General features: G+C 39.5%; 1 protein-coding gene across 2 annotated transcripts; it reads left to right on the top strand.

Moving 5' to 3' along the window:
• The first annotated feature begins 5,731 nt into the window (after positions 1-5,731).
• On the top strand, positions 5,732-30,135 carry NEDD1 (NEDD1 gamma-tubulin ring complex targeting factor). Of its 2 annotated transcripts, XM_082070073.1 has the most exons (15): positions 5,732-5,885; positions 7,006-7,149; positions 9,056-9,150; positions 10,626-10,742; positions 11,928-12,068; positions 17,690-17,919; positions 18,949-19,150; positions 20,097-20,283; positions 22,949-23,080; positions 23,278-23,325; positions 23,800-24,023; positions 24,741-24,897; positions 25,182-25,338; positions 27,601-27,667; positions 28,376-30,135. In XM_082070073.1, the coding sequence occupies exons 2-15, from the start codon at positions 7,014-7,016 to the stop codon at positions 28,478-28,480; spliced, it is 1,998 nt and encodes a 665-aa protein (XP_081926199.1). In that variant the 5' UTR covers positions 5,732-5,885; positions 7,006-7,013; the 3' UTR covers positions 28,481-30,135. The 2 variants fall into 2 exon arrangements, with proteins under 2 accessions (XP_081926199.1, XP_081926200.1); XM_082070074.1 differs by lacking the exon at positions 9,056-9,150 and having other exon boundaries at positions 7,006-7,178.
• The last annotated feature ends 35,270 nt before the right edge of the window (positions 30,136-65,405 follow it).

The raw sequence follows: 65,405 nt of genomic DNA, 5'->3' as shown, positions 1-65,405 counted from the left end.
TTGTGCTTTTCAGAGAAATGTTATCTGGTTTACCAGTGAAGTTTTTTTTACGGAGGGAGAGAGAGAGAGAGAGAGAGGGAAAAGACTGAGTATAGTGAGTATCTTAAATGTGATCAGTAAGAGGAACAAAAGGGGTTCAGTTCTCTACTCTATGTCATTCCTAGAAAAGAAAAAAGACTGGATGTATTTGTGTTATGTGTAGCTATTAAATTGTGCTATTTTTATTTTGTGTAGCCTTTCCTGGAATGCTGTAGGTAGTAGGAAAATTAGGAGGATTATGATACAATGATAAAACCAAAGTAAACACTTAGTAATTGATAGGGAAGGTATTTTTGCAAGACAATTTCAAAAGTGAGTTAGAATCGTTATTTAACTGTGCCGCCTAACAGGCAGTTTAGAGGAGAGATTCTTTAGTGTTATTCTTTCAATTAAAAGAATTTCTTGTTCTGCGGTTCTTCAAAAAGCAGGAAAGATAAAAAATTGCATTACTCATTTTTCAAGGAACAAGTAGAAAATTGTAGCTTTTTGGGAAAAACTATTCAGTCTTTCCTTGTGCTTTGTAAAAAGTATAAAATGTTTCTTATTCTTTTTGGGGTCAACTTGAGGATTATCATAGGACTTTTGTGTAGCTTAATTAATATTTGTAAAACAACCTATAGCATCAGGTGAAAATGGAAGTAAAGTTCCATTACAGAAAAGGTGTTTCTTCAGTGCTGTTAGTCTGGACTTTATTCTAATATTCCTATACTTGAAAGAGAAATATTAAATAAAATGCTTTACATATGAATTTAAAATACATCACACTAAGATATTTTTGTTGAAACAAAAATATTATCTTATCATCTCCATTAACACAGCACAGTAAAATAATAATGCTGAAACGCTGACCTCACTGTATCCATAGCAGCAGATTTTACTCTCATGAACACAGAATTAAGTATTCAATGCAGGTTTCAGAAGAAAACATCAGAGAAAACATTTTTCTTTTTGCATATAATTAAACTCTTTAGTTAAAATCTGTTTGTAAGGAAGAAAGCTCATATCTAAACGTCTGCAGTAATTGCACAGAAAAAAAAAAGTATAAAGCTAATTGCAAAGTAAATTGCTTCTTGTTTAATGTATTATAGTAGTTTGGGGTGGTTTTTTCCTTACCACTGAATGCAGACTAAAGCTTTCAATATGTGAGACCAGAATAAATTTGTGTCAGTACCAAGCTCAATTAAGTTTCTATAGAATACTTGTCTGTGTCACTGTCTCCTAAATTAAAAAGGAAGAGGGGCAAGGCACGTTCTTCCTTTTCACAGTCTGGAGCTTAAGGGAGGGCCCTCCTGCCAGGTGAAGGTTTGCACCATCGTCTGCCCCATACAACATTGCTGAAGGGCCACTTACTGCCTTGACAGCTTGGAACCACTGGCACGTTTACCAACTCTTTTCAAATTTTAACTGAAATATCTCTCCATTCCACATCTGTGAAAGGAATGGATAGTGTTTCCCTATCTGATAAGTTGTGGGATGGGGAAGGGAACAGGGAGCAAGCACACACTGTGGGGACAAACTGAAAGGATTCTGAAATGAATGAGATTTTATCTTCAGTGCATCCCCTGGGTGAGGGACAAGAAAGATTCTACAGGGAACTAACTAAAGAATAGTAAAAAGAGTTGGTTCTATTTTTTAAATATATATATATATATCTATTTCTTTTTTTTATTTTTATTTTTGTTTAAATTCCTTTGGTGGTGTTGGTTCTGTGAACTGAATGAAGAAAGCATCCAGAGAACAAAGAGAGCTTCTGGTCCTGTAATTAATAACTGTATCATCAAGAATGTGCTACGGCCCAAATTGAAATTGAGCAGGGGGCTTAACACAGACAGCTTGGAATGGGTTTTAAGCTATATTTCTGCCTCAATAGAGATTTGTGTATTCAAGGCATTCACAGGATTTGTCTCATGCTTACAAATATATAGAAACCTGAAATTATTTCTGGTTAAGTTAATTTTATGATGTGCAAATTAGTAATTTCACACAGATTTATTCAATTGTATGTGACTGTTTTTTGAATTCCACTACTTCAACTCACACTCATTTTTCGTTTGGTCTAAGTATTATATTCATGCAGTTTTTGGATGACATCAACCAAACAAAACAATCCTAGTAATTAGCCTCACTTTGCCTCAGTTTCTTTATCTGAAGATAACAGTAATCCCATAATCAGTGAGGGACTTGAAGCTTTCTGCATCAACATTTGGAAAATATTTTCAGAACCTTAAATTAGAGACAGGGAATTTAAGTTATTATTCAGTTGGGACACAATGTAAGAGATAGTAATTTGTTTCCAAATCATTTTCAGTGAAATCCAAGAAGAAACATTTTTTTAAAAGAATAATGATGGAACTAGAATTAATTGTTGGAATTACAGGCTAATATGCTGAACTAATTAAGCCAGCAAAGAGTTCCATTTATGTTTGCCAAAGATGCTCTGTAAGTTAAAGATACTGAGTACATCATCAAATGAGAGAAGTGAAAATATGAAGCATAGGTTAATCTTTAAAACGGAGTGGGTGAAAGGGTCCAGAGGCAAGTGCTGAAGTCAAATATTTACCACTGCAATTTAATTTTCCACTTTGAAACCCCAGAGATAATTAAAATTATTCTCATTTGTCTCCCATGTCAGCATGATTTAAGATTCTACTTAATGTGCAAAGAAAAAAAAAGTACGCGTTGAAGCAAAAGACGCAAAAAATCTCAGTGTTGCACAGTAGAAAACCAGAATGTGCTACATAAGAAATCATCACAAGGTGATGGACCTGGCTTTCTAGTCCATCTGGGCAGATCTCAAGACAGCTGTGTGGAAGGTGAAGCTCTGTGAAGAGTCAGTGCACCTTTCAGGCTGGGTTAGCTACAGGCCAGACGTCCAGATTTGGAAAGAACATTTCAGCAGCCAACAAAAAATACCAGTGTCCTGGGCAAAGCTCCTTCTGCTTTGGCAGCCACGTGTTCTCACCAACGCCTGGGGGGGCTGGCACGGGAGACTCTGCTGTGGGTTTTCCACGTTAGAGCTGCAAGTGCCTGAAGGGTCTTGTGGCTGCTCTGCGACGTGCGAGCAGAGTGAGGTCTGCACTTCATGCTTTGTGCCTTGCTTCATTCCCCATCATTGCTTCAAAGAACAATTACAAGCATGAAAAAGTCCAGGTTGTTTTTTTCCCAGTGTCCTGACTGGTCTGATTCCCCAGGAATTCTTACAGCTTATCTTTCAGAACTCAGTGTCACTGCTGCTACATTGAGAACGTTGTTTATGGGCAAAGAGGAAGCCAAAGTATGTTTAAAGCCAAAAATGTATAATTGAAATCTTAGCCTAATCCAATAATAATTATTAATCCAGGTCCAATTCTTATGGGAAAAGAAAGAACACTGTTTATCTGTCTCAGGTGTGAGGGAACGTTCTCCAGAGTGTCTTTTACAGCCCCTGCACAACTGCTTGGAATGCCATCTTGTGCTGGCATTTTTCATCCTTTGCACTGACAGCACCACTCTGCTTTCAGAATTGGGCTTCTCGCAGCTGTCCTCTGCTCAAAGCTGATACACCAAGATGTCCCAGTGTTTTCTAATACCAAGAAGAAACAGACTCAGTGGCATTTAAAAAGTGCCAATAAAGGTCCTGGAAGCAGGAAAAACTGATTTAACTGGGGGTATGTCACAGAATGAACCAAAAAGAACACTGGTCATGTTTATGTGCTCAGCTTCAAGGCTTCAGGGCTTGGAAGGCAGGTATTCACCTGCCTGTCGGTAGACACAGTTACGCTCCACAGTGAGGAGATAAAAAGACAGGGGATATTGTTACGGGAAAGAAAAAGCTTTTGATTTTATGTATTGATGATACACAAATTGGAGTTAGAAGCATTGGCCTTAGAAGTGAAAGATGGTTTAAAAGCAAATTAGGACAATAAAGTGGAGAGGGGTTAGAAGGCTTGAAAGAATGCTGTAGATCCCGTAACACTCAGATACCTAAGAATACAGACGACGATATAAAATGTGACTAATGCTTGGTTAATGAGGATGGAGAGGTGCAATAAAGACACCTTCCTCATTGCTGGAGCAGAATAATAATGGCATTTTTTATAACAGTGACATGAGATTTTTTTCTGATTCTGAGTTCACTTATATGGACTAGAAATGACACAAACTTGGAAAATCAAAACTTCATCAGTAAAGTGAACAGGGCATTCCAGATCTATCAGTTCTGAGGGTACACAAGGTAAAGATCCATTTGAAACCAGATTTCTACAGAAACACTTAGTTTTGCTAGTTTCCTTATATAATATCCCTTTAAAGATATTAAAGATATCCCCATCTTTTACTAAATCATTTTCTACTTAGGTTTATAAAGCAGAGACAGTTAAAATAGTATTTCTTTTGAAGAAGTCCTAGCTTTTACCAGATTAAAAATTAAAAAAATCCCTCCTTCTATAAAATTCTTCATGACCAGAAAAACAACTATATTCTAAGTCAAGATACAGATGCAATGATTCTCTGTTACTTGATCAGTTATTGGCAGTAACATGAAGTGTGTAAGGGGGTACAAGCAGGTATGTTGTGAACATAATTAAAAATGGACTTGAGCTGACAGGTTCAGATCAGGAACTTCTCTGCCTGGAATGTATTTATTACTATTGTTATTATCTGACAACAAGATAACCCAGGGAAGAATAAATCATAGAATCATGGAATGTCCTGAGTTGGAAGGGACCTACAAGGATCATCGAGTGCAACTCCTGTCCCTGCACAGGACAACCCCACAGTTCACACCGTGTGTCTTTGGGTGTTGTCCAGTCTCTTCTTGAACACTGTCAGGCTTGGGGCCGTGACATCTCCCTGGGGAGCCTGTTCCAGTGCTCCACCGCCCTCTGGGTGAAGAACCTTTTCCTAATGTCCAACCTGAACCTCCCCTGGCACATCTTCCTGCCATTCCCTCAGGTTCTGTCGTCGGTCGCTAAAGAGAAGAGTTCGGCAGCTGCCCCTCCTCCTCCCCTTGTGAGGAAGCTGTAGACCATGATGAGGTCTCCCTTCAGTCTCCTCCAGGCTGAACAAACCAAGTGACTTTAGCCGCTCCTCATACGGCTTCCCCTCCAATAAGGACCGGGGTCGGCTTCGCCGGATGCTTTTTACTCACTACCGAAAATACGGCCCTTCCTCCAAGTTTCTAATTTAAAGCGCGGCAGATACCAAATGTAGTGCCGCTCAACACAAGCCCGCTGTGGAGAGCAGGGCCCGTTGCTCGCTGGCTGGGTCCAGCCTCCCCCAGCAGTTTCCAGAGACGGCTCCGTGCTGCTGCCGGGTCAGCGCCTCTCTTCCCCTCTGAAACGACCCCGTCTCCCCAGAGGCTCCAGCCGGGCGGCGCCTCCGCCTGGGCACGGTGACCTATCAGCCCTCCCGGCACTACAGACCCCCTCAACCACCTAGGTTCCGGCCGGGCCTCAGGCGGGCCCGCTCGGGATCCCGCCAGGGCGCGGCCTCCGCAGAGGCGCTGCCCGTTTCCCCAGCGGGCGCCCCGGGCTGTGGCCTCAGCGCCAGGCGTTGCCTCTGCCCGCACAAACGGCGACCTCCCCTTCGCCCCTTCCGGGCCACCGTAGGCGCCGGGGGCCACGGAGACGCGCGGGGGCTGTTGGGACGGGCAGTTAAGTTGGATGCGGCGCGGAAAGTCGGGCCCTGAGGGAGGGCGCGCGGGAGGGCGGCGCTCATTGGCTGGGAGTGCGGACGGACCCCGTAGAGAACCGCGCGCAGGAACGCCGGAGCCAATCGGGGCAGCCGGCGCCTGTTGCTGGGCCCGATTCCTGAGGAGGCGCCGGGACGGGAGGGGGCTGGGGTTCGGCCCGGGGCCGCCCTGCCAGGTGGGCAGCGGCGGCGGCGGGAAGATGAGCGTTCCGACGGGCCGCGGGGCGAGCGCGGAGCGCGGGGGTGGCCCGCAGCGGGGCCCCGCCCTGGCGGGAGCGGGCCCGGGGCTGGGCCGTTGCGGTGCCGCGGGGGCGCCGAGCGGTTTGTCCCGCGGCCTCCGGGGCTGGAGGCGCGGAGCGGGGAGAGGAGCCCCGTGCAAGGCGAGAGAGGGAGTGGGGGAGCAGCTCCGCGGGCTGGTGCCTCGGGCAGCGGCCGAGGAGGGCGGTTGTGGAGCTTGAGGTTCCTGAGTAGCGCTGTGCCAGCGTTCCGCAGCTCTTGACCAGCCCGGCCGTGACAATCAGTGGCCCAAACCTGTGCAGGAGTGTCCCGGAACATTTTGGCTAAAGAGTGGTCATGCTTTCAGATAGAGCAAAGGCTTCCCTCTTGAGTCCGTGCTTGTTGCTAGTTTAAAATTACGCAAAGTAAAAAGCCGAGAATAAACTTTGCAAACCTGGAATCGGTTAGGCTGGCTTTAACTCTTAACCCGGTGTCAGTCACAACAAATGTGTGGTGGCTTTTTTTTTTTTAATATATATTTTTGTAAGCTGCGTTGAAAAGTGATTCTCTCATTCGTATTCTACTGTTAAAGATTTAGTTTAAAGGATTCTTGGATGTCTCCTTTAGGGTGGTGAGATGAATGCTGAAACGAGTCCTTTAGATCCAAACTTCCAGCCTTCCCCGGCAACAGTCGGCTTGATTCTCGCTGGTGTATCTCCATCTACTGGTGGGAAACAGGTCCTTGAAATACTCCCGATATCGTTAGGCAGCTGTAAACTCTGTGGACATATAAGCATCATTTTAGTCTTTTGATTTACATGGCTTTTCCTTTGTGGAAAGGCAAGCACACATTTCCTGCAGGAATTCTAGTAATGAGAGTGTGGAGTGTCTGCTGCTTTCAGTAGTATATTCAGCCAAATGGTACCGAGTGTGTAACTCTCCAAATGAATGTCCCATTTATCAATAAAACAGTATCAAATGGATGAAATTAGTTTTGACTTGTGAAGTTGCCTGTTGTAAACTTTTACTTTTTTATATATATATATATATTTCATTTTTTTATTTATTTTTGCAAAACAGGTGCAGCCATGCAAGAAAGCATACGTTTTGCTTCATCAGGAGATGATGTTAAAATATGGGATTCCTCGTCTCTAACTGTGGTGGAGCAGTTCAGCCCACACACACCCCCACATCCAGTCAGCTCGCTATGTTGGGCCAGCAATAGTATCCTTTACAGTTTCAGCCATAGTTTTGTGGGTGTCCTGCAAAATTTTAGGTTTTGTTTTGTTTATTTTTTTAATTAAAGTGTCTGTAAATCAGGCCTGATGCGGTTTTGAATACAAGATTTTATATGCAGTTTTATATACAAGATGTGTATCTATTGTGAAGAAAATGTTGTGGTTCTCTGTGTTGAAGTGATTTACAAAATAAGCTCATGCTGCTAAATGCTTCTGAAGAAGTTACTCTTCCTTTAGGAGGCTAACACTTATTTAATGATTATGATATGCTTGAATTGCCTACCAACTGTAAAGATTACTCATTTGTTTCTTTAATAGTTGATTACAATATTCACTTTCTAGGCAATGCTTAATTTACTGCCAAGGTTTGACAAAGCAATTGCTAGTGCAATAAAATTCTGTACATAGTGTAGAGAGGAAAATGGTAATGAAGGATTTTGTTTGTTTTCCTTGAACACCTCAGTGATTCTGATAGTCTTTGGTAGTGTGCACTTACCTCTTATTCTGTAGGCACTGGTTTTCTTTGTGCTGTTTGCAGCATTTACAGAGGAAGCATAAATGTGTTGGATGTATAAGAAAATATCCATTGAATGGCGATGACTTATGCATGAAAATGGATTTGGCCTATTAAGACTTTTCACCTCTGTCTTGGAAGCCTGTTATGTGAGGTGCCAAGTGTGAGGTGAATATATGAGAAATTTCATGGAAACAGCACACTGTCAGGTGAACAGCTCTTGTGGCTGTCATGGGAAAAAGGTGACGATGTCTAATCTTGATGGAAAGAAGGACAGGATGCTGGCACATAACAACTAAGTCTTGCAAGTTCTGAATGTCCTTAAAGTCTGCAAATAAGTGGCTGTATGAGCAAAAACAATGCAATAGTGAAAGTTTTAGCTATGGAGCTTACAGAGAAATTGATGCATAGGTGTATTTTTGTATATACACATACATATTGTTTAGTAAACTTTAGATACAAATAGTCTGTCTTGTCATGTTTTCTTCTGCCTAGTCTCCTCTTCACCCCCAAAACTGAAACAATGAAGTGTCTTACTCTATATGGTTTTGAATGTTGGTTAATTTGTTAGGGGTAAAGCATTGGTTTTGGTTCTACATCATTCTGTAAGCTAAAACGGTGCCTTAAAATAATGAAAGAAATAGCCAGAACTAATCTGCCTCACAGCTCTTTGGTGTTAAATCCAGCCAAGTAACCTGTGTTCTTAAAAAGCGAATATAAAATCACAATGGGTCTGAAGGCGTACAGAACAGGGATCTAAAGGATTACCCAATTTGTTTGGTGGGGGTGCAGAGGCAGTTGCCCCGATCTGTATCTCCTTATTGAAGGGTGGTTTTTTTTACTACTTTGGGGTACTTAGTGTTATGAAACTTCCTTTTGGTGTTTTGTTTGTCTTAGTGCAGAGAGAGAGAAATTGGCAAATGTTCATTGACTCTAGAAACTGTATGGTAATGTTATTTAACATTTGTCATGAACAAAACTGTTCTTTAAATCCATAGTCTGCTCACAGCAACAGGTATTCCTTTGAACTGTAGTGATAAATGGGGCTCTTACTTGGGGGTGGTGGGGAAACGAAACTGTAGACCAGATAAGCTGCCTTAGCACTAAAGAGCTCTTAAATAATAACTGCCAGATACTTCTGCTCTTCTCTCTGAAAGAAATTGCTCTGCCTTGTGTTGGGAAGCAGGGGCTGTAGTTAATGCAAGAGCTTCGTAATAAAAGCTTAGAAAATAACCTTATGTTTCTATTTCTAGGTCCCTTCAAAGTATAAGACTTTAGACTGTTTAGCCAATCTGTCTTTTGTTCAGTAAGGGAAACTCACTGTTGCTTTTATTAATCACCAGTATAATACAATTATGGTCCGTAACTTGTGACTAAGATAGATACCTGGTCACTGCTTCTGCTGCCGGTGATAAAATAGTTGTTTCAAGCTGTAAAAGCAAACCTGTTCCACTCTTTGAAATTGCTGAAGGAGTAAGTATGAATAATGCCATTCCCTGTTTGTTTTTTTTTTTTTTTCCACTTTGCCTTGTATACGGTTTGGATCACATCTGTTTTGCATATTTTATGAACATTTGGATCAATTTAATTTTAGTATTGGTAGAGATATGACACGTATGTAAAGACACTTCCTTACCTATAGAATTAAAAACATGTAACGAGTCAGGGGAATAGTGCTTCTAAAATAGCTCTACCAGTAAGAAAATACAACTGCAGTTACACTGGCATCTGATGCTGATGGCTTCCTGCTGGGGGAATTTGCCTGCTGAGCTTCATTGTGACAGCCCAAGGCACAGTGGTGCAACCTTGATCTAATGGGTAGGTGGCAGAACAGAGCTCAGGTTTGAACTTCATTTTCCAACTTGAATTGCCAGTATTCTGCATTCCTGTGACTGTACATTGGAAAACATAAGAGTCTATATAAAGGTTGTTCTCAGAGTTCACATGCACTAGAAATTTCTGGAAATAAATAAAATAGGAGAACTTCTGTTATGTTTTTAGTGGTTGTTTTTTTTATTTTTTCCCCGTTAAATGCAAGCTATAAACCATAAACTCCTCAGAAAGCTGGACTTGGTTTTAGAAGAGTCTCTTGACATGGTTACTTGAATGACTTGTTACTATTGTAAACCATTCTAATTATTCTCCTTGGACAGGTATTGTAATGCTAATTTGGACTGGAAATTTTCTGAAGAGGTGTTCAAACTGGGCTTTTAGGTTGCTGAAGCAAATGCTCTCAAAGATGGAGTGTTTGTCCTGGAGATTTCACTAAATCTGATGTATAGCTAATGCAATGATTTCCAGTTTTACCATGTCAATAACTGGATGGACTTGTTTTTCCTTAATTCAAATCTCAGGAACTTAAAAGTGAATTTTCAACATGATAGAACTGAATAATAATTTGTCCTCGGTGTAGGACTGTCATTAAGATTGACATTTTTTTCAAAAGCTGGTACTTGAGTGATTATTTTAAAAAGAATCATTTTATCGAATTATGAGGTTTGCTGCTATAAAATTCTGTGTAATGTTTAGGGAATGTGAAGTACATGACTTAGACAACTTTTTGATTTTCCTTTAAGGAGTTTTTTCCTAAACTTAGCATATTCTTTTTAAAACTCAAAACCTGAATAGAAGCCTGTGATTACAACTTAGAGAGCTAGAATTTAAAGGGAAAATGTATATTGAAGGAAAAGGTGCTAAAAATTTTGAAATGGGAATGGGAAAGCTTGAGCATTTGAGTTTATTAATAAAAGTATTAAATATTAAAGTATATTAAACATATCTGGATTTTAAGTACCTGTTGATGGGAAATGTCTATAGTGTACCAATAGCTCTGTTGGTCAGCGGGACTGTTGATGAAGATGAAAATACACATCAATATGCTTCTAAGTAGATAGGAATAAATCCCTTAATTATCTTTAACATATGTTTGTTTTCCTCTTCTCCATCAGGCAAAACAGACGTGTGTGAGCTTGAATTCTAGTTCTTCATATATTGTGAGTGGAGGCCTTGATAACACAGTTAATATCTGGGATCTGAAATCCAGAAAGGTTTACCGTAGCATTAAGGTAAGTTTGACTCAGGAAGAACTGTAACTTTGATGACTTCCAAGTTTTGCTGCCAACTGTAAAAAAAAAACAACCAAACAAAACCCCCAAACCAAAAAAACTTTCTCTAAGTCATGTATTTGTAGGATCAAGTTCACAAATAGGAGCTAGGACAGGGATGTGTCTTGTTCAAGTTTATGTTCTCTGTGTGCTGTAGATAGCAAATTGAATTTAACAAGCATACTTGATGTCTTCAGAGTAGAATTCTAAAATAACCTATGTTTAAATTTTCAGAATAGGCATCTTATTTTGTGAATTTGTATTGATATTCTCTGATGGGGACTTTTTCCAAGGGCAGCATTGCAGATGTTTGAAATAAGAAAATGCTTTTGTATTTGTAGAATACTGCAGTAGAACTAATGTTATGCAAAACCAGAACATGGTTGTCTTCTAACTGATCCAGTGTGAATTTCCTGTTCATAACTGTTGTTATGATGCACAGAACTTAGGATTATCTAGTTTATTTCCATGATGCCTTCAGCAGATGATTTGACCTCTCTTAGTACCGCTGTTAAAGAGACTGTAGAACTTTAGCTTTGCTCTATTATTTTTTCTTGGATTTTTAAAGGCACAGTTTGAAACAAAACTACTAAGTAGCTAATACAATACTTTAAATGTATTTTTATTCTTTCCGGGCTAGACGTACGTGATTGTCTTCCCCTGTATGTTCAGTAAACATGTCATCATTACAAATGATTATACTGAAAAGCTATTTGATAAATAAATGTATTAATGCTAAAAGTGACAGAAGGGGAATTTGGCAGTAGTACATCAGATGAACAGAAAGCATATTCAAATATCACTAGTTTCTGGAAGATTTAACTTTTAAAATAACATTAGTGACACCTGTGGTACATATCTCTATGGTTATCTTATTAAAATATTGTATATAATTAGAGCATCATATTTATTAATTTATTAAAACACTCTTCTGAAAACAGACAGTGGTTAAAATATAATGGCTGATCTTCAGTATGTTCTGCTGCTGTTTTCTGAGATACTAAATAATAACTCTTAAATAATATTTTTAAATGTTACAGATGGTCAGAAAAAAAAATCAAGCCGAAGTTTTTCTCCAAAAGCACAGATTAGGAAGGAATATGGTTATGTCTTCAACCCTCTCCCTCTAACCTCTCTCCCCCACAGGATCATAAAGATGAAGTCACCTGTGTTACATATAATTGGAATGATTGCTACATTGCTTCTGGATCTTTGAGTGGTGAAATTATCCTGCACAGCATTACCACCAATTTATCAAGTACTCCCTTTGGTCACGGCAGCCGTCAGGTAGGCTTATCAGTATTAAGTTCCTTTCAGGTATGAAGCTTGAATTTACAGCCTTTAGAAACTGCAAGTATGTATCAAGAGCTTTTAAGTTTTGTTAGTCTGTTTCCTTTTATTTATCAAGAGTACACTTACAGAAAGGGACAAACAGACTATTGTGTGTATTCTAGTCTTAAATAATAAGTAACATTGAAATACAAATTTCTCAAGTACTTTTACTTCTACGCAGGTTACAGCACATTTTACTTTGTAGATGCTAATTCCTCAAGAACAAACTTCTACACATCTTAGAACTGAACAAAAACCAGTCAGCTTTGTAAACCAAAGCAGGATTTCAATGCACGACTCAGTGTATGTTGTTGCAAAGAACAAAGACCATGTAGTCTGGGCTCTGATTTACGCAAAGTAATCAGATTTACAACTGAATAGAGCCATCTGTACAATAGGGGTGAATATAAGCCTGCATTTAGAAAAAATAAATTTATTTAATCTGGAGATTAAAATTCCACAGCTGCTCAAAGAGAAAAGCAATGAGATTTTAATTACCGACTTAGGTGTTTAGGTGAGATTTTTGGATAACTAGTTTGAAGGAAAACTGGGCAAAAGACAAACACAAAGAATGTGTACTACTACTTAAGGGCTTTGGTAAGGGTTTCCACTGTCATTTATTTTTGCAGACTTGAAGGATACTGGAGAATTAGTGGATATCATTAGGGGAATTCCCTTGATGTAAAGACATCTGCAGTAGTAAATGAGCTGTGTTGTCCCATCAGAAGTTCCAGTGTACGTTCTTAGTGTGAATGTTGTCTTGGGCACAGCCAAGTGTTTGTGTTTTGGGGATTCTTTTATTTGTTTACTGAGACATTTTGTACAGAGGTAAGAGCTGCCTAGGGGTTGCAGAGACATTACTTTGGTTGTAAACCTGACCTTTAATGTCACAAGGAATCCTGAAGTTGTGACTTACTCATTTTCTGTTACTGCAACAGCTTTATTCAGTCCTAGATTGTAGATAGAGTGTGAAGTTAAATTTTTCTCCTGTCTGGCATGAACAATATAACTTGATGAAGAATCTATTACAACTTTATAGCATCACGTGAATTGTGGTACACTTTTTGTTGAAAAATCTCTATTAAATTCAAACTGTCTCTCCTCTTAGGTGCTGCAGTGCCTTTGATCCATCACCATAGTCTCATAGTGAAGCAAAATTGTACTTCATACTTGGTTTGGTCTTAGAAATCCATCTATATAGTCAGATCATTTTTCTGGTTTGATTGTTATGATCTTATGAAAAATGTGGATGCGAGGCAGGATCTACAGGGATACCCATGGCTGGATTACACAGCTGAGGTGAATATCCAGAGTGGGCACTATGTTGCCAGTTAATTGAAAGATGAATCCTCTTCTGAGGATGATTTGCATCAACCTGTTTGATATATTCAACTCTTTCCACCAAAAAGTGATTAGGAATAAGTGATGCAGTGAATAGCTATTTTGGCAGATAAAATCAAGAGGCCTGCTGCAAAACTGAGTGACCTTTAAGATGGATAAAGATATTTGAAGTGTTAAATCAAAGTAATTGTTAGAACAGAGCTACTATTCACTTTCTGAAGGGCCTTTAACATTTTCTAAACAGGGGGCAGTTATTTGATTGCAGCCTTAATTTAAATGGAGTCAAGCTATAATTGTGTAATGGGATGGCTACTTGGACGTCCCAGTTTATCAGCTTACTTTATATCCTAAAAATTATCTTTGCTCTTAGGTGCAAAAATAGCTTTATTTTTGGTCTGGGGTTTTAATTGGTACTTGTAGAGAATTGCAGGATTAATTGTGCAGTGAAGCAAATATCTGAAGATGTAATTCTGTTAAATTTAAAAAGCCTGTACTTGATTTATAGTTTAGGGGCCCAGTTTTCCAAGAGTAAGCTTGAATAGATGCACTGTGTGTTGTCCTGCTTGATCCTGGCACTGGTTGTCTGGCTTAGTAAGGGTCAACACTCCCTAGTAACTTTTTTACAACTGAGGAATGTGAGGTCAAACTAACCTTATAACATTTACCTTGTCTTTCTTTGATTCATCATGATGGAATGTAATTTCCTTGCCAGTTAATTTCTGATACTGTATAGACTTCACAAGTAGTAGAATAGCCCAAGGTCGCAGTGCTTTCTGTGACTTTAAACAATTTTCCTTTCATATGAGTATCAGCCTATATTCTATTAATTGATTTTGATTTAGAAACACCTTTGTGCTTTATTAGAGTTGAATTCTTGCACAGGGTTGTTTGCAGATCCCATAATTTGTCTTTGCTGTTGGTATTCATTTAGCCTACCCGATTCTTATCTGCTTGCTGTTGTGAGGATGAATTAAGGTTTGTTTCAAAACATAATGTTTGTTCAAGTCTTCACTGCCTAGTGCTATTTTCCTAGCAACAGGATTTAGTTTGGTTGTTTGAACAGCTGGCTGGTTTGTAAAGAAGTGTGATGAGTTCTAGTCACTCCATACAGTGAAACAGCTTTAGAAGCTGAAGACTATCGGCTATGTTTACATCCGCCTTCTCACTTATAAGGCTTGCTAAGGTGTAAAGGAGATTAAGAAACTGCTATCTTTAAGCAAGGTAATCAATGATGCTGGACTGGTTTTGGTTTGATTTTGAGCTTCTCGCTGTTTTTCTGGCAGCGAAAAACCCTGAGTGTAACAAGTCTTTCCTAGCAATGGACCAACCGTTTTCTGAAGTGCTCTGTTTCTTGTTTGCCTGCCTTACTGTGAAGCTTAAAGATGAAATGTACTTTTATTTTCCATGGAAAATCTACTCCAATTGCAGCTAAGGCAAAAAGATAGTATAGCACAGTGAACACTCCAGTGAACACTCAATAGCATGTTGTTATATTCATGGTGTTACAAAATTCATGCAGAATTTAGTCAATATTTTAAAGGTAAAGACAGAATGCTACTTCATGAAACCTATTCTCATTCTAAAATGCAGTTTCTAATTTGCTTCGATTATGGATGGGAAATGAGGAAAATATAGCTAAGTCTTCTTGTAAGTGATGTGCTTTGACCACCTGCATCTTGATGCTTTCCCATATGAAGCTTGGTTATCTGCTGGTTTTAACTGTGCTAAGCTTAAAGCTGTATTTTTTCAACCAGATGTTTCTCAGATAAAGTTTTTTGTTAGGTTGGTTGGGTTTTTCTTGTTGTTTGTGGGGTTTTTTTGTTTGTTGGTTTTTTTGGTTAGAAAACTTCAAATATAGTGACTCACTACTGGGAGGAGAAATGTTTTAGTTTTGTCTTGTCTAGCAGCCTTTCAGAAATGAGGTTCTTTCATGCCTCCAGCTGTCTGGGCAAGAATTTGAAACTCAGTCTGTCAGGGCTGCCAATATGATGCATCAGACTAAGTGCCTCTGTTCCTTGAGTCTGATGGAGCAATTGCATTATTGCCAGTGAAGTTTGTTGCTAACCTGATTCAGTGAAAGGGAGGAGTGAGTAGGAGCTTCCTCACACCTTGCACCTCCTTCATTGGCAACCTGAAATTAAACTGTGGAGTTGCTCTGAGGAAACGCTATGACTTCAATGAGAAGTGGGGAACAGAGGTAATATGGGGAAGATATTAATATGTATATTAAAAAAATGGAGAACTTGCCCTGGGCCTGTGAGATTTGAAGGAAAAATGCAAGAAAAAAATGGGAGACTTGGTAGGATAGCAAGGGAGGTTTGAGGAGAGCTAGAAGAGAGTATTCTTGGTGGGCATGAGGACAGAGGAGGAAGAAAATACAACAAGAGCAGATGCCAGGGCAGTAAGGAAGGTATTTGGAGCTGAAGAAGTGAGAGAACTGTGAGGGACACACATGTTTCTCATGTAGATCATGTGCGTAATTGAAGCTGCTATTCCTGAGTTTCTCAATATTTCTTTTTTTTTTTAATATAAATAAACAGAAAAATGCTGATAAAAATGCCTCTGTCATGCCCAGTAGAGGACCATATTGATTATTAACAGTCATCTTCTGTCATATTTGGATATGCAGTTGAGGATGTGACACTTCTTTGTGGAGCAATTAGGCGTCCAGCAAGACATGCAATACAGGGGCTAGAAATTATCTTGGAAGCATACGAACCAACAAATATCTCCATTACTGTGAAGTTAAAGAGAGAAAAAGGACAAAGTCCAGTACAGTGCTTTGTGATGTGGATTATACTAGAATAATAGAAGAGCTTTTTGAGAGCATTTTCAGACAAATGTAATGGCTTTCATCTGTCTGGACTTGAGTAAAGCACTTGATTCAGTGCCTTGTGAGAAAATGTTAGAGAGGATGGAGCTTTAGAAAGGACTTGAGGATGGGTAAGAAACTAGCTGTAAGAAAGAAGACAGTAGGTAATAACAAAATAACAATATTTGTTTGGTTTATTGATATATAATCTTAATATTTTCAGTAATGGTTATGATGTGAGGAAGTTGGAAGGTATTGCCCGAATGAGAGAGGATTTTGACAGTATTTAAAAATGATTGAAATAATAGACATGAGAACAACTGTGGCAGTATAGAAATGAAGCTACCAGACTCAGGTTACAACTGAGGCTTTTCGTATCAGGCTAGGATTTGAAAATTCTGAAGGGAAAGAAGAACTTGGGTGCCTTGATCATAAAATGGCAATGAGCAACCAAAACAGATTGGATCACAAAAAGGAAATTGCAGTGTGGGATGTGTCAGGACAAGTATTTACAGTACAAAACGGAGGAAGTGTTACAGCCTTTGTTAAAGGTAGTAGCAAAATGTTTTGAGGATCCTGTAGGATTTTAGTTGTCCATATTCAAGAAAGATTCAAACTGAGAGTGTTGCAAAGAGATTGTGATGGTAACAAAAACAGTCTTTGGAGACGGAGTCTCACTTACTGTTTATATCGAAATAAAGGCTGAAAGAAGGTGTGGTGGCTGCTTTATAATCGGAAAGATCCTTTGAAACAATATGGTGGAAACAAAATACTTAGCTGCTTCTGAAAGGTAATTTAAGTTCCTGTATTACATGGTTCTGTGGTAGCAGGGCTGTGTGTATTAAACCGGGCATGTTATGCTCTTCTGTGGTCCTGGTTTACAGGGTGAAGTCTGTTCTTCTGCAGGACCTACATAATTGCATAACTCTGTAGTCTGTGTCTTATCAAATTGGCTTATGTCCAAGTACTTGAAATCAGTGGAGGGGATTTAAGTTTAACACTCTTGGCAGGAGACCAATTGGTGAAATAATGTAGCTTTCTACTCATTTAATTTCAGATGTAGTGGTTGGTGGTTTTTTTTCTGTGTTGGTTTGTGATTTTTATTTTTTTTTGGTAATGTGTATGATGGCATGATATGCTGAAAAATCAATAAACTTTTCCAGAAGTTTTGTTGGCTTGTTTTCCCAATCTCCCCTTGTTCTTCATTTTGCTGATCAGCTCACATGCAAAAATGACATTGTAATGCCAAATGAACATTTTAATATTGTTACTATTACTGTTGTTTTTCAGAGTGGCCAGCTTTTGTGAACTACTTTAACTTAATGTAAGAAGTGTATTCCTAATGTGTTTGCATGTTTATAAAATAATTTAATGTGGTGTTTAATAGTGGTATTATGGTTCATTTTTTATGTCTGTTTTACAGCCTATTCGACACTTGAAATATTCATCCTTTAAGAAATCCTTGCTGGGCAGTGTTTCTGACAGTGGCAATGTAACTCTGTGGGATGTAAATAGCCAGAACCCGTATCATAATTTTGAAAACACTCATAAAGCACCAGCTTCAGAAATCTGCTTTTCTCCAGTCAATAAGCTGCTGCTTGTAACTGTAGGTTTGGATAAAAGAATTATTCTCTATGACACTTCAAGTAAAAAGTGAGTATATTAAAGACCTTGATTTTTATAGGATCTTTATTTGGTTTTTATAAACTGAAAAAGCATGTCGAATGGTAAGATGAAATACTTAATTCAGACCACATCAGAGCAGTTGAAGCGGTTGGTGTATCACTGCTGGATAACCTGCTCCATAGTCCTTTTTGCTTTTTTATTTAAAACAAAACAAACAAAAGCCCCAAGCAAACAACCAGAAAAACCCAGGGCAGGCAGGAACTGACTGAGGTGCTACAGACAAGTAACCCCTCCTAAGTGCTTGTATATGGGCTTTGCTTGTTGATACAGAGCAAGTAGCTCCATGAGGACCTGTAGCCACCTGAGCTTTGGCTTGGCTGCTTTTCTAGTTCAGGGTACAAGATGTAACTGTGGTAACATGCACAGAGCTGCTGAGATAGAGAGCCTTAAATGTGGGAGGGTATTGGCTGAAAAGGCAGGGATGACGGGCCTGTGTAGTAGGAGGGTAGGATGGCAAGTGGTTTCATAGAATTTTGGTTCTAGCGTGGGTGGTACTTTCACTGCAGCTGAATAAAAGCAGGAGTCTGGTTTGGAGGGTGTGCAGTAGAATGCAAGCTAAGACCTGAAGTTCTTCCTAGAGGTGGGGGATGGCTAGACTTGATGGGCTTGGGAAGCTAGAAGATGTAGGTGGTATGATTGTTGCTGGAAATTACGATAACAGTAAATAATTTACGTGTCACAACTGCTGTTATGAAGACATTTTGATCCTCTCCTGGTGAAATATTTTGGAGCATACGCAGTATTTAATTTGTTAAGCATAAGCACTTAATCCACTGTTTTCTAAGATATTTCACTAACCTAATCCACTGTTCTCTAATGTAATTAACTGAATTTACCTGGCACCAGAGAAGTGGAACTACAGACCTGTAGTTGAATTATGAAAGGTTTTATGTATATATATATTTATATATACTTTTTTTTTAGGTACTCTGTTCTGAATAGTCTAACTTTTGAACTCTAAAAGCTTCTTTATCCTGTCCTTTCTCCTGTTTGAAGATTACTGACAACAATAGTAGCTGATTTTCCTCTGACAACAGTAGACTTCATGCCTGATGGTACTACTTTGGCTATAGGATGTTCCCGGGGAAAAATCTGCCAGTATGACTTAAGACAATTGACATCACCAGTGAAAAGAGTTATTGCTCACAAAGGTTGTGTGAAATGCATACGTCTTCAGTTCAGTAGCACTTTTTCCAAGGTAAAAAAACTTTCATTTTAATTGCTCGATATGCAGGTTAGTGAAATCAAAGCAGAAGTTTAAGTTCTAAAAAAAGAGTTAGCATTCGATTTCTAAACATTGTAGATGCCAACAGAAGTGGTTCATACCAACACAGAAATTATAAACTGCTCAGTCTTAAGTGCTATTTTGGGGGGTTTTAATGTGGAATTCCCACCACCTCTAGCCTCACTGTAGAAGTGAATAAAACTTTAGTCTTAAATTTCCTGGTGTGAATATGCTGCCATTGCAGCTCAGTTTGTGGCAGCTTAGATTCATTTGCAGGCTGTAGCTGAAGGGTCTGTCATGGCCCGTCCACTTAAGGGGAAGAGACATAGCTGCCTGTCTTGAGGTGTTTTTCATGGTCTTATATATGGTCTTTTGCAGACATATATAAACAGTGTAGAAGTTGATTAAATAATAGAGGAGTCTTACGAGGTTCTTCCAAGACTTAATTAAGCTCTACTCTGTCCAGCAAATTCACGCATCAATTCAGTGGAGATGGAAGGAACCTTTGAAGTGGATTCTTTAATGCTCTGAGACTTTCCTCTTCTTCCAGCACACTTGCTGCTATAATTGACTATTCCTTTACTATTTGGAGGCCCTAACAATGCAATCTCTTCTTTTTCCTGTGCCTAGGATAAAAATTATTAATAGCTCACGCCAGGTCACTTCTTTGTTACTTTAAATTCTGTTGCTGTTCTTTTGCAGGTCCACACAGTATTCATGTAATAATACAGGTGTTTCACATGTTCTTTGAAGTTAAGGGGTTTTTTTTTGTATTTGTAAAGGCATATCTCCTAGGCAACCTTTGCAACTTGAACTGAAATTTTTTAGTATTTTGAAACAGAAAGAATATTGACATATATTTTTACTTTTAGCTGAAGCAATAATAACTTCTCTTAATTTGTTCTACTTTTTTCTTCAGTCTAACCTTACAGGTTCTTCAAATAAACCTGTATCCAAAAAAGCAGAAGTCAAAGCTGGTAGTAATCCTGGAGGAATTCAAAATATTGGCATAAAAAATGTTGCCTCTCAAGCATCAGCAACAGTTTCATCTCATCTGACATTGCCAAGTGAGAATAAGGGAGGAGAGGTTCTTCAAGAGAAAACAGGTATTGTCATCTTCATAGAATCATAGAATCATTTTGGTTGGAAGAGACCTTTAAGATCATTGAGTACAACCACTAACCCAGCACTGCCAAGTCTACTGTGTTCCTAAGAACCTCATCTGTGTGTCTTTTGAGCACCTCCAGGAATGGTCTTTTGTGTTTTGACATGTAGATTATCCTTATATACGTGGTGTGTTTTCTGACACAATGTCTGTATGGAATGTAGAGCTAATGGTTTGTAATTCTATTAATAGACAGGAGTAACAGACCTATTCTAAAAAACCAACCAAAGAACAACAAGAAAACATTACCAGCCAAACCAACCACAGGGAAAAAAAAAAACCCTAGGCCAAAAACCCAAGTGAGAACTGAATTTTTTTTTGTATGAGGCACGATTCCAATATCACGTGATAGGAAAGATGTTAAATATAGTTGCAAGTATGATTAGTTGTATAACTGTACTTGCTATTTATGCTTCTGAAATTAACAAGTTCTTTATAAGAATTCTCAGCATTATTCTAAAAATTCTGACAGTGTGTGAAATGTATTCGTAAAATTTTATTTAATTGAAGAGTTCTCAAAATATGGTCAAATAGCTAACACTGGTTTGGTTCTTGAAAAAAATCCTCAGTTCATTTTAAAGTAACAGCACTTTTTCCATCCCTTTTTAAATAAGGAGAAATACATTTAGCAACAGTAATTAGGCAATAGCCACTGCAGTCTTTAGGGATGTGTATTAATGACCTCCCTTGGGTATGCAGTGAAGTATGAGGTGAAGTAGAATGCTTCCTATATATGCAAGAAGTATCGCTAATCAACATTACTGAATGGTGTGGAAAATTTTATTTTAGTTAAAAATATATGATTTATTATCTTTATTTGATGATGTAGTGGCTGTTACTCCTTAAATAGGTCTGTTCATAATAAAAAAATGTTTTAAGAAAATAAAAGTTTACCAAGTAAAATAAATATTTTTCATTAAACTGAATGTTCACTTTAGAGGTAAAGACCTCTGAATGCTTCAGAAGGTCTTTAACTTAAAAATGAGAATGGCTGAGAGACCACACACTGCATTTGTTCTGGGGAAGCTCTTCTAGACCCTGAATATGGCCTTTAACTTTGGAGAAATAGGGACATTTAGTAAAGTGGTCTGATGGCGTATGTAAAACAAAAAATCCCCCACCTGTTCATATGGCTTATAAACGGCCTGTGGGTTTTTCTCACAGATATTTTAAAGTACAAAAGTGTAAACGAATCCAGAAAGTGATGAGAAGTTTGGATGCACTTTGATCTGGCTTCCCATAAACTTCTATTTAATATTTGTCTTCTGGTTTAGGTACTTTCTACATTTAGATTACTGGGAATTGGTAAAAATGTACAAGACACTTTGCCCTATTTTTTATTATGCTTTTTCCGTGCAGATCCTCTGTAGATTCTGGCACAGGTTGGTACTGCGATTCTAGTTTGACTCAGTGTGCCAAGTATTTACTTAACTAGCAAGTGCAATCCTATGTGTGTGTCACAACTGATATCTTAAGGAGTGGAAAACGTGATATATTAATACATTTAGAAATGAAATCTGAAACCTGACTCAAATTCCATTTTATGTAAATACTTAGACATCAGTAATTGTGGTCATCTACCCAGTCACATTTGCATCACTTGAACAAGTAATCCCACATTGAGAAGTAGTTACAGGTTTTATGAATGATGGTTTGTTTCTTTTTTTTTAAATAAAGCTATTGTATGTATAGGAGATTTATGTATTGCATGACACTAATGTACTTTGCATAGATCTTAACTCACACAAGCAAAATTTAGGCACTTTTAGGAGATCAGTGAGGACACAGTAGCGCCTTCCTTACAGACCTGATCTGGTTTTCAAACATAGTAAATTGTGGAAGTTATTTAGATGGTTATCTTAGCAGTTCAGTTCATTTCTGCATGGATTCCTCATCTAAAACTGTGCTTTGAATAATTACTGGGGTTTTTTTTTGGACTCAAGATACGCTTCCATTCTGCAGACAACTGTCCCTGCTACCATGCATACAAAAGATAGCTTTTATCTCCTGGATTGGGCCAGGGATGGGGCTTGAGGGTGGAGTGTGGAAAGGTCAAGAACAAGTTTCTTTTGTCTGTAACTGTAACTGACTTCCTAATATTAGAAACAAGTAGAGACTATCCTAACATCAGGTAAGCTTTAGAATAGGTCTTTCGTATAAATACCCTTAAAATGCCTAATGGCTAGAGCAAAGCAGATTTCTTTTCTTGCAGAATAAATGTAAATTTTGATCATCTGAATGTGGTCACCTTCTTAGCAGAAGATGCATTCAGTAGTCTTCATTTCACCTGATACATCATAAATTTGCTGCATCCCTCATGTAGATTTTTCTGAAAACGGGTGCATTCTCTGGTTTAACAACTTTCTCTTTTAAAAAGAGGAGAGGAATTCAACTATATCTTATTTTTCTTAATAGGTAACTTAGCTTTTAGTTATTCACCTGTGATTACAACCCAAATGGGGATGTTAACGTTGACCCTCTAACTGGAATCTGTAGAAGATTCTAGAGTGCTTACTGGGCATTATGCTTGCTGTGATATTGTTTAGGGATGATATGTTATTTTTGGAAAACATAAAATACTAACGAAATGTTGTTGCCCTTTTAAGGCTTTCCTCATAGTTGCAGCTTGGATGTGATTCCATCTAAAGAAACAGATCATGGGAAAAGTGCCGCTTTAAATAATGTTGATGATTTGGGTCGGAGTAGTTTTGGAGATGTGTTTTCTCCAGTCAGAGACGGTAAGTTTCTAATACTGAAATTTGTGAAGCATCATTCATGTGAATATAGCATGGTGTGTTTTGATATCTGTGTGTTACCTACTGCCGCACCAACTTATATTGTAACTTGGTTTTGATTATTAACTTGATGCAATGATACAAATATCAACGTAGGTTTCATTTAATAAACACTTTGTTTGTGTTCTGGTATTTTGTAGATATTATCGCAAGTAAAGCGAATGAAGATCCTCAAGGAAAAGGAGATGGTAAACATAATTTCAGTATATTTTTCTTTGTCAGTGGTAGGCCTTTGGAGGCCTGCCTAGTTCTTGCACACTAATTTTGTCATGCCACTGAAAATAAACAAACTATGGAAGTAGGCACTGAAACAAACTCTTCTAGAAATTGTCTAACATGTTGAGGAGCTACGACACAACATGGTAAAAGGAAATAAAGAATATGGTCCTAAAGTGATTTTGCTTTTTCCTTTGTGCAATTTATAGGGATCTGTAGAGGCTTTTTGTGCTTTATTACTTTCATAAGGACAGTGACAGCATAAATTTGATTTAAGGATTTGTTTTTTGTGGGGTGCATTTTTGGTTTTTGTTTATTTGGTTTTGTTTGCTTGGCTTATTTTGTTCATTTGTGGGGCTGTGCAGGCATTTTAATTGTGGGTTTGATTTGGGGTGTGTGTGTTTGTTGTTTGACCTGTGTGTTTCACCCTTCACTTTTCACTTTAGCTCTAGATTTTCAGTCCTACCTTCTGGGTTTGGATTTTCTCCCGCAGTTCACCACTGCCTTACCAGTAAAAAGGAACCCTGTGGGCAGTAGTGCACAGGGGATACGGTCCAGCCCATTACATGCACTTGTGGGGTCTCCAGTTAAAGAAGAGGAAGGACATCTAGAGACTGACACTAAGAAAATAAATCTTGGAAAGCAAGAATCTAAAGAAGTCTTAAAGCAGGTATGCTGTACTAATTCTTGTTATGAGACATTGTTTTAGAAGCTTGACAGTATACTGCTACTTGAAGGAAAAATCCTTAGTAGTGTCCCATCTAATCTTATTTTGCAACTCTGTCCACACTATTGACACAAGCCTGTATAGTGTTGTGCAGTTTTAAGTGTGTCGGCCTTCAGCAATGCAAGATAAATGTATGTTTCTCTTAAATAAGCTCAGGTTACAAAAGTTTGCATGAAACAAAACTGGGCTGGCCTAAGAAATATTTTGATTTTTCTAGAAAATCAAGAGTGATCATCATTTGGTTGCACCAGCATGATTGATGGTCATATACTAGGTCAATTCCACCCTCTTCTTTCCCTGTTCTCCATCACCCTCTTCTTCCTTCTTTAGTTATCTCTGCAGAGACCCTTGCTGCCTTTATTGCTTTTGAGAAGTTCAGGTTTGCTAGGAATGATGTTTATAACTTTGTCACATAATGTTTGATGTGAGGCCTCTGGGTGTTTCACTCTTTTCTGTGTGTGCACACTTGAGGCAATTTTGAATATTTTAGCAATCCATTTTTAAGATGTTTTGCTAGAAAATGAAAAACATATATTTGTCAGCAGATTCCTAAAAGCAAACGTGACTGAAGGTGTGTTCCTGAAAACTTAGTCTTCAGGCACAATTAGATAATTATAATGAGTTCATAGTATTTTTTTTAATTATTATTTTTATTCTCAGCTTTCAAAATCAAGCTCATCAAGTGCAGAATCTGTTACTTTAAGTCCTCCACCATCATCCACTGCTGTAAAGGCTCCTGATACAAATGAGAGACTAGTGAAGAATATTCAGGCCCATCCTGCATATGATCTACCAGTAAATGGTACTACCTCAACAAGTAAGTTTATCGTTTTGGCTCAGTCTTAGGCGTGGTTGATTGTGAGCTGATGTGAAACCTGATTAAATGGCCTTAGCACTAAAATAGAACATCTGATCTTGATTCTTCTGTAAATCCAGTTAGTTCTCCCAGAACCTCTCTAGTTGCCCCTGAAAAGAGTCATTCTAAGTCTAATTTATATTTTTTACTGAGTAATATTTGAGGTAAAATATTGACAAGCCTCAAGACAAAAAATCCTTCCTATTACACTGACTCTTTTTGAAAATCTTTATTTAATTACTAAGGTCCAAAGATAACATCACCTGTCACTGCTGGAGTTGCAAGTTCACTGTCAGAAAAAATAGTAGAAACCATTGGGAGCAGCAGACCAAATGCACCTCTGACATCAATCCAAATAAACTTCATTCAGAATATGATACAAGAAACAATGGATGACTTCAGGTACTGGTGTTCCTGCAGAACATTTTTCTTTTCAATGACATGTTTTCTTAGTAAGATGTTTTGGCATCTACTTTAACAAATTTCTACTTGTACTAGAAAATGATGCCATTAATAGCCTTAATCTTGGAAATCTAGGTATGGTACTTTGTTTTTAGTAGCTCTGATGACTAATTAGACTGTCTCTGATGGCTGTTAATGCATGGCTTTGCTAACATTTTCAGAATGAGTGTTTGAATACTTCTCAGCTGGTCAATTTATCTGCATAACAAGGTCCTTACTGCTTTTGTGAAGCCTTGTGCTGATTTCTTCCCCGCCCCTGCCCTGCTCATCCCCTGTCCCAGGATGTCTAGACAGTTGACTTGTATTGGCTTTGATTGTTGTTAGCTTGGCATGTATGAGGTAGAATACTGTGTGTATTTTTACTGCTGAAGCTTTACATGAAAATAATGTCTGGTGTAAATGATGATTGGTGTGGGATTACTTTGTGTTTGTGGATATCTAACTAAAGTTCCACTTGTCAGGGAAGTAGTAAGTCAAATTAACATGGATTCAGAGTGGAGTTTGAAGGAGGTGGAGCAGTGGAGAGAATTCTATGTAGGGGATTGCTTTCCAACCCATGTTTAAGATGAAATAGGTTGGCTGAGATGGTGGAGGAGGAAAGGATTGCTAGACAGGGGAAATATTGCTGTCTTGATGACAAAAAGCAATGCCAAACTAGCTTAGTAGATACCTGTGCTGCAGCTGTTCTGGATCTGTCAACAGAAAAAACAGAAAAAGTCCTTAAATAAAAACATAGTATAGTAAAACTCCCCTGGGATTTTTTGGGGAATAATCACACATCGGATTAAGAACCGTAACTTTCGCAAGACTTAAAATGCAGTCTACGGATCACAGATGCTTTTCTTTCGAGTCTGTGTTCAGGCATCCCAGTGTTGGAAGGTATGCCTGTCAGTCTTGTGCTTCCAGTATCTGAGATCTGGAGCCTCAGAGATGTCGTTTCCCCTCTGACCAACACTTCTGGAGTGGCTGGAAGGCCCTGCTGGCCCCTTTCCCAGTTGTAAATCATGGATACATTCAAATTGAATGTAAGAGATTTATTGTATTGAGGTCAGTAAGAGGGAAAGGAGACATTGCAAGCTTCTCATTGATAGGAATATCTTTTACCCTCTGGAATCTGAGGAACGGAATTTTATCACACTTGCCTGAAACTCATTCGTCTTCAGGTAATGGGGTAAAAACCAAGAAGCTTAGAAAAGGACCGGGAGGAATAAATAACTCATTTGGTTCCAAAAAGCTGCTTGTTCCTTGAGTTTTCTGTGTTTGGGAGGTGACCAACATCTTTGGTTTCTAAGATGCCAGCTGCATCTGTACACGATACACCCAAAGGAGATTGTTTGCCTCCCATAGGAGTTCTGAAGCACAATAACCTGTAGAAATAGAAAGTGAAGAGTATATTCTCTTTGGGTTTGCTATATGTTTTATGAAAGGAGAATGAAACAAGGTCTTTGTGTGTGTCTACATAAGAAATATACCCTTCGCACAGTATTTGGTCTCAGGCAACTGCACTGCGATGTGCTGGTCAGGAAGAGCGTATGAGCTCACCTGCTTTTTTTTTGTGAGCTGTTCTCCTTGTTCTTCCTCAGCATCTGGAACACTTGTATTAGTGTAGCGTTCAGAGGGTATTTCCAAGCTTGGTTCTTATAGCATGGAAGAGTTGTCCATGAATTGACAAATTCATTAGTTCCTGAACAACACTTCTTATGTAGACTGACCTGGAGCATTCTGTGTGTTGGAGGATGATGTATCATTTGTCACAGTTGATGTTTTGGGCCATCTTAAAAAAAAGAGTGCTGAAAGTGATGTACTGAAAAGCTGTATTTTTAGTTGCAGGTAAATATATTTCTCTGTGATACTTGTGATCAAGGGATTGAAAATCAGCTTTGAATGGTAAAAATGTGAGACGTTTAGAGCTTGCAAGAAAAAAAAAAAAATCTCTGTCACCACATATTTATGTATTTCCAAACAAAAAAATCCTGTCTTTCTGTACACTGGAAAATGGTCATTATGGAAGTCAATGTTGTAACAAAGTATTCCAGAAAAAAAGCAGTAGAGGAGTACATTTCGTGGCTTAAAAGTTTTTAGACTCATGTTTCACAGTGTCGTGAAGGTGAGGAAGTGTGGAGTTCTGTGTGCTGAGGACTGGAAAGAATTAGTGTTTCCTGACTAAAACTAAGTATTGTCCTTTTGAAATTCTTCCCCCAGAGAAGCGTGTCATCGAGATATTGTGAATTTGCAAGTGGAGATGATCAAGCAGTTCCATATGCAGATGGTATGTACAAAGAGCATGGGGAGAAAGAAATTCAGTTTTTATTTTTATTAATACCAAGGCATGTCCAACATCTTTTCTCAAAACTGAAATCAATTTTGCTTATTAAGAGCAATAAAGGGAGGACTGGATGGGAAGGAGGGGGGGAACTATGAACTGGAATCCGTTAAACTGGTTTATGTTTGCTAAATAAAGGGAAGATATGCATTGGGTAGGTCTCCTGAATTCCATATTTCAGGAGTTATGAAAAGACAAAAGGGAAACAAATGCAACTGTCCTTTGGAAAGGACCAAGAGCTGGGGTAAGGAGGAGATAGGTGGAATTCAAATAGAAAGCTTCACTTACAGGTAGCGCATGCATACAGAACCGTATTCGGTGTTCTTTAACCTCACCTTTTTATGAATCTTTGTTCTTTTGATCTACATTAAAAAGACCTTGTCTCGATACTGAACATTTTAACGGAACCTGCATTAGTAGATTCTAATCCCGAAGAAGTGCAAAATATCCTTTGATAAAATATTCACTAATGTATTAATGATCAAAATACTGTATGTCAGGATAAAAAAAGAAGTCTCACTTTTCTTTTGAAAAGTTTTTAAAAACAGTATTATCTGGGTTATTTAATTTTCAAAAGGGATATGAAAATGGGTAGTCTAAAACTGGAATAATTAACTTCATAGACGCTGATTTGGCTTCTTTTCTTTTCTCTAGAATGAAATGCACGCTTTACTTGAAAGATATTCTGTAAATGAAAGCTTAGTAGCTGAAATAGAGAGACTACGAGAGGAAAACAAAAGACTGAGGACTCACTTCTGAGAGATTTACACTGCTAATTTTATTAGCATGAACTCACTACAGGCTTATGACAGATCATCCATCATTACTGAAGTATTGTACGAAGAACTGCTATCATTTTGAACATTAATATTTTATTCTGTATTAATGGTCTAAGATACTATAGATAATTATAAAATTTGTAGCAGATAAACACTGTGTAAAGAATGTTTGCCTAGTCCTGCTAACCACCTTGAAATACATCCTTCTAACAGAAAAACGAAAAGGATAAGTACATTATCAGAGTTTTAGCAATATGTGAAGTGCCTTTTTGTAAACAAAATCAAACCAGGACAGATGCCTTTTCTGTAAGAATTTTTTGATATAACTACTTTTCTATCTACTGCGGTCAGAAACAATCATTGTGTCTTGCCTTTCTGGTATTTTTCTTGGAGAAAAAGGGGAGAAAAAGCTCATCTACATGATGTGGAGCCTTGTTTATAAGGAGCTGAAAAGTACAGTATTCACTTTATTCAGTTGGCAACTCTTCTATTCTGAGTAAAACTAGAGCTTGAAAATACTCCCAAATTCAGTGCCGTGATATTTCTTATTATATTTGTAAGTCTGAAATTTGTGCTTGTCTGCTGTGAACTTTGATGTTGCAAATGCTACTTCAACTGCACAATGAGATTTTTGTTACAACTTTAGCTATGAAACTAGAGCTCTTTTTATTTACATTTATTTGAATATTGTCACAGCTTGTCCAATTTGAATGCAACTTTAGACTTTATATCCAGCCATGAATAATGTAGCACTGTGTAAATGCGGTCTTTCAGTCCTTATCTCGAGCATTTTTTGCCCCCTCTCCCCCTCCTTTTCATTTGTAGTGGACAACACTTAATATTGAGCAGTTGTATTGGTTTGAATCTTTTTGGATTAGTATCATTGCGGCCTTTTTGAGATAGCTGCACACCAAATGTAACTAGTGTCTTAGTTGTATGATCAACATAAACATGAAAGAGAAATCATTACTTCAGTAGCATAACGATGTCATACTAGTGTGTAAACATTTCTGAAACAAAGCTCAATATGAAGTCCTGACTCTGCTGAAGTTCACGGGAGGTTTGGCTTGGCCTTTATTTGTGCCAAGAGATTAAATTAAAATGTCAACTTGAATTTAAAAATCAAATTAAAATTTTAAATTAAATTAAAAATTTCACTGGAAGACTTCTACAAGTGCTTCTTGCTATTTAAATTGTTCTGGAGGCTTCTTAATTTTCTCATTTGGTTGTTTCTTTTCACACAATCAAAACTCACAATCAAACAAGGCAAGTCTGACAACATGGTGAGTTAACTAGTTACAACATCTAGTGTTAAATCCATGATGGCACTCTTCTACTATACAAGAAAACTTTACTATGTAGTATAACTTATTTTTATATGTTGTAAAACTTAAAAAACCCTATATCTATACCTTTTCTCTAACTTTTTTAAAAAAAGAGACTATTCCTTTTTTTCACATCAGTTAACGGCAAATACAATCTTGTAGCAAAATGTGGGTGTTCAAGTAGCCTTTAATATTAGGGACAGGATTTCAAATGTCTGCAGTTCTGCTGCTTTTATAAGTTTTTAAAAATACTTCTGTATCACATATAACTTCATGGTGAGACAGAGGAAAGTATATTAATTTTTTTTTTTTTTTTTTTACTAACTTAACACACAATGTAGAGATTTTTTTTTAAACGTTCATAGGATGTGTATGCTCAACACATTGGACACACAGTTTATGGAGACAATAGTAGTTGAAGGTAGCAAAAATATCTTGCCATTCTTCTACATGCTTTGCAGTGTTAATGAAGTAACCTTGCGTATTTGCATCTTCTTTGTTTGTTCCCTAAGTGCTCTTGCTGTTATACCCAGATGACAGCAGGGAGTCAGACAGGTATCTTGGGTATTTGGCTTGTAGATAATTTGTTTTCTTGACTCAGAACTGTATAATGTTTTTCTTAATTCCCAAATGGGGGTGATAATAGCAAGAGTGATTAAAAGGAGACATTTTGGCCTTTATTTTTAAGATTTTTACGGCTTTTTTCCATGTCTCAGGATTACTGTAGCGCAAGTGGCTACACATGCTGTGTGGAGATCCAATATGCCTATAGTGGCATGGTTTGCCTTGTACACAAATCTGATTTGTATGTTAAAATAAAGCTTGGTTTAACCTTTTTGAGGAAAAAAAAATGCTGTGGTGACCTGCTTATTAAAGAAATTATATTGTAATTGTCCTATTTTAGCAGGCAAGAGCCTGAGCCAAAGAATAGGTAGAGGTCTATCTAAAATTCTGTAGTAATTTCTCTTCTTCTGTGGCTTCATGTGGACCATCATATCATTTTCATGGAAATGTTCACATTACCCCAAACTTTTGGAGTAAAGAACAGCTGTACAGTTCCTCCTTCCAACTTGGAGACTGTTACAGCCATGACAGAGAGATTATGTTCATAGCTAAAAATGTCCAAGCAGATGTTTTGGGTGGGGGCAATAATCCTGTCACCCAAGCTCCTGGTGAGCTGGAGATCCTGCATCTTCCTAATACTTAACTTATGGATACTTCTTCTTCTAATTCCTTTGTCTCTCATGTACATAATCAGAATTTCTGTGAGAGGGTGAATTTGGAAGTTGCTCACTGCCCCTTCTGCACAAGGAACAGGACATATGAAAAGGAAGAAAATGCTTTGCAGACAGCATTGCCAAACTCCAGAGCTCCTTGCTAGCACATACCTTGGGTACTAAAACTCAAGATGAAAAACTGTTGCAAATTAATTGGATATAATGATAGATCTGATACCGCTGGATGCTTAAGACTGACAGGTGACATGCTATGTGCTTGCCCACCAGTGTACATGTCTGTCATCATTGCTGGTGCATGTCAGAAGCTGCACCTCCTGGTCTGGCTCAGTCTGGCTGTTTTCATGTTACTGCTTGCAGTACATCTGTGGGATGATGATTAACAAATTATCCAAAAACAAACTCTGGAAAGACTCTCATAGTCTTCCCTAAGCATTCTCCACGAGCCACTGGCAAAGGTAAGTTATGAGGCTAGAGGGATGAGAAGAAAAAAACTCTGAAGTGTTTTTAAGATAAGCTGGGAAATTAACTGAGTCTGGATGTGTCTCTGTAGACAAGGAAGTACAGGCAGCACTTTTGTTCTGACATTTCATGTTTTCCTACTTGTCTCTGGCACAGCTATAGCACAAGGAAAGAACAGTGGAATCATCCTCAGTGTAAGATTTCAAAAGTCATTGTAAGCACATTCATTTTAGTTTTTGGCAGTCCAAACAGTGATATGTTTGTGGGACTAAGAGCCAAGAGGAACAATCATTCAGGTGTGGACAGTGGTCTGTCATATCTAGCATTGTGTCTGCATCAGTTCCCAATAACACTTTCTGCCAAATAGTCACTTTGACTGAAGCTATGGGAAGATGTTTTCTTCCTGTGGAAAGCTAGCCTAGGGTTAGAATGCATACCCAATGTTTTAAAAGAACCTGACAGAAGCTTTTTTGAGGCAGTGCAGATAATAAACTGGATTTTCAAGAGCATCTTTATGAGATCGGGGATTGATCACACAAGGAAAATTATTCTTGGTCCAGAAGGCATCTCAGACTTGAGAGCAAACTTAGAAACCTCCACTAAATCTGCAGAAGCTTCCAGATTGTTATTTCTTCACCTGCATTTAGACAACTGGTTTATAAAGCAAAGGTAAGAGAGGTTGTACTTCAAACATTCAGACCTTAACTCCAGTAGAAAGTATCACTCCCTCATCTGGACAAACTGTATCAGGACCAGAGTTGTTTGGTGGAGCAACAACTGGCCCCCTTTTTCTTTTTGGACTGTTCCCATCTTGAAGCGGTCCTGGTCTCCAAATGCTGGTGCAGTATAAACAGTAATGCCTGTGATGTTTTGGGGCTCCACCATGTCAGAATTCGGTGTTTGTCTTTGCGCTGTAAAATCAGCTGATGAGTGTCCTAAGCCATCCACTCTCCATCACGTAGCAGCACCAGCAGTTCTCAGAAATAACTTCCCAGCTTTGTAGCACTTGCTGTCCCATGTAGTCCCCAGCCTAGCTGTAGACTCAATGCCTTTGGAGGGAGTTTAAAACTGTCATTTATACCTCTTGAGGATCACATGAAATCTCTTTTAGCTGTAGAAACTTCTGTTGTTCTTATTAGCAGAATATTGTCCTCCCTTAGTTCGAACAGGTGTGAGCTGCAGCACAAACAGTTATGCTTTGGGCTCTACGTCTCTCTTGGATTAATCATTTGTCCTCTCATCCTAGCTAAAAATACCAAGGCTCATGTAATTGAAAGTTACTATGGTTCCCATCCCATTTCTTACACTACAAAGTTCTGTCTCCATATGGATATTACTGAGAGACAATGCTTTTTCAGCCTATTATTTTGCAAGAATTGTAAATCTGATTTATTATTTTCATCCCTAGTTGTCCTCCCAATAATGAAGGAGGAAAGAAATTACACAGAAAAAAGGACACATGAGGAAAGAACACTATTTCCTATACAGGTTATTTACATATGAGCACCCTCACAGATTAGCTAATACAGGCCAGAAGTGCTTCAGAAATAATTTTTAAGAATTAGTGCTATAAATACTAGTGCTCAGTTGCATTACTATAGCGTTACTTACCAGAATGGCTAAATACCCAGAGGTCTCCATCTGGAGATATTTTTTATAATTATCAAGTTGCAGAAAGTGAGCTGTGTTTCCTGAATAGCTTCTAAACTCAAGCAGTTCTGGGTTTAGTCTGTTCCAGATCTCATCACTGAACTTCCTTATCAGTCAAAGTGCTGATGCAAATTGTTATCTAAATCTACCTGAATAAACAAAATGGTGCAAGATCCATCTAATGCCTGAACAGTCAGACCATTTTTGTTTGCTACTATCATCCACTCAAGTTTTACATTTCTATCATCACACAAGCATTTGCAGATTTGTCCTGTAGCTATTTTACTACTGAAGTCTATCCTCTTGGCAAGAAAAGTCAGCAAATCTTAAACATAAAAGCAAATTTAAATTAAATAGACCCCACAACCTCAAGCCACAATACACAGAATTCTTCCCATGCCATGTTGGCCTTAAAGGAATCACTGGAGCTCATGTTCCCACTCTTCCTCACAGTGTGAGCAACGTCTCTGTGCTGTGTCCAAAATACTTGTCCCTTGAGTCTGCTGTCTCATCAGCTCTTCTGGCTGTGGGAAAGCCACCTACTCCCTGCCTCTCAGCAGTGGCAGAAGCAATTCCAAGTCTTTTTCCCCTCAAAGGCATTTGGCCCTGCTCCTAGACCCCCTCCCCAGCAAAGTGCACAGCAAAGTCTCCTTTTACCAGCACCCACAGCCATGCCCCACTGCAGGTCTTCCCTCCACAGGGATGGGCCCCACCAGGTGTAGGTCACAGCATTAATCCAGACTCACTTCACGTGGCATGTGTGGGTGGTGCTCACAAATACCTACGTAAATGCTCTTGCTTACTGCCACAGTAGCTTTGATGCTTCAGAATGGAAAGAGACAAAAAAGCCAAGAAAAACAGGAGATGATCAATGGTGTGTTTGAGTTGCCAGGTGCTATTCTGGGGTGATGGAGAACCAGACTGTGATAGGCAAGTGTTCTGCGGTGATGATTTTACAATTTCTGTAATTGTCCATCCCATAGTTGATTTTGCTATTTATTCTGTTGATTTTATTTTTCTTTTTTAATAGTGACTTTCTATACCAGCTGCTGAGCAAACAGCGATGGCACTGGTGTGACTGTTGGGTGTCTCCATCTGTAAGTGCAATATGGGGGTCAGTGGTACCAGTGCTTTGAAAGCTACAGCACACTTTTTAGAAATACAAGAATTAAAGTATACAACCCACATTAGAGTACCACTGGGTCCAAAACCGATAAGAATTGTTCTACTTTTTTAATTATTATTTTTATCCTTTATATTTGTAAAGTTGAAATGTACTTAAATTTCATGTAGTTAATTGAAAGTACTCAATTGACGCTGACCCCTGACATGCTTAATGCCAAGTCCACACAGGTAGTGTGTGCATTTATTTCACTGTTTAAAGCAGATGACTTGTGTTTCTGTCTTAATCAAGAAAGTGGCAGTTGTGTGTCAGGCTTCATGGGAATGGTTACCACATGCTGAGCAAGGGAATTGGTAGCTTGTCTGTATTTTAATCCCGACAATGACGTGACCTGAGCTTTTATAATTGCAGGAATGACAAAAGTTTCCTCACCGCCTAATAATCATCTTTGTCAATAAATCTCAGTGCAAGGTGAAAAAACGGAAATATTTCAAATGTAGTCCTTAGCCTGCACTACTGTTTTGCTCTGCTTGTGACTTTTGCCTATTTCCACCAGTTTAGACTCTGCATAGACAGTACCAGAGTGATTAGGAAGAATATTGAACAGGACCATGGAGGTTTGTCTTTCTGAGACTTTCAGTATTGATTACGATGCTGTCAATCAGTTCAGCAGCTTTCTTTCTGGACAGAGAATATGATTACAGAGGAGAATCCACCTTTCTGATTACTGCGTTGTGTTTATCTTACCCTCCTTTCCCAGGTATCGATGCTGGGCTTGAAAAACCTGACTGTACTTGTTAATCACAGCATCCTTAGGAAGGATAGAGAAGGCAAGACAGACCTAATGATGACTGTGCAATTAACCTGGTTCACCTGCTAATCTCCTTTGAAGATGGGGACCTTGAAGCTGATCTGCAATTGAAGAGAAAACCCTAACTACTAGTGCAACAGCTCCTCTCAACAGAAATGCTTAAAAAATATATATATATATATCCCTCTAATGTGTCCCTTACACAGCAGATAGACTGTTTTATATTTTTCTATGCTGAAGCTGCTTTTCTAGTCTTTGCTTTTCCCGGGAAATTGCTAGGTAGTAACCTAACCTAGGGACCGCAGGTCTCCGCTAAGAGAAGCCAGCTCAGCTGCAGGGGAAAAGATGGAGCCATTTCTTGCCACTGTTGCTGTTCAGAGCACCTAGGAATGAAAACAGCTCTCAGAGGATTTACAGCCCTTGCCACACACTGAGTCACAGCACTGAGGATTCAATAACAGGAGCCCTCCAGGTCCTTGAAATGCTTCTTTCAATGAGCATCCACTCCATCACACCAAGGCTAAGCGTAAACAAAGTTTTCTATCCATACACTTATCTCAGCCACCTATTGGGTTCTCCTGATAATGCCACGGCAAGCTGGAGAGGAGAAAGCAGTATAGGCAGCTACTCCTGGCACTATTTCAGCATCAGGGATCAAATTAGAACCCCTGAGGGTGCGATACCTCAAGTGATCAAACTTCAGAGGGCTTGTCTGAGGGTTTTTAAAAAATAAATAAAATAAATTAGTACTTGTGAGGTTGTGTGATGAGCACAGATATGGAAAAGGTGGCAGGAAGGATGGAGTTAAACGTACCAGGGTGAACGAAAGGGACCTCTGCTCATCTTGGGGAACACGAGACAGTCAGGCTGCGGCCGTGGGGGGGGTGGCAGATCTGGGACCCGAGTGCTGCCACCACTCGGGTCCAGGCCCCGCTTCAGAACATCGTTCACCCGCAGCCCACACGTTAAGGCAGGCGAGGCCTCCATTCCCGGCGGCAGAGCCCTTCCCCTCCCCGGCAGGGCAGGTTGAAGTCGCTCCGCCGGTGACCACCAGGGCGGGCTGGAGCAGAATGGGCTGCCGGGGATGGCGTGGGGAGACACGCGTGGGGCGGCGGGCTGGACTCGCCCGGCCGTGGAGCGGCACGGCGGGAGGGCTGACGGCGGCGGCCGAACCCCGCAGTGCGGGGCAGCCCTGGGGTGTCTTTACAGCCTCCCCTCGGCTCGCCCAGCCGCAGTGTACGGTGATGGGGCACGGTCAGGCAGAAGCCAAGCCATACTTGGTTTCGTTTCTGCATCTCTGAGGATGCGTTGTCTGTCGGTTATCACTTCATAGAGATTATATGTGTAATAATTGAAAAGCAGCCCGTCGGTCTGTGGCAGCATGCTTTCAGCGCGCGGTTACAGAATGATAGAATGTCCTGAGATGGAAGGGACCCACCGGGATCATCGAATCCAACTCCTGCCCCTGCACAGGACAACCCCACAGTTCACACCGTGTGTCTGGGGGTGTTGTCCAGTCTCTTCTTGAACACTGTCAGGCTTGGGGCCGTGACACCTCCCGGGGGAGCCTGTTCCAGTGCTCCACCACCCTCTGGGTGAAGAACCTTTTCCTAATATCCAACCTAAACCTCCCCTGGCACATCTTCCTGCCCTTCCCTCAGGTCCTACCCCTGGTCGCCAGACAAGAGATCAGTGCCTCCTCCCTTTGTGAGGAAGCTATAGACCGCGATGATGTCTCCCGTTCTCCAGGTTACATTGCAACTATTACACCCGCTCTGAGAAAAACTCGGTAGGACAGGCCGGCCTCCGCACTCAGAGATGCTCGCACCGCCGCCTTTCCCTTTCCTGCCGCTTTTCGTCCCCTAGCCAGGCAGGAGCACAGGCAGACGCAAGCAGTACCCGCCGCCCCCCGCAGAGGGCAGGGCCGCCCCACGCGTCCCAGCTCCCCTCAGGGCGGGGGCGCCCCACGGGTGGGTCCGGCGCTCGGCGTGTCCGTCCCGCGGGGCCGGTGCGTAAGCGGCGGCCCACACCTGTCTGCGGGCGAGCGGGTTTGCGGAGCGGTGGCAGGTGCGGGGGAGCGGTGGCCGCCGCTGCAGGTAAGTGATTAATTAGCGGGAGTCATAACCACCCGCAGCCGAAACGCTGGGCAGTTAATTCCGCCCCTCTGAAATAAGCAAATCACGGCACTGGTTTTGTGTAGCAGGTTAAGTCCTATTTGAAGAAGCCTCTTAAATAAATCTTCATTCCAGCACTTTACACTGAAGGGATGCAAAGTAATTTAGATTTCATTTCAGAGTTACATGAGAGCAGTATCACAATATTAAATGGGTTTCAAAGACCTTTAATGTTTTGTTTTTTTTTTTTTTTTTTGGTAATCAAATATGATGTATTCATCAGGATATATGTTATTTTCTAGGGACGGAAAGAAGAAGTGAAAGAAGAAATAGGATGCTACCAGGTGATCTCTTTGCCTTTGCTCATGACCTTCCACTGTGAAAACAGTAAGCTTCCTAATGCTAAGAGCAAGGAAGCAAGGAAAAAAGTAGTTTAAGCTATTTTAGTGAGTATTTTTAACCTTTCTGATAGAGAATCAGACCTTCTCTAACTCAGTGTTGTATTTATACAGCTCTAATAGCAGAGTGCGTATGTCCCTGTAGTCAAAGGTCCAGGTGATTTTTGACATTTTGGGGTACTCTGCTTCAACTCATGGCTGCAGTGAATGGTTATGTAGTGGAGCTCAAGAAGGTCAAACCAAAAGATTAGTCAGTATTTCTGTTTCAATTCAGGTAGAGCAGGAACTAGAAGTAAAATTCTCCTCATTCGTGAGAAGCACTCTATGAACATGTCTTTCTCATAAGCTTTTGGTAATTGTCAAATTCACTCTCATTCACCAGAGAAGTTATCTTAAGTCTTGAAACAGTCATAGTATGGGAGAACTATTCCCTGCTTAACTCGAGGTCTGACAGCTGCCAGAGAAGAGCCATCCTTGTTAATGCTGAATCTGTGTGAGGTAACCAAGAAAAAGTGCTAGATGTGACTCTGAGGTGGCTGGGCTGTATCAGTGGGCATGGGAGTGCCAGCTCTGGTGGCATCAAGCTCAGTATGGCTTGCTCCCTTCTTTTAAAGGAGTGGATATGTGCTTTTGATGTGGGTTTTGAAGGGATTTGAAGACAGTATCTCTCAACTCCAAAAGGAGAGGTCTTTCTCACAGACTCTGTGCTCTTGCAGTGGTCACTGTTGCAATGGCAGATATATCACAGAATCATAGAATGTCCTGAGTTGGAAGGGACCCACAAGGATCATCAAGTCCATCTCTCTTCATGTGGATTCTGTGAAGGAGCCGAGTCATGGGATGATCTTATTTAGTGCCTTCTAGAGCTTGGGTTACAGCATGAGGTTGTTCAGTGTTGTTAGGATTTTAGTAGTTCTTCTGTGTACCTTGCAGCAGAGAGTGGGAGTCTGTCAGGTGCTTATGGGGCCTGGGTGGTGACTTCAGTGCTCACCTTTTGGATATAGACCCTTAAAGGGGCATTCAAGTACCTAACAGTCTTGGACCTTTCACATAGATTTATACATTTGTTTTCACTTGTTGGAAATTCAGGACAGGCTATCCTTTGTGGGTTAAAGGAGTTACCAATGTGATAGGAAAAAAATATCTACAGAGGTGATAAGACCTGGAATAAGGCCAGATGACTTTGAAGTTAATTATACAGGGTGAGAAATTGTGATTGGAATTGTTATTTGTGGCCACAATTTAGGGTGTCAAGCAAATTCTGAGCTATTTCGACTATCTTGTTTATATCTTTTAACAATAACAAAATTTCCTATCAGCCTCTGGTAAGTAGGAGAGGAAATAGAAGTGAAGGCAACAGCGAGTTTTTAAAGCCTGTGCCTCACTGGTTTCCACTCTTTTAGGCTTCAGCGCCTATTAGAGCAGAGCATGTCCTCAGAGCTGAATCACTGTTTTCTTGTTTTGTAGTCATTTCAGCTTGACAGGAGGTTTCTTTTTTCTGAGACTGTGTTTATGTGTGAAGTGGCTGTAGTGCAGGAAGTGAGAGGAAATTCACAAAGACAGCGGATTCTGTGGTGGTCATTCACACCCTTTGCAGGAGTGAGTTGCGTGGCTTTCCCTTAAGGGGAACTGGCTTCTCTTGGGATCATCTCTTGGTTTTGAGACCATGCAACTGTGATGGGAGCTGTGGTAATAGGGTGAAAAAACCTCAGTAGGTGGTATGTGGAACACGAGGATCTTTGTTTCTCTTTCTTTTTTGTCATGGGGTAGACTTTGAACTAAACTTTGTGTTCAGTAAAGAGCCAAGGGGTGGAGGAGGGAGCAATGTACCTGGGTAACATGTTCAAGAGGATCTTCACAGATGAGCCTTTGGGTTGTTGTCCTACAACAACACTCTGGGTAGGAGAAGGTGTTTGGGGATGTTGTGTTCATGGTAGCATCATAGGTGTGACACAAGAGGTTTGATGGTTGGTGCTCTAGATGCTATGGAAGAGTCCATGATAAATGTTTGTGGGTGTTTGTTCTCTGTCTGCGTGCAGAAGGGTTCACTGGTGAGAGATATGGCGATGCGTATGTTGTAACATGCTCTGGCTGGAGGAGGATCTGGGACACTGACAATGGAGTGTAGCATTTGAGACTTTATTTGGCTACCTTCCTAGTGGGGCAGGCTTAAAAAAAAAGTGTCCTTGTCATTTGGAGAAGGGGAGAGATGCTGCACTTGACTGACCAGTCTTGCTGGGCCTCCTCTCCAGCCAGTGAGGAGACATCACTCCTGTGGGTGCGAATGGGTGCATAAGTCCCTGTAGGAATGTTTCCCTCCATTGGGGATACAGCTGGAAGTTCAGGTAGATAATTCAAGAGCTCAGAACTGGGTAGTACATATACATCCTCCCCTTCATCCATTTGCGTTCATGTCCTGGCTCATTTCAGGTTTGCCACCTGTCCTGAATGTTGCTGTTTAATGGTACAGTTATAGGAATGAGGACAAGGAAAGAACAGGCTGCCTGTGGAGCCATGGAGGAGTCATTTTCACATGACTTTTTCTCATTCTTTCCTACAGTCTATGGACTGTTTTTATTTTTCACTTGTTTATTAATGGTGATGGCCATTGGCATTTAAAGCAGAAACAAGAAAACACCCACATTTCATTTGACATTACGCAAAAGCAGTGATTCAGGGTTCATATATTTTAATAATGTTGGTTAAAGCTGTGTATGTGCATATTTCTTTATAAGCTATTGTGAATATTTATTTTAAAAACATTTTTCTTCATCCTAGCTACTTTACGATGGCTTTTATTTATTCTTCATCTATCACTGCACTGCCGTTAAGCTTCTCCTTTTGTTTCTAGAAAATCTAGTAGAGTGCTATTCTGTTGACTTGAAGAAAAACAGTAAACTTCTAACTAATAGGCTGAAATAAAACAATAAAGAGCCAGTGTCACAAACAAAGCAAAGTTTGTCAGCTGGGGAAAGAGGTACTGGTGCTTTACTTCATGTTTCTGAATTATTAGGAGTAAGCCCTGGTTTGAATTAATACTCTATTTCTCAAGTTAGCTACAATCTGGTGCCCCAGGAAAGCATGAGACATGGTGTTGTGAGTGATTACTGAATAACCTGGGTCTGTTGGACAAAGACTTGCTATATATATATGCATATATATATATGCATATATATATATATATAAAATTGGCTTCTACTTTAAAACATTATAATGGGAAATGTTTCACATTCAATGTAAATGACTTTCTGTTTTCACTTTTAACAGTAGACTATAAGAATATCATGTTTTATGGCAATTAATTTGGAGTTCAGTGGGTTTTCTTCCTTAAAATGAGATCTTCACAGTTTATGGTAGTTTCATTGTGTGCATTTTATGTTGAAGACAGAGTGGCATCTTCTTTAGCTTCTCTGTAGCTTTTCTTAATGCACATTTCTAGCATGTGCCCCCCTTATTAGTTTCCTTTCATTTTGGGCTTTTGTTGCCGTGTAATGTGGGAGCAATCTTAAAATGGTTTCAAAAGAGCATTTCTTAAAATGAAGACTCTCTAGGGCTGTCAGAAATAACTAATAATTAACGCAAGTACTGTTCTAATGCTCGTTTGGAGTTGAGTCACACTGATGCTTGTAGGGTGAATTTGTAGTACAGGAAAAACAAGCACTGTGTACTTGGCGCTATACAGCTTCAGGTTTGAAGAACCATAAGGGAGATCTTAAGTGGGTGAAACCCAGGAGGAGGTAGTAAATAAAACAAGACTGAATGCTAATGTGTGTTTGGTAGGAGAGAATTAAGCTGAGTAATCTGAGGAGGTGTTGAAGCTGAGGAAAACAAAAACAAAGTCAAATGTATGCTTGAGACCATATGTGAAGGTTGATGGTTATTTTGTTTGAAATGTATGCCGAAAGCAAGCAGAGATGAACCTGTGGTTACAATTCAAAATAAAGCACCTGAAGTGTGGCTGAGGCAGGGCAGAATAATAAGCCTCTAATTTCCTTAAGCTGCATGAGATAAACAACTTGTAAATAAATTTGAAACAATTTAGGCTATTATCCTGTTTTAAGGAACAGCAGCTTTTAAAAGTGAAAATTATTATGTTATCTTTATTTCTCAATTGCTCGGCTGAAGTCAAATGGCTGGATTTTGCTCTCTGTGATCGTAAAGCTGCATTATGTGAAGTTATCAGGTTATACTGAAATTAGAGGAGAGACATAACCAACTAGAACAAAGTGTAAGAGTTGCATAGTCTGGGAATGAGTGTGATAATGGAAATACTCAGGAAACTGCTTTAACTTCTAGGCAGTGTTTTCCAAGAGAAGCATAGACTCACTGTTAAAACAGTGGAAGTCAGGAAAACAACTAGGGCTGAGATAGAGAAATTGTGATCAATTCTGTTATGTTAATAGTCATGTGGTGATCCACACAAAGTGCCAGAGAATCTTAATTTCAAAGGGATTGTTACTTTGCTTGTGAGAGAATCTTAATTTCAAAGGGATTGTTACTTTGCTTGTGTACTTGCTAAGTGACAAAGCTGAAATTATTTTTAACAGAGCTCAACTAAGTAGATGGATCTATACCAACAGAGGTTCTTCAGGTTTCCTGTTCTGTATTCATTAGAACAATTGGGAAGCTGTTATTTCCACAATACAATGCACTGGTTGTTTTGAGAGCTTATTTCCAAACAATGTGCTAATTGGTGCTGAAATAGTGCAGTGCATGTGGTGCCCCCTTGTGATTTGGAGTTATGGAACATCATATTTATTAGTAGCTTCAGAAATTAAACCTCTCATGCACGCTTTAACTGTGCTTCTGTAAGGACTGAGTGAATAAATGCATCGTATTTTGAAACATGGAGTTCAGAGAGATTGTTCTATGTTACAAGATTTCTGGGCAACTTTGACTTGCAGTGGAGCTTTCCTTACAGGCTCTTGTATTCAGGTTTTTGGAGCACTAAGATTGGGTAGCAAAGATGCGATAGGATGTACAATATATATCCTGGTCTAATTTTGCAGTAAACTAGAGAAAAAATAGCAATATGTAATGAAACAGCAAGACAGATACTTAGAGAATGCAGCTTGTAAACAGATGCCCAAAACTTATAAGCTGAGTTGCATTTCACACAGTTTTTCCTGCATCTTCTGTTGCCAAGATGCTATGCTTTTATATTGACACTGCTTAACTACATTGTTAAATTTTGGAAGAGGAACTGGAAAGAGTTTGGGCTTTTTATAGCTTTGTAAGGGACAGTGACCACTTCAGCAGTTTGGAATTTAAATTGAAAATTTTCGTGGATGTTCCCAAGAAGCTCGTCAGGGACACAGAACTGATTAAGACCCTACTTCCTTTCCCTCTGCCCCCCCATTTAGGTTTCTAAACGAATGTGGTGAGGTGAACTACTCTGTTCTTAACTTTTCAGACTTGCTCAGGCTGTCTCCAGAGTAAGGAAGATGATATTGCACTGGATTGCATTTGGTTCATGTCAGTGATTTCACAACTGTGAGAACAGGGAATGTGTTTTGTTTTCAAATTAAAGGTTATGTTTTGATGAGGTCCCACACTCAAGGAGTGATTTCTCCAGCAATTTCTGCAGTGAACAAAAGCCTAGTGTGTGGTTGTGTGCCACGATTAATGTTTGCGTTCCTGCTGCTGAAACTCTCCTGCTTAAGGTCTCATGTCGTCTCTGGGCTGACTCTAATGTGACAGACATTGAAGGTATAAAACTGGTGGGTAATTAGATGTTTTACTGATGAATATTGATTCAATTATATAATTTAACTATAATATCTGCAAACGGGAGTGAAGTGCAGAGTGAAAGAGGCATTGTAGGCTTGTATCTGTGAAAGATGAATTAATTCAAACGATGTAGAGAACATTGGAGACTTCTTCAGTATTTTCGTGAGTGTTATATATGCCTTATTTTAATTGCTTGATGCTATTCCGCTAAGCTGCATGAAATTAAATAAAAGGAAGCTTACAAACAGGAACTGAAATAACAAGTGGAGTAAGATGCCTCTGGAGAGAATGGTGAGGGATTTGCAGTAATATCTGAGAAGTTATTAGATGTGAGAGTCCCACCTGTGTGCTCCAGCAGCCTTGTTTTTCTCACATCCGCACAAAACTGCATCATGGAGAGGAGGGAAAGGTTGTATGCATGAGTGGCAGCAGCCAGAAGCAGAGGCTTTCCGAGTGGGATACAGAATGACTGTTGTGTTATACCCCTTCTTTCTTCCTGTATCCCTCCCCATGGTGAGTTTGGACTGGGTGGGACATAACCACAACAAACAACGAAACAGTAATTTGTGAATATCTCAGTTGACAAAGTCTGGTTTCCTATAGTATTGCTGTCACTTGAGCTATCCACCCAAGTTGATATCTGGCATCCCCCACTCCCTAGTTGCCCTTATACTTCAGTACCTCTCATTTTCCTCCAGTTTGCCACCATGACTTGCAGTCTCCCCCTACACCCCTGAAACCAGTGAGCAGTACTCCAGCTCTGTGCTGCAGGTGGTTTAAAGTCTGTCAGGCTCAGAATTTATTAGAGGAGCACAAACTGTCAGACTGCATGGTATGTGTTCAGCATCATCAGTCCGGGAGGATGGGTGGTTGTGGCTAACTTCGTAGGTTGTGGGTAAACAACACTGTGTAAACATCATCAACGATGAAGACTTGTCTGGTTTTCCTTTTCTGTAAGGTGCAGATGTTGCCATCATCATCAGGGTTTCTTAAGCCATTTCCTCTGGTGCTCCTTCACCTCTAGCCTTGCTATCAAAAATGGAAGCACTTGCGTAAGCTAGTTAACGTCACTTCTGCTGTTACACTGCCTAACCCTGGTCAAATGGGAGATATTTGTCCTTTTATAAAAGGAATTTTAGTATACTCTGGAATTGCTTCCTTGGGTCCTTCTAAAATGTATGGGCTTTGCAGTGCCGCAATTTGGTTAAAGCAGTGTGTTCAGTGTGCTACTGTAATTTGGGATACGCAGAGACAACCAGTCTGCCGGGTACTAGGCTGGCATATACTGTTATACAGTTTCTGAAACACAATTGTACATTAAGCCTTATGTTTACATCTTAGTCAATGTGCCTTTTTTTCCCCCCCCTAATACAATGGAGCTGGCATTCTGCTGACTGCAGCTCCCACTGGAGCTGATTGAGCTAGTATTTCTGTTCTGTAAGCCTCCCGTTTGTGGTTTTTATACAGTTGAAAGTAGTTCTTGGTGCTGATCATATTTTTTTTTTTCTGGCCTAAAATTTCATGCCAGTTTCATCAGTACCAGATAACCCTTCTTGAGTTTATCTAGTCTTTTCTCAAATAGTGAAGAAAGCCTTATCTGTGAAGTTTTCTTAATTCTAAATGTTCTCTGATATTTGTGCTAGAGTAAACATCTTTTACTCTACATGTAGTCTCCTTTTTGTAGTGAGTTCAATATGGGACTCAGAGCATCAAAAACCTTTGACTTATTGAACTGTACGATGGAAATACTCTTCTCTTAGGCCTGCAAGCTCCCTCCAGGTAAGCTTTAGTAAACTCTTAAGCACTGGGTTTGAAGATTTTCATGCCATCTGCCTTTTTTTTTTGTTTGTTATATCATCAAAATGTTTAGGGTTCTTTTTGAGAATGAATTTGTGGGGAGAAAATGTATTATTTTGCCACTTGCAAAAGCCTTTTCAACCACAGCATTGTGGGCTTTGCAGGGTAGGTTTGGCAGAAGTCTGCATTTTTAGAGAAATACGGTTCTTTTGCTGCTTCTATTTAATTCTTGCCAAGTTTAGAAGCCTCTGAAAAATATGTGCCAGTAATAAAATCCTGAAAGCTTACCTGTCATCTCTCTACAGTTAAATAGTGGATGTCCCATCCTCGCTGAGCAAGCAAGAATGTTGAAACCCAGGGTTACTGGGAGCTCAAAAGGACTTTCCTTAGGTTGAATTGCATCCTGAAACAGAAAAGGGAGCTTCTATTTCCAAAGCAGCAAGTGACCATCAGGTTGTCTAAATGCAGAAGAAATACAAGCCAGGTTGTGTCAGGAGATGGGAAGAGGGGGGAGGAGTGAGACAGAAGGGATTTCGGCATGGGCCCTGGTGACTTAGGGTGGGACAGGGAGGGAAGTTGCCTTGGAAGATAGGAGCTTGGCTGGAAGATGCTGTGACTGTTCAGAGATGTGTCTCTGAATCTCTTTTTAGGTCCTCAACTTCTATCGCCCTCTGGTTTATGTAAGGAGCTACACAAGCCTGACAAAGGGATCCCTGTGAGAGCCTAAATTCTGTCTTTGAGGCAGGGGTTGAGTACCAGGTTTTGTACATTGATTTCTGCCTGTCTGCATAACATGAGCGCTGGCACTGCATTTGTACTTTGAGTTCTCTCACGCAGAGATAACTGTCTGTTGGCACTGAGATGGAGAGAGTGTTTATACTTTTTGTCTGGTAAAACGTCCTTGTGTACCTTATTTGAGCTCTGTTTATACATATATTTTACCCCATTCTTGTATTGTTATGGGAAAACATGTTGTTATTAGTAGACATGCGCCTGAGACATGATTTGAATAGAATGAAATTTATCCAAAATCAGAATTGTCTTGAGAGTTAGCTTTTTTATGTCTTCAAAGGTTTTTGATTAATGTTTTATGTGATTGAGATTGTAGTGTGGGCTTTACCAGTTCCATACAGAAGGCAGCAAATACAAATTATGTGATCTAAAAGCTCAACCAGTCTAAATTCCTGCTGAACTGCCACTTCAGACACCAGTTTCACTGACTGTGCTTGTGGATCCTGCCCAACCATTAAGCTTCACTATTGCCTAATTTCTAAGTGTGTTTGGTAGAGCCTGAGGCTTTGCTGGGGCTTCTATCAGGAACCATACCTATACCTAAAAAGTCAGTCATGGTCCTGGAAGGTTCGCCCTCTGAATTGGGAGGGCACAACAGGTCTTTCATGAATACAAGCAGAGGAAAAAGAAGAAACGTGAATGGGATGGGGCGGTCAGATGTGGCTTGTTTTGGTGTTGAAGTTGGTGGGCAGGGTCACCCTGTCATCAAGTTAAGTCTCTGTTAACTCTGTCAGGTGCACAATATATTCCTCTATGGGTGAAGCATCTCCTCAGAAGCAGCTTAGCTCTATCCCAGCATCAGTCGAACAATTTCCTCTGGTTTGTTTTACTGAAAAGCTGCTTTCAAACCAAACTCTTTAGCAGTTAAACCCCTGTAATTTTGAGTTTAAATCTATATTTATCTTCGTCCTCTGTTTTGAAGGACTGTTCTTTCTCATCTTACCTTAGACAAATCATAGTGGCTTTTATAATACATGCAAAACCAAGGCTTCTACCTCCTGAGTGTGCTTTATAGCAGAGTTGTTCCAAGTGTGCATCTGTAGACCCTCCTGAAATACCTCTGAGCTCCCCAGCTGACAGACTGTTAGCAACACAGTCACTGTGGAGTAAAGATCAGTGCCAGGTGACCAGGTTCATGCTCAAGAGTTTCTTGGGTGGAATTTGCCGTTTGTGCTGTGCTGCCAGACGCATCCAGGATTTTGAGTAGGCTGAAGAATCTATATTTACGAGTTTGTTTTTCCACGGTAGGCTGACCAGAGTCAGTCACAATGTCCTTAATTAAAGCAGTCTGTGTGCGTGGATGATGTTGCCAATGGCATCCTGTTGCTGCCTGTGATGTAAAGTGTTTGGTTTTGGTCTGCTCACTTTTGACAAATGGCTTTAAGAGGTTCCCAACCTGCTCGAGATGGGGAGGCTGCTCCTTTGTGGGGAGCTATGGTCATGCACAGGCAGAGGAGCTTCTCTGTGAGCAGGGAGGGGAGTCTGTAGCTGAAGCAGAAAGAGGCTGTTATGGGGGGCATGGAGAGTAGAGGCCTCCAAGAGGACTGTGTAGAGTCTCTTCTTCTGTTGTTTTCCCTATTCAGTTTGAGTATTCTATTTTTTTTCTGCTAGAACCTGGCTTTCTTGAGCTTGAATACCTAAGTCTGCTGCAGAAAATTTGTGGTCTTCTTGAGAAGGCTCAGTATAATGTGATTCACCTTCAAAGCTCTGGCCAGCCTCAGGGCCCTTCTCCAAAACAGTTCTGAAAGCATCATCAGTTGCATTTGTGTATTCTTGTGCCTGCACTTTCCTGGTCTCATGATGATAGTTTGGAACTATCATCCTGCACTGTAGCAATTCTTACAGGCACTATGTCTTGCACTGTTAGACCTTCTGTTCTGTTCATTGTCGTGCTTTTCTTCCTCTCTTATGCTCAAGTTCACGTCCTTGCAGACCAGTCTGAAGGAACTTGCTTACTAAGGAGCTTTCTGCCTGGTACTTTCCACTTACTTGTTTCTCCTTAAGTAGTTTATCCGATTTATACACATTTTTCTGACTTTTTCCACTTTCTCCAGTTTAGCCTGTATAGTGTTTTGAAAAATGACTTATTAAAATCCAGATAGATTACATTCACAAGATTTTTTTGGGGAATAAGATAAACAAGAAAGATTTTGGACTAGTGTGACATGATCTGTCTTTTGTAATTTATTTGATTTCTGTTGTTTATCCATTCTTTTCTCAAAATTTGTGTGCTACCTGTAAATGACTGACCTGTCTGTACTATCAAAATTACTTTTGCCCTCTATCTTTCCTTTCAAGTATAGGCACCATATTTGGTTTTCTTCAGTCATGTGGTACTCCGTCATTTGATGGATTTATTTAATAACCATACTATCAGACTTGCAATTTCGTGTACTGGTTCTTTTGGTGTTCTGTGATTAAGATTGCTCTGCCACCCAGACTTGACAGCAATAAGGTGTTCGGATTTTAGTTCCATCTTGGTAGTTTCTGTCTCTGCAAACTCATTCTTATTGGCTATCAAGTGTCTGGTCCACTATTCAGCATCAGTTTGTTTCTTTGAACATGAGTGGAGACAGTAATTTGTTTTGGGAGCTGTGTGTACATTTCATGTGAGGTCTACCCTACTCCGGTTAAGAACTCCATGCTTCTTTCATGTGCTGGGTGGTGCTTTTTGGGGGTGTGTGGTGATTTCTTTTTTTTAAGTGAAATGTGGCGAAAGGATTGTCTTATACACTATATTCTCTTTGTGGTCTCTCTGGTTCATTTTCAGCAATAGTACCGTTATTTCTGTAGCTCATGAACTCTGAGGACATAGGTGCTTGTGAGTTTTAGGACAGCAGAAGGGATTCATTAGTTACCCTCTTCCATGTGTGAGATCTCTTTTTATTGTTTCTCCTTCATTTGAAGTAAGTACCCAGTTAGGACTAGACCTTCTCTTGTGAGACTTTATTCCTTTAGGGTACAGGCTGACTTACCAGCTCTGGCACTGCTTCCTTCAAGAAATTCAGCTTCACTGCGTACATGTCATGAGGGGTCCCTGCTTTTTTAATCTATTTGTGGAAGCAAAGAGAATGATTGTGGGATAGCAGAAGGATGATGTGGGTTGTCTTGTAAATAACAAAGATGACAATGAGAGCAAGTGCATGCATCTCTCTAACAAGTACGGTGGACTGCAGATAGATCTTTACATGAATCTGAAGCTAGATACTTCTTTTAGCGTCGGGCCTTTTGTGACCTACTGTGGAAGAGGCCAAATATTTCTGAAATAATCAAGAGCAGCTCCATTGCCAGTGGAGCAGATCACAAAATAAACCCCAGAATTTTAAAGTGTTACTGTGGAAGAATTTGAATGCATTGATCTATCTTTCTGGTGGTTTTTTAAGTCTAGCAATTAGAGGTTTTGCACATTTTCAATGTCAGCTTTTTCTTCCTGAAAAAAATTCACACACAAAGGATGATCTGATCTTGCAGTGGGTGCAGAAGCAGCATGCTTTAAAAAAAAAAAATTTAGCTAGCTCTAATTGCTCCATGTCAAGAACCTAGCTATATAGTGGGTCCTGAATTAATCTAAAGTGCACCAGTCTAATTCTGTGTGGAAAACTCATGGATGCTTTATTACTTTCTGCAAGCAAATTAAAACCACAAAGCAGCAGGGAGGTGTTTTTAGTTTTCATCTGATGTTTCTGTGGAAATACAGAGAGGAAGAAATGGTACCTCGCTTAAAAGGACACAGAAACAATTGCAAGTGGGGTGCTGCTGTTGTTAGCTTTACTCAAAGGTCCATGTCTGCTGCTGTGTGTAAGGTGCGTTCACTGTGAACCCGACAAACTGCAGCACTCTGTTAGCTGAAATGGTTTGTGGCCTGAGGAAGAAGATGATGGCTTTGTTGTACTCGGCTGATCCATAGTCAGCTCTCCAGCCTAGTTTTGTGGCTTCAGCATCACACAGTGTCTGCCAACTGCCCTTTCTTCTCCTCTGGAGAGTGGCAGAGGAAGATGTAGAAGTGGAGGTGAGCACTTACTGCTCATTGCAAGAGAAGGCTGGGAAAGTAGGAATAGAGAGATAGTGCTGAGTGGTGGAAGATGATCGCATCTTGTGTCCTGGCACAGGAAGAGAGTTGGTTTCCAGCTATTAGTGTGTGATCAGACTACAAAAGATAATGTCAGAGCTGGCCTTGTGAAGAACCTGCTCAGTTCTGGCAGGGTTTGGTAGTTCCACTGTTGTGCAATTCAGACTGAGCTATGCTGTTCCTGAGTTATCTCAGCAGTACTATGGTTTCTAGACATTGCCTGACCTTGTGAGCCCTGGTAGGGTCAGGTTGGGTCCCCGAAGAGCTGCTCAGGTTTCTAGGGAGTTTGTCAGGTTGGAACACTAGACCTGAAATGAATCCAGATGATCATGCTAATGCTGAATTAGCCAGTCTTCCCAGAGCTGGAGTGCTGAAGGATTGAGTGCAGATCCACATGTGTCTTTGCAGGTATCAGTACAGGTCTGTTAGGGCCAAGTCAGGGTGTGAAAATTAGTCCTTGTGAACCTGAGCTGACTCCATGTGGATTGTGCTTTTGCTCTGAAAGCTGCACTTCTTTCCGTAATACGTCATGGTAAAGGTTCAGATAACCTACCCTCAATTTTATTGGAGAAAATGGAGGTTAGTTCCAAAAGTAGCTGGCTGGGGAAAGCAGTGTTCCCAGAGCAAACTGCACATACTGTAAAACAAAGGCAACTTGGACTAGCTGGAACTGCATCTGCAGTAGGTGGCTGTTTCATCTCACCAAGACTACTCTGTGTGTGTGTACATAATGTTCTTTTTTTTAGAGGGCATTCAACATATATATGGAAGAAGTCCTCTGATGGGTAGAGGTGAACCTATGGCAAGAGCTGAGGCTCATGCTTTTGGCAATTATAGTATTCAGGAAAGAATAGATGTTTGATTATGTGTGTATAATGCACCATGATCATGTTATAGAAAATGCTAGGTACATTTCAAGTATTCTGCAGCTTGCTTACTAGGAGCCAGCAGAATTTAATGGGATTTTTTCCTTTTTTCACTCTAGGTGCAATCTACTTTCAGGATCATCTGAGGAAGCAAACTAGCTCCCTATTATTGTAGGTCCCCTGTGCCCATTGACAGTCCCCTTGATCTCTGACTCTTCCTGTTTCACATCAGATTTTTGATTCTTGTTGTTCTGCTCTAGAAGTGGAGATTGTTTTAGGATTTCTGGAAATTTGACATCAGTGGTAAATGTGAGCATGAATAATAGACGACCTGTGGATGCAGAAAGAATGCAGTTACTTGTTTTCTATTTCAGTATCAAAACATGGTCTCAGCCTGGAGGCATACACCCTCAAGCATGAGTTGAAGTGCTTACTAAATTTTCGCTTTTGTTTTCTTCTGTTCATATTGCCTCAGCTTCTTCTGGACTGAATTTTAGCCACTCTGCTTAGCCAAATCTATAGAAGCAATTAGCTGTTCCCCTGGAAAGTCAGACGTGTAAGAGAGAGCATGATGAGAAAGTGCCACTGTGTTATAGTACACATCATCTTTGTGTATGCATTGACAGAAATTGATGTCCAGGAAGAACCCTCCCTTTAAGAGCTCTCAGCTAAAAATATTTCCTTTACAGGTGCTGGTAACTGTCTCTTGCTGTGAAGAGAGGGGTGTGAAGCGATTGCAACTCTGCCAATTTTAGAGACTTAAAGTATGGAAGACAACTACCAGATTTTTACAACCTATATAGTTGCATGGTGTTAGTGGTTTTATTTCTTTTTATTTGATTTGATTTTTTTTTTTTTTCCTGTTGGTGGAAGGAAATTGTGGAGCAGTTTTGTAAACAATACTAATGCTCAGTTTCTGGAATGACACTGGATTTGATAAAAACCATATCAGAAATCCTTCAGTTTAACTCTACAGGATTCAGAACAGCTCTGAGATTGATTACATAAATGGTACTTGAAAGGCTGGAGAGGATGACCAGCACTGTTTGCTCTCTTTCCTCAAAGAAGAATGAACAGCAGGATGCAGAACTTAGTGTTTTGCAATTCAGAAGTTTTGGGCTATGTTAAAAAATTCAAAGATCAAATTACAGCAGTGTTTTGATTTAAAAAATGAAATTAAAAAACCCATCCAAAACATATGGAAATATGGTACTGTAGGATATTATCATTTCTTTTGTCTGAAAATATCACTTTGATATATAAACAGTATCATTTATGAATGAGAAGCTGCCGCGTTGTATTTATATTAGTGTGAGAATTTAATTTCTCTTCCAGTTTTGTTTACTGGAGGCCATCATGGCTTGTACAAGCAGCTATGTGTGTGTGATAATGAATAATAGGGTGGCCATTATCAGTATGTGTATGTTGAATGTCTTAAAGCTATTAGTTTAAACGCTTTAGGTTTATTATTAAAAATGCAGAATTAGATTCTCAGTTAAGTAGATAACAAACATAACCTCAAGGAAATAAAATATTTTATAACATATTAGAACCTTACGGATGGTTAAGCTAAAATTATGTTTGCAAACAAGTTTTTTTTAAAAATCTGATTAGCTCTTAGTTGAAGTCTCTGCTCTGCAATGTTTGGATTACCAGAGACCACAGGGAATACCTCTTTCTGATGTAACATAAACATGCCCCTGTTCAATTTTAATTACATCTCTGAAAACCCCTATCTGAAAATATGCAAGAGAGCCCCCTTCAGCAAGGGGAATGCTGGGGGCAAATGTAGTGTATATTTATACAAGAATATGTTTTTTTAACAAAAAAAGCTTAAAGACCAAAGTTTGACAACAGCAGAGATTGTAACTGAAATTACAATTTCTTAAGCAAATGCACTAACCTAAAATCTATATACCAGACCATGACATGAGCCAAATAAAATAATGGTTAAGAATCACAAAATCTCACCAACAAAAAGCTCTGAAGTGGTTGAAGGGAAAGGGGTTTTCTGGAGCAAAGTGGAGAATTACTCAGATGCCTCTGATCTCTCCAGCACAAACCCTGATCTGTGCTGCCCCTGAGGTCAGCATTGCTTAGCCTTTTATAGTCTTTCTGCTCTAAATGCACTTGAGAAGTTGTGGTTATATTGTGAAGGTGACCAAATTTTAAGTTCAGCGAACTATCCCAGCCCCCCTCTCCCCCATCCCATCCCTAAGAACTAAACCGAAACATTTTTATTTCTGGTCCTATTTTGAGAGAGCAGTTTCTGTTCTTCTGCTCCTTAACACCCCCAGAGCTCTGCGTTGCTGTCATAAGCGTTGTTTTCCTGTCATCTCACATCTGTAATTCCTCATGGGTGATGCCACAATGTTTAACTTCTGCCTGAGTTTTGAGACTCTGGGTATACTTTCAGTCTCAGTTTCTTTCAAAAAACTTAGTGGTGTTGCACCTAGACGCTATTCCAGTGTCCCTGGAGGGTTTTGAGGGTGGGGTGCTGCAGTGGTGGTCTCTGTGAGAAGAGGCCAAGGGGCTGCCCCATGCTGGAATATGGCCAGCTCCAGTGGACCCACCACAGGACACAGCTGAGCCCATCAGCCATGGGTGTTGCACCTCTGTAAAAATATATTTTTAAGAGGGGCAAAAAATGCCAGACAGAGAGAGCAGGAGTGTGACAAACAGCAGAGAGAAACAGAGGTCAGAGAAGAAGGAGGAGGAGGAGATGCTTCATGGTGCCTGAGCAGATACTGCAGCCTGAAGAAGACCCCATGCTGGACACAACTTTTTGCTGAAGGAGAGCCCTCTCCAGAGCAGGGGAAAAGAGTGACAGGGAAGGGGCTGTGGGGAGGAACCACTGAGTACTGGCTGTAATGCCTGGTCCTCTATTCCCCCTGTGCCACTTGGGGCTGGGGAGGTGGAGGAGACTGGAGGAGTGAAGTAGAGTCTGGGAGGGAAGAGAGGAACGGTGTTGCTTAAATGTTTGTCTATGTTTCTCTTGGCAATAAATTGAATTATTTTTCCCCATGTTGAATCTGTCTGGCCTGTGAAGGTAATTGGTAAGCGTTGTCTCTGCCTTTATCTCCACCCACAAGCATTCTCATCCTATTTTCTCCCCTCATCCCACTGAGGAGGAGGAGGAGTGAGCAAGCAGCTGCGTGGGCATTTGGCTGCTCACCAGGGTTAACTCACCAGAAGGATAAATTTCTGGAGGAATAAGCAGATACTGGTCTGCCTTCTTATGGCAAGAAACTTTAGCTGTGTATTATACCACTTGTTGCATGTTAGGAACCATTATTCCATGAAAAGCAACAGCAGCAGAGATCTGGTTGAATTCTTTAAAAATGACATTATGAAATTGTCTTTAATAGTTTTTAATTTCAATACATTTTTGTTTTATCTGGAATTTTGCTTAATCTGGATTATCTCTCATCTTCCCCACTGCCATGGGTAGTTGAGAATTCTGTCCATGGCTGGGCAGGACTGTGGGGAGCTGGAGACCAGCGCTGCTGCCACCTGGTTGGGGCAGGGCCTGGTGGCCCTGGGGGGTGACATGGGGTCCTGGGAGCTGGGCAGGGTGAGGGGAGCTCCAGGGGACTGGGCAGGGACAGTCAGGGCTGGGGGTGTCCTTGGGCTCCTGACGAAGCCTGTCTGATATTTTGCTGATGTTTGTGACCAAAGACTTATAGCAGCTAAAAGAAACCCACCACAACTCTATTGTAAAATTGCACTGACTTCAATGAGCTTACGGATGGCTTTAACTCTACAAGTATCTGTTTGCGTGATTTGGACTTGGATTTTAAGAGGTATTTCTCATAAGTTCAGTAGTATGCAGGATGAGACATTAGGGATGTTTGCAATGTGAAACAGATGGCTGTATCTTTGGAGGAAGCTAGTCAGAGAATTGCAACTCTGTCTAATTAAGCAGTTGACGGGTTGTGTCTCTCATCTTTTCTGAGCAGTCTGCAGCAAAATTCAAAACCCTAATCCTGGAAATAGTTAATTATAAGCATCATTTTGGCCACGCAAGTTGCTTCATTGAATCGAATGGGATTTCTCCAGTGATCAGTCACGTGTGCTGAAGTGCTTCCAGGATTTGCATCTTTAGTCTGCAAAGATCTCGAGTAAGGTTTTTCAAGCCAAGACATGTCAAAACTCAAGGAGTCTTATTTCTGCTGGCTTTCTGTGATACTGAAGGCCCTAAAACCCCAGTACTGAGAGATATGTAGTAGCCATTTACTTCACCCCCACAAACTTCAGGAGCCTGAGCCCACTTTTTAGTACTCAGCTGTTGAGGTTCTACCCTTAATTACTGAATATGTAGGTTTTTCAAAAGTGTTTTTATTTCTAGCAGGACTTTCAGAGGCACCAGGACAAGTGAGTTACCTAACCACCAAGCATTTAAAAGGAGGATGGCCATTTCAATTACTAAAAATGCTTTTAATATCTACCAGACACCTTTATGTTTTGTGAGTTCAGTGAAAAGTTTGAAATGAGATTAAGCCTCGGTAAATTCCAGAATTTTGGGGAGATTTGACTTTGATAAAGATTTTGAAAAATCCCTGATGTTGAGGCTGAAGAAGAGTTGCTTCAGTGTTGGGCAAGTGAAGGTGGTTTGCTTATAGCAGGAAGCAGTTACAGTAGAGAAGAAGGATGAAAACTGCATGAACTTGTCTTTTCTGTTTCTCTTTTCCTTTGAAAAGTGTAGGTGCACCCATTAAAATACAGCAGGTTTTATCTTCCTCATTTTGCAATCTACGAATTTCAAGTAGCAGCTGTTAAACCTTTTGCTCAAGTTTCAATTCTAGAAATACTTGTTTGAAGGACTGTGCACTTGTAACTCTTTCTCCTTCATGTGGCTGAGGACAGAATGACAGTTACACTTAACATTTTCCATCCACATGAAGGTGATCATAATGAGTAACGTGGAGGTTGATGTTTGCTGAATTATAAAGCAGAGCTTTTTGCTCTTATATGAATTTGTTGATCTGATTTGTAGTGGATCAAAAAAGGGCCATTTCTCATTACTTTGTGCTTTCCTACAAGATGCGTTTTGGTATAGTTGAAGTGTGTTATTACTATAAGAAGTATGGAGAAAGCCGTAGGTTTTCTTTCCTCTGGCTGCATGTGTAAAATAAAAATGATCCATTAAAAATAGCATGCAGTGGTGTATATTCTAATCTATGTAAAGGTTTTATTTTGAATGGGTGCATTTCAAATTGTCTGTAAGAATAGAAAAGCTTTTAGTATGGGGCTTCTATTCACCTGTTTTGATTTTTTTTTTTTTAATTAAGAGGTTGTTGCTTAACATTATAATTCATAATTCATTGCTATAACACTGTCGAATGTTCTGCAGTGCTTTCCAGAGTTTAACGAGACAAAATCTAAGATATTGCTAAAGGACTGGTATCTGTTACTAGAGCAACTAGGTGAGAATTACTGCCGAGATGTATTTCTTCAAAGTACCCAGCCTTCTTGGTGAAGTGCAAGTATATTTTATAAAATTATACATTTCTTCACCTTACTTTTGTTTATAAATGTCTGTGTCTTGCTGCTTAGTTCTTCTAAATGTGAGGTGTAGGAAATGAAACAGATGTTTGGATAGCTACTTATCTAGCTCATGGAAGAAATGTGTAAAGTGGTATTTTCATTGTTATAATGAAACTATTATTACATTTGCTTATGAGGTTTGAATTGGGTTCTTAACAGGAGCATGTTCAACAGGCAAAAAAAAAAAGGAAATGCCATAAAACATCATGTGATGTTCAGATAATGAAAAATGTATCACTTAACGGTGTTTGCATTATTCAGAGTTATACAAGTGTCTGCTCTAATCCCTTGCCAGTATGTTGTCTTGGTAACCAGCTACCTGCACACCTGCTCGGCTTCTGCAAGTGAGGGGAAAACGGATGGTTATTGGCCACAAATATATTGAAATGGAATATAAAAATCTAGCAGAATATTAATATTTAATAAGGCTGTGCCTTCTAACTTCAGTGTTTAGTCTCTAGTAGCAAGTTTTATACCTGAACAAAAAGAGATTGGACATCATTTGCATTACTTCTTTCTGCAAAGCAGGGGGAAGTAAAATTTAAATTTGTACCTAAAGACGGTATAAAGCAAAGTAAGAGTATCAGCAGTACATACATGAAAACAATGTTGTGTTATGCTGGTGACAGTCTATTGAGTGAATGTTTTGGAGTAATGAATAACTGTTGAATTAATCACTTTTCAAAACAGTTCCTGCTTCTTATTGAACAAAATTGTCAGTTCCATTAAGGTGTTGACCTGAGAATCAGAAACTGGGAGGAATGACAAAAATGCTGGTTGGACTGGTCCTGAAAATACCTTCTGCCTTGGCTGAACTTCATTGGCAGATCTCTGCCTTAACTTGAAATAATTTCTCCTGGTATAAATACAGCCTCCTGCTGAATCCCAAGAACTTAACATGGGGACTTTAGGAGGTGGCAAAGAAGGGATAGAGCCTTTTGTGAGCTTTTTATTCTTTAAACTCAGACTTTACAAATAACTGCTAGAAAAATGGGATTTTGACTGACTAGTATTTCATAACTAAATCTAGAAAAATCTAAAGAAAGCAAAAGGTGAGTGAAATACCTAAACAAGTGAGAACAGGTACCAAAACAGTCTTTTGGTGCAGGGACACCTGGTGCACAATAGCAGCCAGAAATAAGCCAGAGAAGCTGTGGGATTGTGGTATGTATGATGCTGTGTGCAAACTGATTGTACCCCACTAAGAAATATCTTCCTAGTGCATGGCCAGAGTGAGTTTGCACTTATTGACTGCTGTAGTTGTAAACCTTTGCTGATAAATATATATACACATACATACATATATACATATATATATATATATATATATAATACTCACAGATGACAAATAAAAAGTTCTAATGCTGAAAAGGCCAACTACTTGAAGTTGACTAGATGCTTCTTCAGATTATAGATTTTCTACTGGCTATGATAATGCATGATACTCCAGTATTTCCTAAGTTGAGGATAATCTAAATATCTATTCATATGGTATTACACACAGTTCTGAAGGTATAGAGGAGGCCTGGGCGAGATTTTGAATTGTAGGACCACATTACTTTAGCAAGATTTCTCCTCATAGTACAAGAATGGGATATGTTCATGCCTTTGTTTATTCTTTCAGTTCAGTTTTAAAATATTAAGCATTAGAAAATGAAAAGTTATATGGACTTAGAAGACCTTTTTTAAAAAAAAAAAAAGAAGTCAGCCTGAACCTGTATTCACGTTGAGGTGCAAGTGGCTTGTTCTAATAACTACCCTGGTGCTCCTTTAAAAATGCCCATTACATCATTCAGTTTTGTAATGCAGAGTCCTACATAAATTTCTGGTACAAAGAGTTGAATGTGTGATCCAGTAAGGTAGAATTCAGCTTCCAAAAACAGGGCAGGAAATGTATTTTCTAAATCATGTGTAAACATCTTGTGTTCAAAAGCTGGTTTTAGTCTTTTATTGTTTCTGTTCGTATTTCAGTAGCCTTGACAGTATGCTGGGTACTGCCCACGCAGAGGAAGACAGTTTCATTGCCCTAATGTATAGATCTCTGTTTTTGCCATGTGTCTGGAATGAATCATAGCCGGAAGAGTTTCAAACTTTCACTATATTTACTGCTGTGCTTTCTCAGAAGTTTTTGTAAGATCTGTGATCTAAGATGAACTGGATCCTTTTTTTTTTTTTTTTTTTTAGGATTATGTGTGTGGATATGTATGTAATTTATGTACATACACAAATACAAAAACGGAGTCCTGTAGATTTCACATGGCTAAGGTTTGCTGCTAATGCAAGTCTCAAATGGTGACTCTAATGTTATTGTACTGGCAATTCTGAAAGCTGAGGGTCATGATAATTTTATATGAATTGTGGTTTTCTTTACTCTCTGTTACTGTGGAAATATGCTTGTTCAAATGTACTGTTATTGGCTTTAGCTTGATAGGTTTGGACAAGTGAAAGGACAATTTTCATTGTGTTGTACTTTATGGGTTATGTGGCAAAAGGCCCACAGACCTTGTTAGCTTTCAGATTTACATCTCGGGATAACCAGATTGAAGTGGTTTTACTTTCACAGGAATGTCAACTTAAGAAAATGACATTTTGATGTACAAATTCAAACTCTGTAGTTCAGAACTATGGGAAAGCATAGCTCTTGCTTTTAGATTGGTTATTCCATTCTAGTCATGTGGGAAGGGTGTATGCAACAGTGAATCTGGTTTAAATTAATCCTTAGTCATCCCACTCCCCTCTACTCAGCTCTGGTCAGACACAGCTGGAGGGTTGGGTCTAGTGATGTCTTTCCCAGTGTAAGATATGGACTTACTGGAGTGAGTCCAGCAAAGGGCCATGAAGATGATGAAAGGACTTGAAGCATCTGACATGTGAAGAGAGTATGAGAGAGTTGGGAGTGTTCAGCCTGGAGAAGAAGAGCAGCTCAGGGTGATCTTAACCATGTGTGTAACCAGCTGATGGCAAGGGAAGGGAGTAAAGAAGATGGAGCCAGGCTCTTCTCAGTGGTGCTCAGTGACAACATGAAAGGCAATGGGCTCTAACTCAAATACAGGAAATTCTGTTTGAATGCAAGAAAAATTTGTTCTTTAACAGTGCTGAACACTGGACCAGGCTTCCCAGAGAGTATGTGGCATTTCCATCCTTGGAGATACTCAACACCTGACCGGATGCAGCCCTGAGGAACCTGTTGACTCTGCTTTGAGCAGGGAGTTTAGATGAGGTGACCTCCAGAGGTCCCTTCTAACATGAATGGTTTTGTTAAATTAGTCAGAAGTACACTGGTAATTGTTTGTATCAGTTCTGTTTACTCTTTCATCCTGTTGAAGCATAAGCAATTTCTCTCTCGTGTTAATGAACTGATGGTGGTCACTGTTAATGTAACACTGATGCCCAAAGGTTATGTTTAAAGATGAGCATGTGCATTAAAAAATGCCGATTTCCAAAATGCATTTGGATGTTGTGCTTAAAATCCCATGTCCTTTCATTCCTAAAAGTTGAGTGTGTACTTGCTTTATTGGTAGGTGAGGGCTTAGGAAATCAGACTCTGGCAGGCTGAGATGAATCCCCTCACGTGTGCACCTGCAGAGAGCAGGGAGGTGTTGCACATGATGACTTTGGGCACAGGTGTGTGCCTAACTCCCTCAGCTTTGGGAAATTCTAGTTATTATCCCCAGAGGACATTATAAATTCCCTTGCAACAGCACTCTGTCTATCTGCAGGGTGAAGTAGGAAGGCAGGGTTTTGGAGACAGCCAACCCCAAGATGAGTCTGAAGGTCTTTTTTTCCATGTTCTGCTGAACTATCTCTGCCCGTATCTTTAATTAAAATGTGAAGGCTTTTAGAGATGTTTGTCAGTTTTAAACTGTGGATGTCAAGAGTCAGATCAAAAGGTAAACAGTGAAATGAAAGGGCAATATTTAAGGGCTGTATTTTCAGAGCCAGCCTCTCTGCATATGTTTCATCTCGAGCCTGTAATCATCAGCAGCTGTGAGGGAGAGGGGATATGAACATTATTATTTTAGTGTACAAATCTAGTTCTGAATAAAGCCTTTCTTGCAGATGTGTTTCTGGGCACCAATAGAAAAATCTCATTTTGAAGTGTTAGCACCATTTTATTATGCAGGATTGTCTTTGACAGTGTATTACAGAAAGGAACAATTTGCTTGTGTAAGGATAGAATAAAGTGCCTTCAAGTTTATAAATGAAACAAAACCAAAAAACACCAAACCAAGCCAAATAACACCTCCCCCCCAAAAAAGAAAAAGAAAAACTCAACAAAAAAAACCCCACAAGCAAAAAACCCCACCAAAACAAAAAATCCCTCAAACCATCAAAAAACCCAAACCAACAAACCAAAACCCAAGTCATAACAAAAGTCATATTGTCTAGAATGCTGCTTAGAACAGAAATTAAGTAATTTTGTGCTAAGATGGAAGTTAGGTATGCAGCTTCAAAAGAAATGTGTATTGTCACTACGGTACTCTTTGAAGTACCAGTGTAAAAGTAGAAGTAACTAGCAGCTCCAGGTGAGCAGTTTTGGCAAATCAAGATTAATTTACTTCCTGCATCTCATTGCATCACTGAGTGTGAATCCCTGTGCAGTTTTGCTGAGATTTTGGAGCACATTGTAAGTATTTGAGATTTTTCTGGATCCATTTCTGGACTTCTGAGCATATAACCTCCAGAAGTAACTTCAGATGTATTTTGGTCCAGAAGAGAACTTCTGAAGTGATATATAATGGAAGTGAGTGTGTGGACATTACTTCTGCTTCTCATTAGATCTTTAGTCTGTGGTTGTTTCAGAAGCATGTGAAGGTACTAGTAAATTTTCATTGCTTTTTTATACTCTGTAGTGACAGCTTTACCTGTAAAGAAGTTGCTCATCATGCTCTAACATAAAGCCCTCCTGAAACATTTAAGTCTAAACTAGTTTCCTTAAATATGTTTTAATCGTTAGTACTTCTGTTAAGCAGTACTCTAAAGATGAAATTTGATGGATATGCATGGAAAATTGAGATGTGGGAAGGGGAGGAACAGTCTGTGTGCAATATTTTGGTCAGCAGCTGCAGATGGCCATGCAGCTGTGAAGGTCAGATTCAACAGAACCGCCTCCATACCTATTTTCCTTTGGAATAATTGATGTGAAGGAAGTTAGATTAGCCTTTAACTTTTGTATGACATCAGCAGCATATCTAAGCACATATTTATATCTCTTCCTGTTACCAAGACATTAGAGAAATAGGTGGTAACTGCCAAATTAAAGTGGTTTTTCAGTGGTGGCCGCACATCAGCTGATTCCCGCACTGGAGCTGTGTGTTGGAGCGACGTGTCCCATTAGCTGCGCAGTGTCCTCTGCTCCCTCCTGCCTGAATTCTCCTCTGGTTTTGGACCTACCACCCCAAATCCACACAAGGAAGGGTGAGGCTGGTTTAGATTTTATTAATCTCGTAGTCTAATGGATTTTCAGTGCATATGCATAAGGCCAGGACATCTGATTCTTTCTCATTTCCAGTGACTTAAATTTGATGTTGCTGATAGAAAAGAGTGTTTATTTTCTTTAAGGAGAAATGCTTTTGACAAAACAGGCTGTTTTTCAAAGGTGAGCTCATGACTGAAAATAACACTGCAGCTATTTTACCACTGATAAGCTTTTTATTTTTATCTTTTCTTTGGTCATCACTGATAAATTTGTTAGGATTAAAAATGAAATTATCGGTACAATCTGTAAAAGAAAAAAGACAGCTAAGGGCAGACTATGAGCAAAGCCCGAGTGAAATGTTGAAGGTGAATAAGTTTTATACAGCTAATTCTAGAAGATCTTTGTTTTGATTTTAAGACCAAGTCAGACTTTGATTTTAGTGATGCATTTCAAAACCACACAGCACAGATGAAGCCTTCATGAGTTGGTCTACTTATTTTACTGTAGTTGTATTCCTCTTTTCACTGTTCTCTTCTCCATGTCCATTTGGAAAATGGTTGGTATGAATCACTGGTCATACGAGGGAAGCAAAAATGGCATTTTCAAATGAAATTTAAATGTTTAAAGTGGACATCATTTGTGGAAGTCATGCACTTTACATTACAAGGATATACTCAATTATAAATGTTAGTTATATTGATCTGATTTAGTATTTTTATGGGCTATGTAGTCATTATTAGCAGACCTTGAGAAAGCATGAAACAAAACCCCCCCTTTCACATTAGCATATAGTTAAAATCTAATTAAGACAGTAGCCATTATACAGGGTTATAATTTACAATTTAAAACAATTGCCTTGTAAATCAACTAAATACGCATTAAAACAAACAAAAAAACCTTGGCAATTCTTGACCTTTTAAAATCGGAGTAATCAATCCAGGCTTGTTTTCTGCTTTAATGCATCCTGGCACCTCAGGTTTAAATGCCAAATGGTGTTTCTTTTCTCTCATGTGGGTCTGAGGATATTCGTTGTAAAAGTTAAGCAGAATGACAGCTTGCTTTGTCTGATGAGTAGAGCTCTTGACTGTGCTGTTTTTACTTTCCTCCATAATAAGTTGTTAATAGAAATTCACTGGCCTGCAGGGCAGAGTTAATTTGTCACAAGTATTGGGTTGATGTAACAGGAATGGAATGCAGTAGAACAATAGGGAGGGATTTTTTGGATGGGGGCTCTTTTTGACTTAGTGATGTCAAACATTTTCCAATAAAGAAGTTTTGTGGAATTTCCTTGCTTTTAAGTAGTCATGCTGTGTCTAAAAAAGTGTGTTCACTGCTGTGTATGTGAACAAAGAGAAGATTTTGAGATTTTTTTTTTCTTATGTTTCTGCATTGCATAGTGAAATATTTCAATGCGGTTGAAAACATTTTTTTCTATAGGAATCAGTGTTTCGTAAGAGTTGCTATTCATCAAATATATATTCTGAGAGGAATTTTTCTTAATTATTTTTTTTTAATTTTATGGAGATGTTGTTTCCTAGTTCAAAGATGTAATTTTCCATTTCAGGGTTTAAATTACCCAGGTTTCGCTCTTAATGTGCTTTTTCCTCAACTTGAGTAGTCCAGTACCATCAGTTTCAAAACTAGAAAATGCTTATAACAGGAATAACTTCTGAAAAAAAGGTAAAATATGTAAATAGCATAATGTAAAAATGGAAAAGTGAGACTAGTACCTATGGTAGTTTCTAAAGAAAGCTTATGCAGGTCTTACATGCATCAAGTAAGTTGTTTCTGAACTTGCTCTCCTGATTTAGTAGCTAGTCTTTTAGCTCCTGCATTGTTTTTTAGCTGGCTAAGTGAAATAACCCTAGTTATTTTCTTAGTTGTTAAATTAGTGTAAGCTGTCAGAGCCGCAGTGTTGATATATGGTTATTTAAATTGATATTCCATATAAGACTTCACCGTTTTTTAAAGATTAAATACTTATTTCTGTCATGCTGATGTGAGAGACATTTTTAATTTGGCTGTGTTTAAGAAAAATAATAGATTTTTTTTGTTGCTGTTTGTAGGGTTGTCATCTTTCATCTCATCCTTCTGTGATTTAAATACTTAAGATATTTGAAAAACTTTTTCTATACATTAGAACAAAGGTTTTATTTGTGACATGAGGTCAGAAAGCAAGTCTCTGTGGTCTAAAATGGCAGGCAATGCATCTATGCTTAGGTTGTCTCACATGAGAAGTTATACTTTAAGTGATTATCAGCAGCATGTTTTCTGCCATCTTCATTCCAAGCTGTATTCATTGATAGGAAGTAGGAAGGCTGTTGTTGTTTCCAAGACTGTGTGTGAATTAGAAATATAATTAATGTAGAATGAGGTGCAAGTTCCTTGGATAAAGGCATACACTGCCCGTTGTAAAACTGAGCTTGAATTTATTGATTGTAGTTAGGATCTGACAGACTTACCAGCCTCCCTAAAATGAAGATGAAATGGAAGAGAGGACCTTGTGGGAAATCCTAGGAACTGTTGTTGATCCAATGGTGGTGAAAAGTTGCTCTACGATAGTTATTTGTGTTGCTTACAAAAGAAAGAAGCAAATTTGGTCTTTCAAATATAAATTTCAATTTCTGTAATGCAGAAGTACCTATTTTCAGGGGGAAGAATTGTGGGGAAAAAGTGGTGCCATATTCATAATACCGAAGATGTCCTTGCCAATGGCAGTGGTTGGACTAGATGACCTTTAGACCTTTAAAGGTCCTTTCCAATCTGAACCATTCTATGATAACATGTAAGTAAGGACATGGTACCTACCGAACTTCAGTTTAAATGGGAGATCATCAAAGTGGCCTTGTGAATGTTTACAGTTGATACTGTCTTATGCCTCTGGATCTCAGCCTAAGGTGGTAACAAAATGACAAACAGAAAATTTTACTTCAGAATCATAGTAAGGCAAAGCAAATTATATAGCTTGATATAGGCTTGCACCTATATAAAATTCTGCTATGCTATACACTTCAGTTATAAGTGGAAAAGAGAAAATGTTTCATTTTCAAGAAGGCCTGAAAGGTTGAGATGTTTAGAGAATACTTCTTGCACCAGAGTAACCATTAAAAGTTTTGATAGCACTTGAAGTATTCCCCTAACTATGCTTTTATTTGTTGCTTCTTATAATCTGTGTTCTTGATGGTAATTCTGTAAGACAGAACCAGAGGACGACGTGCCTTCCCACTGTTTGATATAAATCTCCTCTGATACAAAATTAGTTGAGCTGCAGTGAACTTAAATGTTAATGCTGAAGACATCAGGCAACCTGCTGTTCAGTATCAGAAAATTTTAACTTTGGCTTACTCCTGCATCTTCCTTGTTCCAGTATAAGTTAAACTGGCAACTCACAATGACTAACAACAAAAAGCCGTTCCCATTTGCAAACAAGGAAGTTGTATAATAAAAAAAAGTCACCATTAACAGACATTGTACCAAGTCAATGCATGCAATGTAGCACAGGCTTCAGTCAGTTAATGAATAATCCCAGTCCTGCTTAAAGAAAGATATAAAAATTATCAAATACTT

This window comes from Streptopelia decaocto (assembly GCF_964273445.1).
Source record: "Streptopelia decaocto genome assembly, chromosome: 1".
NCBI lineage: Eukaryota > Metazoa > Chordata > Aves > Columbiformes > Columbidae > Streptopelia > Streptopelia decaocto.
The sequence above is the reverse complement of the archived record's forward strand: the minus strand, read 5'-3'. Positions and strand labels throughout refer to the sequence as shown.

Excerpts from the sequence above, each read along its gene's own strand:
- NEDD1 (XM_082070073.1), top strand. The coding sequence starts at position 7,014 with ATGCAAGAAAGCATACGTTTTGCTTCATCAGGAGATGATGTTAAAATA. Across the intron at positions 12,069-17,689 it reads TTGGTCACGGCAGCCGTCAG|CCTATTCGACACTTGAAATA; the intron begins GTAGGCTTATCA and ends TCTGTTTTACAG. Across the intron at positions 25,339-27,600 it reads GAAACAATGGATGACTTCAG|AGAAGCGTGTCATCGAGATA; the intron begins GTACTGGTGTTC and ends TTCTTCCCCCAG.